The sequence below is a fragment of the Anopheles bellator genome, chromosome X (genome assembly GCF_943735745.2).
Source record: "Anopheles bellator chromosome X, idAnoBellAS_SP24_06.2, whole genome shotgun sequence".
Classification (NCBI taxonomy): domain Eukaryota; kingdom Metazoa; phylum Arthropoda; class Insecta; order Diptera; family Culicidae; genus Anopheles; species Anopheles bellator.
Window position 1 is genome coordinate 9,992,423 of NC_071287.1, and position 61,388 is coordinate 10,053,810.

Sequence of the window (61,388 nt, forward strand, 5' to 3'; positions counted from 1 at the left end):
CGCAGCCTTATCGCTGGACATATTTATGTTGCCCCGGATGCCAGGCGACCGGGACCGGGCATTTGGAGCAAAAGATCAAATCACTCGGGGGGGAGCCTTCGAAGAGTTCCTGGAGTTCGGACTTCTTCCTCCGCCTTCGTCGGTGCTAATGGTTTGGCCACTGGGTGGACTAGGGGCGAGCCTCGGGGTGTGTGTGTGTTTGACGATGAACAGCGGAAACAGATAAGTCGCCCGGCGACAACACTATTAAACTATAAATCTTATAATTCAGTCTCGGTTCAGAGCTCCGCAGCGACATGGCTCTGGGATCTCGCTAGATCCCCGTTGGCAGGGTTGGGCGCTAAGGAGCGAGCGAGGCATCGGGTGGCTTGGTTGGGAGGGGGGAGGAAGAAGGGAAATCAAAAACAAAACAAGCAGGAAAAAAGAAGAAACCGACCACCACCACAGCACGAACACACCCGGACGGCCACCGGAGTTGGCGGGCGACTTGGGACAAGGACCCTCCTCCGCCGGCGAATGGGCCGGGCGGGGGTGGACCCCTCCCTGGTGAGGGACTGGCGGTTCCGGTAAGGAGCAGCGTGATGGGCTGTGATAGTTGTTTTCATTAGCGCGTCGAAATCTTATCTTAGCGACCGGGGGAGCTATATAGTTCGGTAGTTCCAGGTTCCTCCGTCCAGGTCCGCCAGTTCATTCGCCTGTTGTCCGCCTGTTCGGAGACAAAGTGGGACCGCGTGGGAGGGGCGGGTCTGGGGTATATAGCTGGCACGTGAGTAGCCCTGCCCGGGAAGGGTGGCCGAAGGACGGATTATTGTGATATTGTTTCTGCCGGGCCCAGCTCTCCGCTCTACCTCTAATGATGGTTCCCATAATGGTGGCGTGGTGGCTTTTCGGCGGTGACCAGCCCGTACTATCGCCCGTCCTGACCACTTCGGCGCTGGAGGATACGCAAGCCGAGTGCCGGTTAGCCTTCTGGAACTGGAACTAATTCGATGACATTCAATAATCGACCCCGCATTCGAGCTGGCCATGCCTGTGCCCCTGCCACCGATTGTGACAGTAATTTAAGCGACTGGCCACGCCACGCCACGCCAGTTCCGAGGCCGCCGCCGTCGTCTTGATTTATCTGCCGAGTAGTTCTCCAACCCCGGGGGTTTTACGCCTTCTTTCTTTGTTTCTTCGGATTCACGAGTTGCGGACAACCTCCAACTTCGGTCGGCTTCGGTCCACACATCCTGCCGTGACGGTGCAGCTTCTAGCCATGGTCTAGCAATGGTAGCACCCAGCCAGCCGGCCAGACTTGGAATGGCAACTGGACATTGACAGACACATTGACTCCCACATCCCTCGGCTTGGTTCGAACTAATTTCGAACGTTCAGGACGATGATGACGACGACGACGACGCTTATCTCGGGCTCGATGACCATCCGATTTTACTCCCGGCCTATGCCCATGTCCCCATGTGGCATGTGGGCACCTTCGTTGGCCACTAAAACACTATTCTCCCGCCGAGCGCACCGTTCCGAATTATTTGCGCATTACGCACACCACACCACACCACATGTTGATTGTCGGGGGATGTGTTACAACTCACGGTCTCGTCGGGTCCGGGGTCGGATTCGGGGTCCGGGGAGCCACTCTAACCACACAGAGTATCCAGTATCCGAAGCTGATCCTTTTGAATATATTGGAAATTTGGCCATGGACCTGACCGGGGATTGAACTACCAGCACCTGGAAGGGGCCGGATAAACTCTACCGGAACTGTGGAACTGTGTGTCCCACCGTGGGTTGGGACTGTGGGCTAGCCGAGCTTTTGTTGTCAGTCGCAGATGATGAATCTGAAGGTGAGCCTCCCCACCGAAGGGGCCCATGCTCAACTGATGCAACATACTTTCCACGTCCAACGGTAGTTTATCGGTCCTGCAAACAATCGACCCCACATCGGCTGATCGACGTGTCAATCGTGAAGGGCCGATCTTGTGCGGAGGAAGACTAATGACATACTTCACCCTTCCTGCGGCCAGTGACCGATGCCGAGAAGTTGTAAAGTCTAATGTTTGATTAAGTTTCGAAACAAATATTTATCTGGATTACTCTGATCCAGGCTCGCTCGGCCGAGTCCCCAGCGCCGAGTGACCGAGATGACGTTCCGGTTTAGGAGTGTCGGTGTGGGATGCGGAGGACAGATGAACCACCACCTGCTGATAATGGACACGCTTGGCCGTAATTATTCCGCCCGCCCCGGGTGAGGTACTGCAGTGTCCGGGTACGGGGATTTGTCACAGGTTGCTCATGTCCAGCGTCAAGTGTCCCGAGATACCGAGGCTATCTTTACTGGCCCCGTCATTACTTTGCTGTCGCTTCGCGTTCTAGTAGCCGAGGCATCATTGTTCCCGATCCGACGCACGTGGCGCACGAAGACGATGACGAAGGAGAATCGACCAAAACGTCGATGACGTAGTCGTCGAAGTTAATCGACCGGCCAGTAATGGCCCAGACCGCCCCTGTAAGGCACCTGGCTCACTCCGGAGGTGGCCGATTGTTCAAATCTTGCGACACTGACGCCGAAGATTGACCACCACAGCCAACCGGCCAGCCAACATTGCGGAGTGCGGACTTGCGGCCCGCATTCAATTAGTGTACGGGCATTTAATCCTAGTTCCGTCAGGCCCAAGCCCAACTTTATTAATGAATGTTTGATAGGTCCGCACGGTCCGAGTATTGCGGACAATTAGAGTCCAGCGCAGAGGGCGCAGCGATACCTGATAGTGGGTAGTTGCAGCTAGACGTCGGCGGATGAAGCGGAGCGTACATCAATAAGTAAGCAGCCGTTCCGGTTGACCGAAATTCGTCAAAGTGCCACTCGCCGTGCCACCACATGTGCCATGTGTCCACCCCGGGGATGGCTGGCCCGGGTGAGGTGTACCACTGTGTTATAATAAAACTAAAAGCACTATAACCTCAGGCCAGCCCTGTCGCCGTAGTACAAATTGCCGAGAGCCGACAAGTGACGCCCGATTGATGTCGCCCCGTTCCCGGGGCGCAAGAGTTTTATTTACAGCTCACTAACCCTCCAGGAGCAACTTCCTGCTAGCTGCCGCTACCCATTGTGTGTGTGATGCCTTGCTAGGTGGATGGACTCATCCCTACCCGGGCCGGTCGGTCGCCAAATGGTCAGAGATTAATTAACGTTTACGTGGCGTTGGTGGGCCACCCCACGCAGAGTTTTATGGGCCGAAGCCCGGAGGTCCGTGTCCGGAAGTCCGTGGAAAATATGTGTGGTACAAAAAATGACGGCTCCCAAGGTCCGTAGTTCGGCCAGACACTAAACCTTTTTGTGCGACGCCCAGAATACCACACGGCACCCCGCCCCGGTTCGGTTTTATGTTGGTCCATTCTTGGTTCTTGGTTTCCCCTCGGGGGGGTTCAGGTCCAGGTCCAGGCGTGGGCCATCGATTTGAATGCCAGAACGCGCGGGGAGTGGTGGGGTACAGGTCTGTTACGAGGGTTCGAGTGGAAAAGTGCCGAAAGCCGTGCACTTGAAACACGTGTAATTATCATTACGCTGCCGCCGGGACAAGATGCCACCGCCATTCGGTCGGGGAGGAGGTCGTGGCCGTGCGGGCGGTGACCAATTGTTTCCTCGACTTCAGGACTCTTAAGATGTATGACGCGCAATAGCAAGAAATTGCGCCCAAATTGCTGGTGGCTCGCCCGGCCCCTAGCTCTCGGCGGATCCTCCGGTGGTACTTGAGTTGGAGATTGCGGTTTTTTTTACGTCCGTTATTCATCCTTTTTGCTGCCCTTCTTCTGCACAGGTCGATTCCCCGCGCGGCCCAAGAAACGTGACGCGGCCCCGTACACACACTCACGCCTCCCACAAGTCGGGGAAAGGAATCAACAACAAAAAAAAAACGAGGAATTCTAGCGCTGAGTGATCTCCGTTCCGATGAGATGAGTAAGAGTCTCTCCCCTGCGGTGGAGGGGCCCAGCGGGGAAGCAGCTATTGAGAGGGAAATTCGTGGCTAAGTATCAACAAATATTTGCCCCGGAAACGGTGTTTTACCCCGCTCCGCGGCGGCGGAACCTGGGAAGTCCTGGGGACCTCTGTGGGCGACGGACTTCTGGAAGAAATCCAATTCGGTGCGCTGTCCAGGGAGGGAAGGGGGGGGCGTTACCCTGTGCCACCCTGGGGTTTGGGTTCAATTCACCCTGGGCTGGTTCAGCGTCTTGACTGACTGACTGACGTGGTTGAACAAAGGACATCACACAACGGCCAGCCCGCCAGCCAGCCAGCCAGCAATCCGGGCGGCCGTGCGTTAATGGAGTCTTGCCTTTTTTTTTTCGTTTCGTCGTCGTCGGTTTTCGCCAAAATCGCATCGCGATAAGCACCACCGGCTGAAGTACTCACCTTGCCGTGTCGCGTGGCTGAATTATTGGGACAGCCAGACGGGCTGGACCGCAACAAAAAAATCCATGGCACGGACGCTGGACGAGAGATGAAACACGGGGGGCGGGGGGCCCAAACCCGAGAGAAACAAAGAAGAATTGAACGGCACACACACACACAGACAGAGAATGCAATCACAATTTATCTCCGACCACCACCGTTCAATGGCGTGTACTGAGTGGCGAGGAGATTTTCAAATACTCGGGAGTTGCGGAGATTTTCATGAGCAATTGGAGACGCGACGACGACGTGCGTAAGACATGAAATCCGACGCTGCCCACACCTCAGCGCACCCTCCAGCCAGGTGCACGATCAAAAGAAATCCGGCCCCGGGTACCCTGCTTCGCCGGCAACCGGGCGGGGGGGGAACCACCGTCAAACCGCATATCTCGATGGCATCACCAGGCACGCGCTGGTTCCGGCGCCCGGTTCGGTTGGGTGGGTAGGGGGGGATGGGCACCGGGTCGATAATCCGGTCCAATTTCGCGGCACCGACCCCGCACCGTCCTTTCCCCGCCCAGGTCCACCGAGGCCCCAAGGATCTCCGGCCAGGTCCACCGTGCGCGCTTATTAATCTGCGTGTAGCGACGAGCATTCAATTTTCCCCGGGTTTCCACCGGGCACAGGAGGCAGGCAGGAGACAGGCTCCGAGTTGGGTGGGTTTCCGGGGTGGTGGATGTTTGCATAAAATCTCTGGCAGCGTCTCGGTGCGCGCGCCAAACAAAGAAATTAATGTGCAGCGCGCGCCCGGAACCTCAACGGAGAGGGTTGCGGATTGCTTCACACATACACACACACACACACACTGTGCTCTGGGTCGGGGTCGTTGCCCTTTCTCCGGCGTACCCGGGCCCTTTGTTGCGCGTTGCACCGGAATGCGGCTGGGCAGGCTGGCCGGACGGGGATTCGAAAGTCGAAAAAGGGGTTGATGCGCTGCCATTAGGAGTTGCTACCTTGTGCCTTATTTACTGCCGAAGGCCGAGGGTCCGGTGTTATGTTCTTTCTGTTTCTCGCTCCGTCTTGGGCAACTCCTGCCGGCAAAATTGCAAACTGCATCTTGTGCAGGCCGCAGGCAGCCCGTCAAGGAGGCTCCTGCTCCTGGGTTACTGGGTATCTGGGTCACGTGTAGGGCAAACCAGCAGCAGCTGCAACGACGAAGGGAGGTGGGACGTGGTAACCTGTATCCTGGCAGGCCCCTGGTGGCCTCGGTGCGGTGATGCAACTCACAAAGGGCGCCGAACCCGAACCCCGTACGCGGCGTACACGGAAAGGGACCGCACCGCATGGCAACGAACACATAAAAAGAAGGTGCAAAGGAGGTGGGCCACCCCCTGAGGGGGGGATTGAACCCTCATTTCGTTGTCCAGGATGCGTTTCCGGTAGAGGGCCCCGAGATCCGAGGGGGCATCGATTTGCATCGCCAGAGTATCCTATCCCCGGCCTATATACAACACGCACGCACGCACGCACGCACGCACGCACATAATGACCGAGGGTGTTTGTGAACGAACGCACACACACACCCAGGTACTGGAGCAGAATGGGGCAGCTGGGGAAGAAGAATGGAGCAGCACACGTGAAGTGGAGCGAGAATCTTTGTGTGAGATGCGGCCAGCGGACGTCGCCTGCAGGAGCCTTATTGATTCACGGGCGGGTTGGGGGTGGGGTTTGCGGGATGATGCGACGACTCTGTGGTGGCCACCGACGCCATCTATCGCTCGGGGTTGTTGCTCCTTTGCACGGACCTGTTGGGGCTGTGATTTCGCATCGTATGACGCATCGTATAAACGCTAGTAGTATTAGTACTAGTAGTAGTAGTAGTGATGGTCGCAGTAGTACTACTAGTAGCAGATCTTCAAGATTCTATTTCGAAACGATGCTTTTTATTTTAAACTGTTTTAGAACCTATTTTCATATAACCCACCAAACCCACCGAAAAGGCACCACCGGCTGTCACGCTGACAGTCAGTTTAGTAGTAGTTCAGGGGACCTAGTAATTCGGCAATCTCTAGTAAATTTAGCTATCTATCTAGCAGCAGCTGTGGACCGGGTGAGGAACCTGACCTGACACGCAGCCCGCTCTACGACGAGGCGACTTCGAGAGTTGCGAAAAGCCCTGGAAAAAGGGCGGAAAAGATTTGCTGCCAGGTGGCCCGGGGCCCCGGGTTGCCCTAAAGCCTAACCACTCGCTAACGCTACGCTGCCGGCGAAATGTACACACACACGCACACATACACGCACTCCACACAGACTCTACTGTACAGGTCCAGGGGTGTACACTAGTAGTAGGTTTATCCTATTTTGCCACAGGTCCGTCCAATCTCAACTAATGTCCAAGCACGGGGCCCTCGTTGTTGCTGTGCTGACACCACAACTCTAGACGACTACAGCAGGCTAGGGATAGTGCCCCTAACTCGCAACCCACACAGCTGACTTAGCTCGTATATTTACACAGCACGCGCAACACCAGAACCGTTCCCGTGGCATCTAGCCGCTGGCGCGGTTCAGGGAGCGCCCGAACGCCATCAGCGGCTGGCTGTGGCTGAACCGGGCATACAGCCGCTCGGCGCTCCCGAGCGTGTTGGCCTTGGTGCCGAGGCACATCTTGTACTGGGCCTCCTCCAGGTCGGTATCACAATGTATTGGGTGGAAGACGTGCACGAGCGACGGGTCCGGCGCCCGGAACACGCTCAGCTGCTCGGCCGGTGGCGGCGGTGGCGTCGGCGGAGTCGGTGGCGTCGGTGCCGTCGGGAACGCCGCCGCCGCCGCTGGTGTCGTTGCCTCCAGCGCAGCGCTATTGCCCTGGCGATGCTGGGCGGGCGTGGAGCCGGTGCTGGACAGCGGATTCCAGCGCCCGTCAGCGATCGCCCGCAGCCGCAGGTTGCCGCGCTGGTTGAGGGCGATCACGTTCTCCAGGAACACGATGTCCTCCAGGCCCCAGCCTTGGATGGTGGTACTGAGACCCTTTAGATCCGGGCGCATCAGGTCCGCCTTGTAGATGCCCACCAGCCCGTACCCGAACTGGCGGAAGTATCCGTTTTCGTCCGTGATCGGGTACGGCGCCGAGAAGTTGCGGACCGTCCCCGGCGGCCTCAACTCACTGCCCTCGGTGGTCGGGCCCTGCGCTGGGCGAGTGTCCTCGGTCAACTCCAGGTCCGGCGCGTACTCGCTGAACACGATCGGCAGATAGATCTGGCGGCCCCGGATCACGTTCTGCCGGATGCGCACCAGCGACTGCGCGCTAAACACCATGTCCACGTCGATGAAGAACAGGATGTCGTCGTCGGTGCAGTGCGACGACTTGGTCGCCTGGTCCAGGGCTAGACCGCGCGAGAAGTTCCCGGACAGTGGGACGAAGTTGATGCGGGCCGCGGGATGCCGGGACTGCAGGCCGGTCAGTAGGGTCAGGAGCGCCGGAGACTCGGGCGCATCCACGTACAGCGCCACCAGCAGGTCCGTGCACGGGGGGTTCCAGTCCATCGGCCGGAGCGCCACCTCCTCGTAGTTGCGCAGGAACCGCCCAAAGGTCTCCGTCCGCCCGGATAGCGGCAGCACGAACACGATCCGGCTATGGTCGCACCCCCGGCTAGTGTCTAGTGCAGTGTTGCCGGCCCCACCCAGAGCGGTGAGCCGGCCGAGCCCACCGCTCAGCAGCGACTTCATGCGATGCGAGATGCGATCTAACCGGGATGACAAGGGGACTCAGGGCAAAGGTCAAACGGAAAAAGGGAGTTGTTGGAGTTGGGTACCTACCGAGCGTGATCGTGTGAAATGGCTGGTTCTGGCTGGTGGCTGGACCTGGCACACCACCGTGCGACGAAGGTTCCTGGTGCGGACTGGGCGTGGGGGTACCTGCGGTCACTTCGCGCACCTGGATCTCGGTGAACGAGCGCTGGATGTAGAGGTGGCGCCGCACCGGCACGGTCATCTTCTTGCCGCGGTACTTCTTGTACACCAGCAACAGGTCCAGTATCAGGTCCTGCCCGTACAGGCTGTTGACGCGCGTGTACCCGTACAGCAGCTCCCGGAACTCGATCATCCGGCCCCGTTGGCGCGAAAAGTTGTTGATGTGCTCCATGATCTGATACGGTGGGACGGGGAGCGTGCGTTAGATCACCTACCTCTAGGCCTTAGCTCCTATACATACCTCACGGATGACATCACTCAGGCCCTCCTTGGTCGACGACTCGATCCGACGCTTCGGATTCGGGTGCATGGCCGAGTACAGGCTCTTGGCGATAAAGTCCCACTCGAGGAGCTCGTCGAGCGTGCGGGGCCGGTGACGGTTCAGGTCTGGCGCCACACCTTGAAGTAAAATAGTCAATGTCGCTAGAAACCTCCCGACTCGCGAGTGGCCCTCCGTGGCCCTACCTACCGAGCACGTTGTGGTCCCCGAGGTAGTCGGCGCTGCTTTCGTCGCGCGGAAAGATCGGCACACCGGGCGCCAGGTTTTTGTTGATCTGCCGCGGTATCTGCAGCAGTGACGTCATCTTGGCGATGTCCCGGTGCAGCAGCAGCGACTCCTGGCGCAGCTCCTGTGCCTTCAGGCCGAGCATGTAGGCGTGCAGCCGGTACATGAACGCGGGTTGCTTCACTGGGTGTAGCGTGATTGCGCTGTGGACCTCCTTGTTTTTCAGGCTGCCCGAGAACGCTCGGTTGCCGCTCGAGTTGTGGTGCAGGATGGACTGCATCTGAGAGAGAGAGAGAGAGAGAGAGAGAGTGACCGTGAGTATGGTTTGGTAGGCGCCTCGCCGGTACCTCGTCCCAGGTCCCCGGTTCCCGTACCTCGTAGTTCCAGGTGCAGGGGATGCCGGCGAACTTCTGGACGCATCGGCCGACCTCGACGTCCTCGTGGGTGCTGTAGAGATTCTTCAGGCAGGTCGGGATGTGAGGCGCCACCCGGCGTAGCGTCTCCCGGCTCATGATTACGCCCGGGCCGCCCATGCAGAAGTTTTCGTCAAACTCGAGCGACAGCAGCCCGAAGTCTTCGCTGTTGCCCCGGCCGGCCTGGCCGATGAACTGCGGTTTCGAGCTGTCGATCGAGCGCAGGAACCGCTCCAGCCGGTCCGGGCGCACGTACACGTCGTCGTCCGCACGCACGAACCACTCGAACCGGTCGATGTAGTGCTCGTACATGTAGTGGAGCATCATGAAGCTCTTCTTCTGCGGCGGGTACCGATCGTCGACGCCCTTGAGCGCGACCAGCGGCAGGTCCGGGGCGACCGAGTCCTGCGAGCTGAAGAACGCTATCCGGCCCGGGATCTGCCGGCCCCAGGTCTCGTACACGGCGCGGGCCCGTCCCTGCAGGAAGTCCTTCGCCGTCATCACGCCGACGAAGACGAGCGTGCGCTGCGAGTTGGTCGGCAGCTCGGACGCCTGCAACCCGATGATGTCTAGTGCAGCTGCAGCGATTGCGAGACAGAGAGTGTGATCGAGAAAAGTTGGCAGTTAAAGCGGGCGGTACGCTGATACATCCGGTCCGGTTCAAGGTGACGTGCAGGGCGCGGTGGAAGAATCGTGCCGCGAGGTCTGAGAAATCTGAGCCAGCACCGAGCACCGGCGTCCAAAAGCCGACGGCGAGCCGGTGAGCAATTTTTTCATCAACATCAATTGACGACGGTGATGAGCTACTACTGTGAGCCCCCAGATAAAATGCGCCCACCAACTTCGGCCGCGTACGACGTACGAAGAAAGTGGCCTGTGGATCCGTTCCTTCACAGCAAACAGGGGCAGCAATTTTCTCATCAACCACAGACCCGATCTGACATCAATCGAGAGCCGAGCCGAGACGGCACTGGCCCCAGCGCGCCCGTGGACGATACCATCGAAAACTAGACCAGCGGGCCTGGCAAAGTGCGAAAAAACCGAATCAAAATAAATCTCACCACGCATGACGCGTAGCGGCATTAGAAGGCCCGGCTCGGCCGTTAGAGCACACAATATTTATCCTACAGCTTCCGATTGAGCCGGACCCTGGACCATGTTTAAATAATCGCCGGCCTCGGGTTCGATACCGGGCCGGGGATGGGCCTTTCGTCAGACCACCGCCGCCGACTTCACGTCGCACTGGAATACTGGATTTGCGTTTCCCAAACAGAGTTGGGTCCGGTGACAGGCGGTCGCTGAAGCTGGTTGCAGTTGCTGTGAAGAACCATCACGCTTGTTGTTGTAGACGCGATGTGGACCAGCGAACCTGTGGTCTGGTTTGGATGCGCGCGTATCTAAATGCTGGTAACCGGATAGATGCTTCCGAACAAGGCGGCCAGCAGTTTTACCCAACTCGAGCGAGCCCTGTGGCTCGCTCAAGTGGAAACCAGCCAACCAAGTGGGCTTAGTGCGGCAGCGCTGTGTGGTCGCACCGACGTCTTGGGATTGGGATCAAAACGATCGTGTCCCCGTCCCGGGCTATTCACTTTACCACGCGGGATGCGATTCCAGATGCCGCCGGGAAGCGCGGCACGCATTCGGCTGGTTCCAAGAACCGCCGGCGGTGGATAAAAATAACAGAACCCATGGAGAACCCATTACCAGTGCAGGTCCATAGTCAGGCAGTCATAGTTTAGTGATGCATTAAATGCATCTTTGATGGAGTGGCAGGCGCGTACGTTCGGTGCGCCTTGCCTCACATTCTCGGCTGCCAATTCAAACGGTGGTGAGCTTCGGCTAAGGAATGCTTCGAAGAACCGGGGGCGCTCGGGGGCCCGCGGCCAGAGTTCTTCACAGAGAGACGTTTCCGATCTGGACGAACTCGTCCTAGGCGCCCAAGAGCTTCGTCTGCCAAATGTGACAAGTATGATAAAAGGAATATTTTTGCGAGAGTAAGTGCAAACCTTTAGCCAACGCTGGAATGCCGGCAGAGCGTTCAAGCGTCAAGCATCGCTACATCTGTTGATTCTGAGAAAATGACTTCACTGCGGTGTGTGCCCCCTGGTTTCGATTGCTTCCTCTCTCACTCTCTCTCTCTTGTTTTCTCTATCGCTCTCACTTTCGGTTCGCCCTCGGTGCGGTCGCTGTGGTATACGAGCTAGGATCCCCTTTGTTTACGCTAATCAAGTTGATACGGGGAGTCTTTGGCACACCCAGTCCACGGGTCAGTTGCTGATCCATTCCGACTCAGCGACAGGGACTCTGACAGCTGTCCAGGCAGTGTCCATTGAATGCCATATGCGATAGAAATCGGGCTGTGCCCTGAACCTTGACGGAACGGTACCGCAAGGGCAAGCCAATCAAGGTCCACGCGTTCGCTAGTACATCTCGGAAGATTCCGTGAACGGATTGTCCGGATCGGGTGTATTGGCTAAAATTAGATCTAAAAATAGGCCAGCAGCACCGAGACGAGGCGAGATGATGCTGCGGGTGTTGTGTACCGCTGGATCCGGATCGGTTCTCGGAAAAAGGATCGGGTCTTTTGGGGGGGAGGGTTCGGGGTACATTGGTTCGACTTACATTTCTGCTTCATGCCGTTGATGGAGTTGCACATGCTGACGATCTCGAGCGTGCGGTAGTTGCGCAGCAGGGCGCCAACGAACAGACCGGTGATAACGCCGAAGAGACCGCAAAGGATCTTCCTCCGTTGGGACATGCTGCCGTCTGCGAGGTGGTGGCGACCCTGGCGCATCACTTCCGTCTTCCCCACACGCACACACACAGCCCGACTTCCGGACCAATTCCGAATTCTGTTCACCTTCGTCGTGGTTTTTTTGTTTTGTGGTTGGCTGCTCTAATCACTCGGCCGCACGGAGCGGAATGGAACGTTTCTTTTCGCGCTTCTTCGGCAACTCAAACAGGGGCTGCCGTGTGCAGCACACACGCCGAGCAAACTGCACTGTCCGTCCGGCCACAACGTACACGGTGCACACAGACACACACACACACACACGTACACACATGCATGGGAGGCAGCAATTGGCGATAAACACACAGCGCGATCGCAATGTTTGTTGTGGCGTTGACTTCACGACGAGCGCGACGGATGAGCTTGGAGGCGCACCGGGCCCTACCCTCGGCCGGTCAGGAGGAGCGTCTCCGGCGGCGACGGAGCCGACGGTGCCGACGGTCCCGGCGCTTCCGGCGAAGCCGGTGCCCGCCGGTGCTGGTCGGTGGTGGGCCCGTCCGCGAGCGGCAACGATCACCGCGAGCGGCAGCAGCGGCGGCGGCAGCGGCAGCGACACCGGCCGTCGGTGCTTCCATTTGCGCCCACCTGAACCGCGCACCCCACCCCTCCTACACGCCGGCGCGGAAGGGGAGCAAACGGGGCGCACTGCTGCTGCTGCTGCTTCTCGGTGACGGCGCCAGCCTCGTAGGTCGTAGGTCGCTTCGCAACGTGCCGATCAATCGGCATCAAAACAACGGCCGTCACCGCCGCCTTCGTCGTCTTCGTGGTCGAGAGATAGCAACTGCAACTCTCGCTGGTTCACACTACGCCCACTGGTGTCGCTGTCTGTCTGTGGAAGCAAATTAATTGTAAACAAATACACGTCATCAACGCTAAGGCGGCGACCTTCACCGAGAGATAGAGAAAGAGCGAGTGAGAGGCCGAAGGTTGCTGCGAACCGGCCCGGGGGGTTGGGGGGGGGAACCTCTGGTAACGCGCGGCCATTTCTTAATTAGCAAATTTGTCTCCGGGAGCGCGCTAAGGTTGATAAGAAAGGGCAAACAGAAGTGAAACCCCATTTGTAAACAAATAAAAACCACCGGTGCGTTCTTCTTTGTTTTGATTTGGGCACGCCGATGACAGATGCCACCCAGATGCCCGATTAAAGCAAAATGGGGATCGCAGCACCGATTAGTGCCAAAAGAGCTTCAGTTTTCTTATAAAACGTTCATCGCAATTCACAGCCATGCTTACGAACGAACAAACTCTGATCGCACGTTCATCCAACGCACAACGACTGGTGACGACATGCAAACAAGTCAACAAACTCATCGGCATGGGCCGCTGCGAACGAGCCGAAACCGAACGAAACCACGTCAAAGCCGATCGGAAGTGAAGGTAATGCTGATTGTTTCTTTTTTTTTAGATATTCGTGAAACTCAGACGCTTCATTTTGAGGGAGAAAATTCGACGACCTGTTTTGCACCGAGGGAACACACCAGGCTCCATCGATCGAACGAATTCTCGACCAAAAATGGCACGTATGTGATCGAACAGGCACGCGGTACGCTCCCCAAATATGGCTCCCCGAGTGACTGTTTTTCTGTTTCCAAATCCCAAATTAACGCTTCGTTGGGCCCGTTTCAAGAGCATTGCGAAGACATAAAATGCGTGAACTGAGGGCAACTCCCGAGTACTGCTATAAACAGTGACTCGATAACTGGTTTGTGCATTGTTTCAGAAGGGGCCTATTTCGAATGCGATAACATAAATGTAGCTGATAAATCAGGCATTTTCTTTAACAACACGGATTCCCGTTGCTTGTTTGACACCGTAACCGGGCAGCGGGTTAGTAAGCGGCGACACCTCAAGAAGCTGCCCCAGCCCGATTGATAGCTTCGGCTCACCCCAAAAAGTTTTCGCTAACCGCGAAACGTTTGCCCGATTGATGCCCGCGGTTCTCCCGGGTGTTCCGGCTAGTTGACGGTCCGACGGGCCGAAAGTTGGCCTTCACAGGAACACTGTACAATCGGGCCGGCCGGCCCGATAAGCCCGACCCCCTCGAGTGCGGACTCGGTATTTCTCCTCGTCGGCGGCAAACTCATATCTTCCACGGAGGTTTCTGCGGTGTGTGGAACTACAAACGTTCAACATTGATACGCGGTGCCGCTTATCGGGCGGACGTGTGCGCGCGCGCGCCTGAAGACTTATCGATTTGGTCACCAGCTCCCGATAGCAGATAGCCATGAGTGGTGTAAAACCCCGTTAGCGATTTTGAGCTGGCGATTAGGAAACCGAGCGACATTGACAAGCAGCATTACCGGACCAGAATTTCCAGGGAAAGCCGACCCAACCCAAGATATTGCCAACCGCCCAGATTACGGCAGCGCTACCGATACCGAAGGCCCCGGCGAAGGTTTACGCCGGCCGGCAACGAACGATCAACGTGCGGCACAGGATATCTGCTGTAGAGATTAATTTCCGTATCCGGGGCCTCTGTGCAGCTACAGCCAAGAACCGGACAGAACCGAACGCCTGCTGGTTGCTGTGTCACTATCCGGAGAGGGCTCCAGTCACCCTGCTCGGAAGCCAGCTGTGTTTTTGTGTCTAGACCTAGACCGCGAGGCCCGAGAGACGGCCGAGCGCAAAAAGGTGCCGTCTTTAATTACGGGCCGACTTAACCGGAGCCTCACACAGTCATTGCACACGCCTGCAATACCTGTATTGGCCCAGGTCCGTGTGCGTTCGCGCGCGCGCGCGCACGCGTGTTTGTATTACCGAAATAATTATCTGACCTTCAGCCGCCAAGAATAGTTACTCGGCCGACAGGCGCAATGTACTGGCGAGAGGTACGGTATACGCGGTGTACTGGAATGCCGATCATTACGCTTGAAAGTTCTGCCCAACCAATTATTCCTACCAAGTCGTAGGAGGGCCGCGGACGTGGCAATAATTCGTTCGATTAGCTCGAGCGCAAAACGGCACGGCCCGCTGCTCTTTAATTTCGCTACATGGCGCTGTTGGCGTGCGCATCAGGTTCAGGTCAGGTGGCATGAATCCATGGATCCTGGATGAAGCCAATGGTCGCGTGTGACACGCCAGTTATCTGGTCGTATCCCGCTTGGACTTGAACCTAAACCGACCCATGCCTAGCCCAGGACTATCTGACTACCTGCTGGATCTTAGGGGCCGTAGGACCACGTAAGTTTGGGCAACTCGTACCATGCTTATTGGCATGTGTGGTGCTTGTGTGTCCGTGTCCGTTGCGTCCGTTGCGTACCCCAAACCAAGTTGTGGAATGGCTCCTCAAATATCGCCCCCTCGCCACCAATACGAGCCCGGACAAACGGTTACAGCTAGGTAAGCACATCCGACGACTCGTATTGCACGGCTCCCGCCCAGACGTTGAACTCCGACGTTCCGGCTACCAACCTCGACCTACCTTCCCGATTCCGGAACCTGAGATACCTCCAGGCGGCCACTTTCTGACAAGTGGGCACTTTTGGGTGCCCCCCCCCTGCCTTCTCTGCTTCACCCTGGGGGTCTCCTGCTAGAGAATCCTCCCGTAGGATCCAGGCATTTTGGGCGAATTTTGCAGATCTTCGCTTGCTGCGTTGTCGCTGTCATTGTTGTTGTTGCTGTTACTGTCTATTTTTACTGCCGAAAGTACGCAATACCCCCCTAATCTCCTCCCCCCTCACCCACCACCACTTCGTGGGACCCCACCGTCAGTCGGCCAAAGGTGGCCGCAATTTGAGCGAAGAGCAGGAAGGCAATTGAAAAATATTAAGAACGCGGGAAGAAACGGGGACTAGAAGAACGGCACACCACGGCACCCTCCTCTGTGTGTGTGTCTGCACGTTGGTGTGTGCGACGATATTTTGTGCCGGTGCCGTGTGTTTGGCTTCCGTAAGGCTTCCCAAGACCTCTCTCGGCCGAAGAAAAAATCCTCTCGGTGGCGTGGAAAATGCAGCGCGAGTGCGCGAGTGCGTGGAAAGTGAGAAAAAGAGAGCGCGAGAGAGAGAGAGAGAAGGAGTGGAAGTAACGAAAGACCGGGTGACAGAAACGCACTTCACGTGGCCGTGGCCGTGGACGGAGCAGCGCGCACACCTTGCCGCGGGTGCACACACATAGAGCCACCGAAGGAGCGAAAGAGCAAGAATATGGAAGAGTACTTACGCGCGTGATTTTTGGGGCCCCGCTCCCTCCACCGACGGATTGATTGCGCGAGGTCGTCTTGCGTTTGGCCCGAGGTTGACGAGTTGGCGTTGAGTTTGACGAGGTTGAGTGAGTGAGTGAGCGAGACAGAGCGTCCGGAGCTTTCGGTGGCGGTGACGACGGAAGCTGTGACCGTGAAAACGCCGCGCACACACGCTAAGGGCCCAGCGCACTGCCGAGGTGAACCATGGGGAAGGGGTCGCGCACCGCGTCGTATTGAGCGCCACTAATCACTTACTAATAACCGCACCCACACACAGGCACACTCGTTTCGCGCTTGTCACCAGGCAGGCCGATCGCCGCGTAGCGCGAGTGGTCGCATCGCGCACTCTCGCGCGCGTATGACCGTCGGGTGGCGTGTTTCGCGTCGGAATGGCTCACGCGAGACACGGACACGGCCACGACGGCGGCGGCGGCCGTCGCTCCGATCGGCCTGCCGACCCACACCAGCGCAGCGCCGACCGACCAGACCAGACCGGGACCGGGACCGAGACGGAGACCAGCATGCTGGTGGTTACGTTACGGCATTTCGCATTCCCACACACACGAGCGCGAGCCCCAGCTGTATGTGTGCGCCGGCGACGGCGCGGCGCGGCGCATCGACTCAGCGTCAGACGCACGTTTTTCTTCTTGCGCTCACGCAGCACGCAACCCCCGAACCGGTTATGACAGCCGGCGCGCCGGTCGAGACGCGCCACGAGAGCGATGCGCGATGCTGCTGCTTTCCATACCAACACACTTGCACGTGCGGGCTTAACGGGGTCTCTCTCTCTCTCTCTCTCTCTCGCTCTCTCTCTCTCTCTCTCTCTCTGCGTGCGCTACCCCACGTGCAGCCCATACGTTGAGCACATGTGATTTTTCTTTCGGGTCCTCGTCGCTTTTTTCGGGGATGCATCCGTAGCGCGCGGTTTCGAAGGTTCTCGCATTCCTCCGCTTTCTTCTGGCAGCGTCTTAGCACTCGCTCTCTCTCTCGCGCTCTCTGAGACGCTTATCTCGCCTCTCTTTCGGAAGCGGACCTTGCGCCTGCTGCTGGACACCACCACCGCCACCTCTCTCTTTCTCCTTCTCTCTCTCTCTCTCTCTCTCTCCCCCTCTTTCTTAGGGAGGTAGGTGAATGGACCACCAGTTCGGTTGCCAAGCAAGTGGTCAAGTCGAGCTAACAAGTTGCTTCCGGTTGCTCCGCAGAGGTCGGCTTTGAGACAATTAGCAAGATGTGCGGTCGTGAATGTCTGCCGACGTCGGCCACTTAATTGTGCACGTCGGGCAGCCCGCGGCGTTGAGGAACTCGGTTCCGTTCTGGAATTGTACAGACTTTGAGCTGCAGTAGCCGAACGTCTTCGTTTTTCTTTTTTATTCTAAGTGCTAGGTTACCCCAATTTTTTATAATTTTAATTTTGAGGAACTGGAACTTTGGTACCCCAAAGCCCCAAATGTCCCCAACTGATAGGCTTGGCCCACGAGATCAGGATTTGGGTCAGGGAGGTCTCTCAATCATTCCTATTGTGCAAGAATTCGTAGCCACAGGGTTTACAACTTTTGCCCGGACTGGACTGACGTTGCTGGTGATAAAACGAAACAGATTTCCAGCAGCAGATCTTCGGCCGACCCCGCCCGCCGCCGCCCGCCGCCGTCCGCGGTGTCCGCGAGATGCGCGCCTGTTGCCTGAGGCCTGATTTAATGGCTGCTGTCCACGCAGCTGTCTGGTTGCCGGCCAAGAATCTCGCAGCGCAGCAGAAGATGCGAAGGCCCCCTGCGCGGTAAGTGCGTTGATAAATTAACAAGCCATTTGATCACAATACAAATCCATTAATCCTTCGCCTCCCGCCACGGGAGGATTGTTTTGGCACACACCACACCACGGTTCCGTCAAACCTGATTACTGCTGCCTCTGGACCCGGGGACCATGGCCTGTGACATTAAAGATAAATCAATAACAAAAAAATGACACCCCCTGCTGACCTGAGGCACAACAGCAGCAGCAGCAGCAGCAGGAGCAACAGCGACGACAACAAAAAAGCGGGGCATTTTTCGTCCAAACGACACCAACACACCCCCGGTGGTGCGACACACCCTGTAGCCAGCGAGCCCGGCGAACAAAAAAATTAGATACAGCAAACCCAAAAAAAAAAATGAAAATAAAAACGATATCTTAATTACATCATCAGGATCATCCTTGCGAATGCTGGTGAAGGATATAAAACGATGCTTTTTTTTTGGGTCGGTTGTGTGTTTGGGTTTTGTGGGACCACCAGCGTGGGGTCCATGTAAGCCAATCACTTGAATCGCATCGCACTCTCTCTCAAATGCACTCTAATCAAACGCAGCAGCAGCACCAACAAGCAGGCAGCCCAGGACTCCGGCTCACCGCAGGCTCACCCCGGTCGGCCCCGGGTACAACTCCGGCCAAATGTAGGAACCGTAGGCTGGGACAACTGTTGGGAGCATCAAAACAGGAACAAAAACCGAAAAAAAATAAAACCCACAAACAAAAAAAAACACCATAAAACCCACGGCAAAGGCTTACGGCGGACCAACAGGAAAAAAGCAAAAAGGAAAAAAGGGTCGTTAGGAAACCCGGAAGAGCCACCGGAGGAGAGTGAGCCGACACCCTGCACCGTGAAAGGTTAGCGCGTTGATAATGTGTCTAATGATCCTAATATTTGGCGCTCCTGTCGCGCACCCTATCATATTGCCTTCCCGCTGCGCTGGGCTCGAGGGGTTGTCCGGTGGCCGATACACAGAGCGAGAGCACGTGCACGTGTGAAGGGTGCAGGGCAGTGTAACCCGCGCGGCCAGGTGTTCCAAGTGCCTCACCGAACCGTTTGGCGGGTTTGTTTTTGGTGTTTGGGCTCTTGCAGGGCAACCTCAACCTCTTCATGGGCCGTAACCGAGTGACCATGAATACACTCCACACGCCAACAGTTCCCGGAAGTTTTTGTTGATTGATCATACGTGCCAAGTACGACGATGGTCCGCGACACTTCACGCACGCTACCAACGCTATAGGGTTCTGTATAAAGTGTTTGAATTTTAAACTACCCAATTCTTGACCTTTCAAACGTCAAACGTTCGTTCTGGAAAGTCTACGACACTTGGGACGAAATAGGACGCGCGTACACTGACGGATAGCAGCGAAGTATCAAACACTCTGGAATTACGGGAAATATAATCCATTATTTTCTCGGTAGATGACTTTAGTGATCGATATCTCGTGAAGTATCGATCGTGCAGTTTCAAGTTTGCACTCGTTGCCAAGGTGAGACTTCACGCTTCAAATATTATTTTTACTGTTTTTTTGTTTGTTGCGTTCGTTTGTGAGGGTGTTGAGGGTGTACAGGCTTTTAACAGTGGATGTTATAAGGTCAGAAAATCTTAGAGTTGTCGAAGCAATAGGAATTACAGTACCCATGCAATCATCGCCCATCATCATGCTTCAATCAAAAACATTACAGCATTTGCTGAAGAGGTGGGCACGCTTACAAGGCGGACAAATAACTACATCATATGTGTTGTTTTTTAATGCAAGAAACCGTTTTTGGAACTGCGCTAATTTGCAACGCAACAGGATATGAACTCTGTTTGATAATTTGCAATGAGGATCTTTTCAACACACCACACAAACTCATCCGGTTGTTACCAATAGCGCACCATCAATCTTAGATATTGTTGTATCGAACAACATGCACGAAATTAACGATAAAATCAGAGCTCACGTGAGACCACACACCAGTATTATTGGAAATCCGCAACTCAAAACCAACCTTTAACCCTAACCATTAAGTATGTTTACAACACCAAAGCGGCTAGTAAGCCGCTTCGGCGAGTTCCTTCAAAAACATGATTAATGAGGGCATAGACCATTCCACCACAAATTTGAACGTCATAAATAGCAATGAACAAATAGATGAAATGATCTCCTCGTTAACATAAAACATTACGACTGCTCATAACTTGGACGTGCCTAAAGAGATTCCAGGAAGGTTAAACATTCGGGTAGGTATCCCCGAAGGAACAAAACACCCCATTAGATTCAGAATGCGTACAGGAAAAAGTGGCAAAGAAATAGAACGAACTTTACTTACAAAAGTTTCAATCAATTCCTAAGTATAGCCATAAAAAAACAACTAGATATAATTAGAAATGAAGCATGGTCCAAAAATCTAGAACAAATCAATAGTGAATCGCAGAATAAAGAGAAGCTCGGCTGGAAATTAGTAAAAACAATGAAAGCTGGCACACGATTTTCACTCGCAGTAGAGCACCACAGGCGAGATTAAGCAAATTTTGAGGAATCTAAAAACCAAACAATCAACCGGGTTGGACGAAATTAACAACAACTCGCCTAAAGCATCTCCCAAACAAAGTCATAATTCGTTTGAACCAAATATGCAATGCTTGCCTTAAAATCGGCTACTTTCCGGATAACTGGAAAATTGCCAAAATAATGCCTATTAGGAAAACAGGTAAAGATCCTTCAGTAACCTAGCGACCCATCAGCCTTCTCAGTAACATGGGAAATATTTTTGAAAATATTATGTATAAGCAAAAACGGAAAAAGTAATCGACGTTTTTCACGATTGATGCCTTTAGTGATCGATGTCTCGTGAAGTATCGATCGTATAGTTTCAAGTTTTGGGCTTCTTTAATGATGATACTTTACAGCTAAAAATACTGTCACTATTTTTTATTTGTTTCATTCGTTTGTGAGTTACAGGGTGGTAACAATGGAATAAAGAGACAATTCGCTTTATTTTACAGTTTTTCTTTGAAAATTGCAAAAATTCAAGCTAGGCCACTGAAATTTTGCATGGTGTTTATGGTACCGATACTCTAACAGCTAGGCAAATTTTGGTGTCGTCGACTCGTTTCGGTTATTTTTAATGTTTAAGATGCACCTAGCCAGACCGGTCTATCGAAAATGATGATTGAGTGATTGAAAATAATTATCAAAAGAGTGAATTGATCTGAAACGGCCAGAATCGACCCAAAGAAAAGGTGTTTTGTTCCATCAGGACAACGAAATGTTACGCACGTCTCTAGTGACTGACCAAAAAGCTTTAGTGACTGACCAGCAACTTGGCTGAGAAGTTTTAATGCATCCACCGTATAGTACGGACCTTACACCAAGCGATTCACAGCTTTTTCGGGCATTACAAAATTTCCTTGATGATGAAAAATGGAGATCAAGAAAAGACTGTGAAAAAAGGAATTGCTCGAGTGTTTCGCCAGTAAAGATCAAGAATTCTACAAGGGAAGTATTATGAACCTACAACCTACAAATTTTCCAACAAAACGACGTATATTTAACGCAAATCGGACAATTGAAAGCATCTTAAATAAAGTTTTGAATTGCACGCAAAATTAATGGATTACTTTTTAGCCAGCTTTATATAAAAATTAGAGGAAACTCTGTTTCAGAACAGAGCGTTCGGATCGGAGTCGGAGTCAGGTCGGCATCCGCCACGACACAAAACAAGTACCAGGCACTCCAGTAGCTCTGGTTAAGGGCCTCCGTTCATCATGCTCTGGGCTGTGTAATCTAATTTTTATGAAGACCACACAGCTTTACTGATGGCTTGTAGTGTCCAGAACCAATGCCAGCTCGCGACACGTCTACCCCTGTCGGTAATCAAACCCTACCTAGTGATGCAATCCTAATAATTGATCCGCGTCCGATTGACCAGACAGCTTCAACCGAGATTCTTGAAGCAGGCGGCCGATAGTGCAAGGCGAGTTTAACGCGACCGAGACGCGTGCTGATGTCGATTTTGGTTGTTTTGTGTTTTCTACGAAAACAGCTTCCTCGTCTGCCTCGAGGCGACAGCTGGAGATAGAGTTGCTGCTGCAACACGCGGCACAGCTTCCCATGACCCAAGTCCTGACAGACTCCTGCGATGACAGCTCAGCGCCGATGGGTTGTTGACTTAAGTCCCAAACTGAGAGGAAGCAAAAAAAAGCCACCGACGACGGCGGCAGAAACATCGAAATCAAAATACCCCGGACGTGGCGGTGGTCGAGCAATCCCTTCCCCTCGGGCGGGTGTATGATCCAACGCAAAGATAGCCTTTGTTTATGCTCAGCCCGCTCTCGCTCGCTCCCATGCGCTCTTGCGCTTCGAAGTCGTATTTGGAAGGCAACACACACTCTGGGCCCAAGGAAGCGAAGACCTGGTTTGCGTGGAGCTCCCAAGAGTGGGACTCCACCAGGGTGCAGCAAGGGTGGTGCAGGCTGGCAGGGGCATCAATGCTATGCATCGCTGGGCACGCCACCGTGTCCGCCTGGACTCTCAAGTGAACGCTTGATTTACTGGCAAATTAGCTCCCGGGGTAGTCGCCGCCGCCGAAGATGAGCCAGATGTTCTCGCTGAGACGTAGAAGCGCAGCGTGGGGAATATGAATGATCTCCGTCCCGCGAAAGGCGCCCCGCTAATAAATCGGCCGGAAAACCTCGGTCTCGGTGCGCCACCGTCAAATCAAGTACGGGTTTCAATTGACGGCACTCAACCGCGACCAAGACCGCTCAACCGAGCGCGATTCCTTGAATAGTAATTGGTGCATATACATATAAACGCTCCCATCTCCCTTGGGTGGCCTGGCTGGCCCTCCTGCATATTTTCCCGTGCTTCTCCCAGGCTCCCAGCCTCCGTGCCTCTGCTGCCGCTCTGTCTCGATCCTGCCCCGCTATATAATCATATTACCATCGCTGCCACCGTTAGACGGCAGTGCGGGATTTGAATCTTGCGAGACACCTTTGGGGACATTCGCGCACACAGCACACGGCGTAACCGGTGGCTTCCTCATCCCGCACGCATACGGCACACCGGGCATGGCATCTCGCGCATCCCGAGGCGCATCGTAAAGTGCGAGCATAAAACATTTTTTAGTAGTTCCACCCATCATAAAAGGGTGCCAATGACTGCCGATGCAGCCGCCAACGCCGCAACGCCCGTCGACTCTGGCGCACCTCGGAGACTTCCACACTATCGCGTTGAGTTGTTCAATAAGTTTTGCGCCTCAGAGGGCTACTAAAACAAATTCATTTCATTATGGGGGTAGCACTCTTCGTACGGGAAGTTGCATTTCGATGCAGGGATTGAAGTTTTATTTTTGGAATGTTTTAAAGAACAGGAAATTTATGAACAGACGCAGGAAGTTCAGTACAGTACGGGTGTTGGGGACTGTTCGCCTTCAATTAGTGCAGTAGAAAGGTGGGTAGCTGAATTCAAAACGTGGTCGCACAAGCCTTGAAGACGATCGTTTCTTCAAGGACGTCTAAAATCACAACAACAACACCTAACATCGTAGCAAAAAATGAAGGATGCCGTATTGGAAAATCGTATTAAAAAACCGACTCATCGCCGACTGGGTGACACTTGGATCTATCACCATAATCCTGAATCATAACAACAAGACAAGCGAGAGGTGTGAACCTGGTTCAACGGCTTCGAATCGAGTTCGTGTCCAGAAATTCCAGGCCAAGAAGGTGTCTCTGCATTAGATTGTTTGGTAGCGAAAGCAATTTTGATTGTTTGGATTACTTGGAAACTGGTAAAACAATCAATTCTGAATATTCTGATAAGGTGAAGGAGAAAATTCGTGCAAAAAGGCGAAGAGTTCGAATTGTTGCAGCATCCATCGTATCCATCCAGCTTTAGCTCCTAGTGACTTCCATCTGTTTCCAGACCTAAAAGACAATCATGCGTGGAAATCGTTTTTCATCAATTGATGAGGTTATGAAATCTTTGGAATCGTATTAGTGTCAGCCCTTCCAGATTCTTGCTTACAGGGATGGAATTTATAAATAAGAATCTTGTCGGAGCAAGTGCAACTGAGATCTGCCGGAAGTTTTCCGAATCCTCTGAACGATTAAAGTGTATTCCAAACCATAAAATTGTGAGTTTTCTTATCGAACCGCAAAACATATTGAACAACCTGGCAGGTGACGGAGGCCCCGCTTTTTATGTTGCAGCGCTTCTCCCGGCAGCGCTTATTAGAGTTGAATAAATTCGAAGATCATCACTAGAGGCGCGCCGGAGGCCGAGGTCTTTGTCCATTTTGGGCGCGGTTTTCGCGCCGACGGGAGACCGACAGCCGATGCACGGTCGCCAGGTCGCCGGACACCTCACTCACAGCTTCGAACCTTTGAAACTAATTTCTCGACCGAGATTGCCACGCGGTGCACAGGTCCCGGTCCAGGTCCATATGTGGCGCCGCAATTTCATTGCCTCACGCGCGCGTTTATGTGGTTCGGTCCGAATTTTATGGAAACGTCACATTTGCACGCAAACGACCCCTTGCACAGTTATTATGACCACCGCAGCTGATTTTTGTCGCGCGCCACATTTATTATCATCAACTCTGGCTGGGACAGTGGGATCCCGGACACCCGGAAGCACCGGGAGCACCGGTCGTAAAGTAACCGGGCCGCGCTGTTGCGCTCCAGACGGGCCACACCAGACCAGACCGAAGCGAGAGGTGCCGTGTACGCATTATCAACAGTGATCGAATTGGAATTTCCGGCCCATTTTCAATACACGCTTCCACACACACGAGCGGAAGCCGTTTTACGACCTCGACATTCCGTGCCCCGAAAAGTAATCATACGCCAACGCCGGTATTAACGGTCGGGCGGGCAGGGCAAGCGGGCGAGGTATAAAACATGGCACAAGAGGGCCCACAGCCCGTGCCGTTCCGGCGCCATCGAAAAAGACAAAATTCTGAAATTGATAGATTGAACTCGGGGCGCGCGCGAAATAATGTCTTATTTAGAGAGCATACACACAACGGGGGCGGGCGGGCGGTCGGGCTGGGTGAAAATGTAGACGAATGTGGCCATAAAACCTTCCTCGATGCCCCCCCCTCCCCACACGGTCCCCGTAACGCCACCGCAGAGCCATGGACAGAGTAATTTGTGTGCGCTGTCGAACGGAGAGCGATGGAGAGCCGCTCATCACCTTCGACATCGACAATTGTGTGGGCAAGCAAGTTGGTGATTTAAAGCGCATGCCACACCACCAATCGTGCGTAGTGGGTAGCTCCAACCGGGGCCCACCCCCGCCACCCTCCCCGCAAAATAACCAAGACAAGGAGTGGAGCTTGACACGCAAACCGAGCGCTCTGTCAACACGTCTCGGGGGCCCCGGTGTCCTGGCTCTGGCGGGTCCCTTTTTGGACGGCAGATCGGGCAAGCTGTTCGTGGCCGTGACCGGAAGCAGTGTCGGGCCCAAAAATGTAATCAAAATAATGTGTGAAGAAAAATAAATACTTTACCAATGGCTACCACGCCTTGGCCACGCCACCCCACCACCACGTTAAATGTTATTGCACACTCACACACGGTGGTGTTATCGGTGGCGGTGAGGAACGGGATGCCGCCGCCGCCGCCGGCGGCTATTGATGTATCGCCCGCCCGTCCGCCCGCCGCCCGTCCGCCACCGTTCGGATTTTGATTACGGTAACGGTCATAAACGGTCGTAAAAGATGCATTTATTTAATCCATAATGATTTGGCGCCCGGGCTTCCACATTAAGACGTCCACACCCCGCACCTCCCCTCCCCCCCTTCGTCACCCACACCTCACGGCCGGGCCCGTGGCAGCTCAGACGCCTGTTTCCGGCTCTAATCCGTGAATTACGAGCTTTGCAGCGTACGCGGGGCCCCGGAAACAATCGCTCGGGAGCGTTCTCTATCGTGATGGTCGTCAAACTGTGCGCCCGAACATGATCGGGACAGGACGTCCAATTGTTGCGCCCAGCGCCTGCCTGGCCAGTAGTGCCCTTGATGGCACACCTGCGCCCCGGTTCGAATCCACAGGTTTCTCTCTCTGCTGCTGCTGCTCCGGCCCTGGGTGGGTTGGGTGTGGTGATGCGGGGGCCTTGAGTTGAGTGACAGAGTGTGTGTGTGTGTGGTGAGGTTTCTCAACATTAAAGAAAATCGACAGTGGTCCATGTCCGAGATCATACGCCGCGCGCGCGCTCTGATTGTGTTGTCTCTGCGCTGCAACTGGAGCTGCCGCGCGGCACGTGTCAATTTCCGCGGGGAAGCTGCTGGCTGACGTACACCCTCAACGCCCCCCTCAACGCCCCCCCCTCTCGCCCCATTGCGGGGGGTGGTGTGCATTGTACGATTGTTCCTCCGCGAGTTCCCTGAGCCTCGCCCAGGTGAGTGTTGAGTCCTCAGGCTATTCGACGGGGCGCCCAAAAGGAGTCAGGCGGGCTGTGGTGGGTGGGTGGACACGTGTATCCGTTTCATGCCTCGCCACTACTCCGGGCCCGGGTCCCTCCGCCCCATCAAATAGCTCCGCCGACTGGCGGGACTCTGAAGGATGCAAAGAAACACAATGCCTTGGCGCAGAAGAGAGGGCTGCTGCGCTGCGGAACGCTCTACCAACAAACATCGACGACCGACCTCCCCTGCCTCCTGCCTGTCTGTATCTCCACCACCACCTAGCGTGACCGTGCGGTCCCCAGCAGTCGCGGCAAGCTTGCTTTAACCATCACCACCAATCAATGAGTAAACTGTTTAGATGAAAGTTCCAACGACTTCTGAAGCACTGCCAACGCCAACGTCCCCGGGGGTGGGTGGCCCGGGGGGTGTGTTCCATTGTCACCTACCATACCCCCCTCCCCCCCATCTACCATAGGCCTGATTTTTTCGGGATTTTCCAACGGCAGGATGATTTTCCAACGGAAGGAACAAAGGCCTCGCGCAAAAAAAGAAATCGTCACGACGTCAGACCGCAACCACGCGGGTGCGGGAGTCGTGCGTTTTCTTTTTAATTACATCCCGATCCTCTACCCCCCAGCCACCAACCTCTAGCCAAGGCAAGTGTGCCGCCCTGCGGGTCCGTAATTCGATGCAAATGAACGCACACAACCAACCCGGGGGGGGCGAAAGGGAATAGGGAATCAGAGCGAGCCGAGCGAAAAGGAAGCGTGTTGGGAGGATGGATGGCGGATCCTTACAATGGCGGATCCCTGGCGGCCCGACGCATTTCCGTTCCGCGTACTGTCGCCGTGGCCAAGAAGCCACTGGTTCACTTTGAAGTTTTCTGGTTGGCGCGGTTTGGTTTGGCTGGGAACGCGTTCCACGACCGCGTTTAATGTCCAAAGGACCCAGCCATCGGCACTTTCGCTCCGATACGATTCATTAACCATTAACCATTCATTAACCGATTCACAGGACACGTGGGCCATGTGTGATGTGTCCGAAGCGCTTCCGGTAATTGGGACCTTCTCGATACCATCAATCAATTTTGGAACAAATTCTACTCTAGAGTTGAGCGATTCGAGAGTTTCCTTTCGGTACGATATCTCCGCAAGCTCAACAAGAACATCTCCAGCGCTCCAACTCATTTGCTCAACTATGCAACACAAAACATCAACACGCTTCCCTGACCTCGAACGTCTTGACGGGACGATCCAGGGAATACTCCATTGACAGATCGGCGATTAAGGGGAGAGTTGACGAACGTCGTCGGAGATACGGATATATTCACGAACAATTACTATCAAACGCGGAACGCGGAACGCAAAAGGAAAAACATAAATCCCCGAATCGCAAAATACCACCCCGCTCCCGCCACCATCCTACGCGCGAAAGGATCTCCCAATCCATTAGCGCACGAAAATCATTAAACTGGAGTAAGGCTGAGTGCAAACAGTGCGCAAGCCGCAGCATAATCCGCGGCCCGAAGGATTCGCTCGCAAATCTGTGTTATTGGTACTTTGATCCTTGACTGGGACCGCGGGGAGGGGTACTCCTGGAGGAAGGAAGGCAGAAATGGAGAACGAAACCCGGGCAGAAAATAGTAGAACGACTCCGGCTTGCCCTGCCCTGTCTGTCACTCTCTGGCGGCGGCGGTGGCGGCGGCGGCGGCGGCGAAATGGGAAGTTCATTGTTTATGCTCCACGCTTTGATGCTTTTACGAGAATGATGCAGACCACCCCCCTCCTATACACCCCTACTACCACCCCACCATCCAGTTCCGGAGTAAATATTTTCCATTTTGCCCCCGTTTCCGGATTCCGGGGATTCCACTGTTTTTTTTTTTCGCGCTGCCGTTTGCTTCTTCGGTCGGTTCGGTTTCGGATGGATCAAAAAGATGAAGGCCATAGAAGAGGCAGAAAAAATGCACAATTTGCTACCCAATCGACGGGTAGCAAGACGATGAGCAATTTTCCAAAAGCGGCCCCGGCCTCCCGGGGCACAGCGGTTCCGTTGCGATTCCAGGTCCGACGGTCTCTTGGCAGGAGTTATTGTTGCCAGCCCGACCGAGCCGGAAGGAAGGACTCCCTCGGGATGCGGGGCTTGCACACATTTGCGCCCGACTCAAGCACACACCCCTCAATCAATTATCGCACACACGCCAGCTAGGGCCACGGAGAGACAGAGCCCAGGCGAACCACTTCAACACGACGACGGGGCCGGGCGTAAATTACAAACCAAACATCGATTATCGGCCACACGTCCCTGGGACCGGACCCCGGGCCGGGCGGAAGCTGACCATTAAGGCCCAAATTTGTCACGTTTTCGCGCCCTGTGAGGGTCTGCTTCGCCTTGCTGCGTCCGCTACCTGTCCCGACGAGAGGGCAATCTCCGTGAGAACGGCAAACTGACCGTTTGCGGCTCCTGCGGAGTGCCCTGTGTGGGAAGCGCGGTCCTGGACGTGAGTCGAAGAAAGGGCCTTTCACGCAGGACCGGACCGGAGACCGAATGTCCAGCCCGAGCGCTCGCGGCTCCAGAGTCCTCTGTTTTCGGTAGTCGGGGTTCCGCATTTACCTGGTTACCTTACCTCCTGATTACCTGATCAACAAGTCAACTGGACCTCACCAATAAAGGTCTTTATAAACTTGGTGCGAATGTATTGACGCGAAAACGAAGCATACTAGTGTGTCCAATAAGTTCGTATGGTCGGTAATAAAGTGGGCTGCTACGAGCCTAATTTTAGTAATATTGGATCACTCTTCATATGAAAGTATGTGAAGTTTCATTTCAATCGGTCACTCAATTATTGTTTTACAAGCCATTTGATATCTACGTGTCAAGACAATCAATCAATCGAGATAATCAAGTATCGATTGAATTGAATTTTTATTTTTGAAACGTTTAAAAACAAAGGGAAATTATGGACGAATGTTGAAAGCGTATAATTACTCTTCGCCTTCAATTAGGGGGTTAGAAAGGGGGTTTCTGAGTTTAAACGTGCTCGTACTAGCCTTCAAGACGACCCCTGTTAGAAACGTAAAAAAACATGCACAACACCTGATATCGTAGAAAAAATACCGGATATCGTATTGGAAAATCATTAATTCATTAAAAGAGATTTAGTACAAGGCCTAGCCATCTCATTGCACAGTATAACCAATATTTTGACTAAAGTTTAGGTTCCTGAAAGCTATTTGTAAAATGAATGCCGCATTTGCTAAAAATGGAACAATGCACCCTGTCACTAGAGCATGTTGAAAATGGCAAAAATCCATTCGAATCGTTGGAGTATCCATCGTATTCACCAGATTTGGCCCCTAGCGACTCCCATCTGTTTTCCGAGCTAAATAAATCATGCGTGAAAAGCGTTTTTCATCAAATGATGACGTCATATAACAGTAGCTGAAACGTATTTTGAAGCCCTTCCAGTTTCTCACTTCACGGATGGAATTTAAAAATTGGAGTCTCCTTGGACTGTATTGATGTGTATTGAAATTTGCATAACCAATGAGGATGTTTCGTTCCATTTTATCATGAATATATTGTTGACGGGCTCAACGCTTTAGATAGATCGCGTCGATCGAGATGAAAAAGATACACAGTTTGTTCGATAAATATCGAATTTTGTTTTTAATCAATATAAATGTAGCCATAACCAAAAGTTAGCAACAGTGGTATGAAAGGCATGTTCTTCCTCTTTCAATTACACCCAATTTCAAGCAAATCAGATATGGGGTTGAAAAGTTATGCTCGTTTAGGTGTCAGGAGGTTTACTAGGCGCGTTCCAAAAAAGTAAACATGGAACCAGCAGTCAACATTCAATTTTGTACTAAACTTAATAAAACCTCGTACTTGGAGACCTTTAATTTGTCCTAACAAGTTTACGGTGATGAGTGTATGGGTGACGTGAATCGTGCAGACATCGGAAGACGATAACGAGGACTGGGCATCCACAAGACCGAGCCGATGCTCAGAACTTGGACTCCTGTGTAATATGATTCGAAAAACACGGTCAAAACCGCCGAAAAGGAACCGCCAACTCTACGCATTCGCCTGATCTATCACCGTGTGACTATTTCCCCTTACGCCCAAACTGTTGGCCATGAAAGGATTATTTGTTTTTGAACAAAAAGGTCGTCAAGGGCTAGCAAGCTTCTGAAGACATTCTGTGGATCCTTCTACCGAAAGTGATTTCCAGAAGTGAGCCGGTTGCATGGTCGCTTAATCGGTGTTGTATGCAGATAAAGCAGAAGCAGAAGTAGCGCCCGAGTAGGAAATGGCTAATTTAAGATTTTAGAACGGATTATCCGTCATTTTCATTCGGAACATCGTCAGAACCTTCGCAGAATAACAATTACGCGGCCGCGTCCGTGCGCCCTTTTTTCTACGCCAGGCGTTGCTGACAAAGCAAGCGGACCCAACCCGCATCGCAACGCAACGCAAATCCTTTGCGATGGAATAAAAAAAAACTGGGAAGCCAAATATGCTCCATAATTGATGTCGTGGCGTGGTCCGCTGAGTAATTATTCGCCCTCCGCGCGACCGACCGACCCTTGCGCCTGGTCTTTTTTTTCCAGCTTTTTTCTTCACTCTCTAAGAAGAAGAAATAATTAATCATATTATTGTGTACTTTAGGACACGTCCGCTGGGTGCGCTGGCCAAGTGGCCAAAGGGCCAAAGTGCCAATGGAAGCCGCAACACGGATGTGTTGAGCCCCCGAAAATTAGCAGAACGTGGGAGCAAAAAAAAAAGGGCCAGACACGAGACACGAGTCGACGGCTTACGGAGCGGGGGCCCACTTGGCAGACTCAATTTTCTTGTCTTGCTGCCCGTCGGGCTCCTTTGTCCGCGTGGGGCGGCGGGGCCTTGCGTTAATCACACTGATAAATCATTGAAAGGATGGCGCGCGCGCATGTGAAAGGTTTCCAATTTCACACCCCTTTTAAATGTTGGATTAAAAAGGGGACCGGGACAAGAACAAGAAACTGTAGAAAAAAACGAAACGCCTGGACCGCCTGCTCTGTTCTTATTTTTTGTGGTCCTCGGCCCTCGCTTGGGACAGTTTGCCTTTTTTCGTCCTTACGAGCTTGCCCCATGGGAGGTTCTTTGGCGCACGTTTGATGTAGCCGCCAGCCAATCGTTTGCAATCGGCCATCCCGGTTGATCCCGGTTGATTATATTTGTCACCCTCAAGTAGCGGTAAGACTAGTAAGACTTGACCAGCCTACACTTGACTAGAGGTGCGTCCCAATCGGGATTGACGCTATTCGCTAAATGAACAGAATTATGCTAGTGAACAATGGAATATCCGCTGACGAGATTCCACCACAATTCTCGAAATGTTAAACGCTGCGAACCAACAGCCAACAACTTGTTCACGACCTTGTGAAGTGTGTAACTTAAGCCACGGTATGGTATCGCTGCCATTCAACCGCTTCAAAGTTTTCGATAAAACCTGTAGTTCAGCTTCAGGCTTTGTGAAGGTCGAAAAAGCTGGTTCTTGAGGGAGCGAGTCGTAGAATTCGTCATAGCTCTCTGAGACAGTACATCCTATAAAAGGTAGTTAAAGGTTTAGTAAAAAAGCTTTTACATTTACTAAAAGGAACGCTACTAGTGTGTTCAATAAGTTCGTAGCCTCATTATTAGAGGGTGCTGCTACGAGTCGATTTTTATTGTTACGTTGGTACACTCTTCAAATGAACGTATGTGAAGTTTCATTTCAATCAGTCGCTTACTTCTTTTTACAAGTCATTTAGTATCGACATATCACAGTATTTTTTACAGTGTAAAAAATCAAGTATCATGCATCGATTGAATTTTTAGTTCAAAGTTCTGAGTTTAAATGTGGTCGTAGTAGCCTTCAAGACGATCCATGTCAAACACGTCAAAACACAGACACAACACCTGAAATCGTAAAAAAAATCAGGATATCGTATTGGAAAATCGTCGAATCACTTACAGAGATTTAGTAGAAGGCTTAGCCATCTCGTTGAGCAGTTTAATTAATATTTTGACTGAAGTTTTAGGTTCCTAAGACCTGTTTGCAAAATGGGAGCCGCATTCGCTAAAAATGCACGCATCGTTTTTGACAATATTTAAAACGTTTTCGATAGGATACAGTGGATTTTGTACATTGAATCATCACTATGGATGAGGCTTGGGTCGATCACTATGATCCTGAATCAAAACAAGATGCTAAGGAGTGGTGTCAAGCCTTTTCTTCAATTCCAAAACGAGTTCGTCCAGAAATTGGCTAAAAAGATGTTAGCATCAGTTTTGTGGGATACGAAAAAAAAATTTGTTAGCGGCAAACTTGCAAACTGGTAAAACAATAAATGCGGAGGCTTATTTTGAAGCCTTTCCAGTTTCTCACTTCAGGGATGGTATTTATAAATTTGAGCCTCCTAGGAACATGTGTATTGATGTTCTGGAGGGCCATACTGAATAATTAAGTGTATTTCAACCCATAAAAATGTGTTTTTCTTATCGGAGCTCCGAATTTATTGAACAGCTTAGCCAAATGCTAACGCAGAAAATTCGGAAATATTTTAAAACTGTTGTCCAAAGTGACGAAGAATTGCCTATTTGGTAGTTCGGAAAACGCGGCGACGCGTTTGATGCGGATTTTGCTGTCTGGCAACATCATCGGTCCAAATCGGTGGCTGATTGGTTGGCTTCAGCGAAATTGCGAAGCTGAAACCTTGGAAGACATTTGGACGGTGCGCTACGTACCATACAGCCGACGGCCAGCCAATCGATATTCTGCGCCCTGCCCCATCCCGTCGGGATCCGGAGTACTAGCTGTGAGCGAGTCTTGCATTACTTCGCTTTCTTTCTTAATTTTCGGCCCTTGGTTTGCTCTGTGTTTGTGTTTGGGCTTAGGTGGCGTTCGGTGCCATCCCAAACGATTAACCTAACGTCCGGAGCTCCGAGCGTGTCCTACTCTTGTGTCACTTTCTTATTCATTTAGCTTTTTTTTATTATTATTTCTGTGTAGCTATTAGCGTTCCCGCGAGACACAGGACTCTCGCCCAGCAGGGGCGCGTATCCTCGCGCGCTCGGCGGGAGACTCTTCGGGAGATATCCAATTGCTGACGTGGCCGCCGCCGCCGCCGTTATTAGTCATGCAAATCTGTATTGTTATTTTCCGCCGGGGTGTTGTTCGGCAACATAATTTAAAATTACGCTCGAGCATTAGGTGCTAAGTTGCTTTTCGGATCAGCCGTCCTGACGGCCTTCGCCTACCGGTAAATCCCGTAAGCCGCCCGCGCCGGAAATTTTGTTGTAAGATTCGAAAGCCACCCAAACGTCATCGGGGGAAAAAAATCGGAACGGAACAAAACAAAACGAAACACTGTAATCCGCCCGGAAGTCGTCACTCGTTCTCGCTTGTCTCGCTGACGTTTTTCGGAGGAATTAGAGTTGATAAGATTAGAGAGCATCGGGTTTGACAGAGAAGAGAGAGAGAGAGAGAGAGCGCCTGGTGGTAGCAGCTTATCGGCCGTCCTCAAACCATCTCCGGAACAAACGGTTCCTGGTACCGAGCGATCCGCCGGCGTCAGGACTCTTGGCGGCTTGCCGTTGCTTGTGAAGTGATTGAAAATCAAGATTTGAGTTTCAACTTTGATTACGAAACGTAAATCGCTCACAGTGATTCAAATGAGCAAAGCCAACACGGCGGCAAACCGGAGCGCTGAAGGACGAGCACCGAGGACAAGAAGAACCGGAAGCCGCATCGTTGGGCTAGCCGCAAGCCCACGCGGTTGGTTGGAATCTAATTTTACGCTTATTAGCCAACCTTCCGGACGGAGCTTCCTTCCGAGCCGTTCGATTCGTTCAGCCCGATGATTGATCCGCCTGAGAAAGCCTGGGCCGGTTGCCTGGGCTAGTGTCGATGCCGCTCGCAGGACGAAACAAACGTAAAAGGATTAAATTGGAGCTGCCCGCCCTAGCTGTGCCCTTGAGCGTCGCTGAGGTCGAACGAACAATTGTCACTGCAACGCCAACACCGGAGAGAGAGAGAGAAAGAGAGAGAGAGAGACGCGACACGCGATTTGTCGCTTTTCCGACGCGCTTTCCCCGAACAAACACCGGTTTTCCCAACGACGACGACGACGAGGACGAAGTCCAACGAACGCGCTTTTGTGTCTCGATTTTTTGACGGTCCTTAACCCCGCCGACCCTCACCACCACCCACTCCGCCCGCATCAACACCCACGGCCCCACGAAGCCACTGGTTTCTTTGTCCCATATGGCCCCGGGATGGCAAGTACTGGGCCGGGTGCCGCCCGCGTCCCGAACAGTGGTATCCTTCCGCGACCCCGAGTGGACCACCCAAACACACACACCACACACACAGACACCCTCGTACGGACACAGTAACATTTTTATTTCTAATGACTTTTCCATAAATTAATTGCCTCCTCGACCGGTGTTGCTTCCATCCATCTTCATCTTCACGGTACGTGGAGCGTTACCATAGGGCGGCGGCAGCGGCGACTGGAGGGCTAGAGAAGGAAGGCAAAATCGTGGACCCATCCGCCCCCCTCCCCCCCCAGTTGCCGTGGGCCGGACGACATTTATTAATGATGTGTGGAATTTATTTGGTGGATTAAGAGATAGAAAGAAGTTGCAGCGAGGAGCTGACCAGGACGCAAGAGCGGGCGCATTATGAGCGACGCGACGACAAAAAGGATTCCTCCGGGCAGGCCACGTTTCGCGCCACACGAAACAATGAACCCGCAATGCTATAGATAGAGAGAGAGAGAGCGTTGTGTAGCCCATTTAGGGATGGCAAAAAATGGCAACCCTGCGATATAGCGAGCGGATCCTTGCGTGGGGTGGTGGTGTAGGCTGGCTGGCAGATGAGTAGGCAGTGATTAATTAAATGCTCCCCACGACCACCCGACCCGACCACCCGAACTCCCGGACGTGATTTGTTCCCCGAGTTCGTCCGAGAGCTGGAGCTACGCGGATGGCCATTCGCGCGCGCGACAACTTCTTGGCGACGTATCGCTTTAATGTGATTGAACCGAAACACGTACGTACGTGTGTGTTTGGGTGAGTAAAAAAAAACAATAAAAGTCAATTGTGTGCCATTGTGTCCGGCACCGGCCCCGGAATCGCCCGGTCGAGCCGGACCCTTTCGCTGGTCGCTGCCATCGATAGGTCCTCTGCCGCCCGGCGGTCCTGTTAGGCTTTGTCCTGTCCTGGCACACACACATTCCTCTAACGCACATACGCGAAGGGGGGGTGCTTTATGACGACGCGCGCCGTGTCGATTGCCGAGACCAAGTTGTAAATCAAAAACCTGTCATGTCGGAGGCATTAATTACGGCCCGAGCCGAGCGCCACTCGAGGGGGTGTTGGGCGGGTGATGGATGGGGGGGAGGTCGGTGCTAAATTAAAACGGGCAGCATACGCGCGTGTGTATGAGTGTGTAATGGACGATGCTGTTAGCGCGCTCCGAGTTCCGACTTGAAGGAACGAAGGCCAGGCCCCGGCTGGGCGATTATGTGTGAAAAGATGCATTTCTATGCCCCACGCCACCCAGCTACCACCCCTCCCCCCCACCCACCCCTGGCTGGCAGGCATCCCCATCACCACCCACGTCCATTAGTTCTGGATGGGCCGGACTGGCCTCCACTTTGTTTGCTACGCAATTACCACACTCCACCGCCTGGAACCGCCGCCAGATGGCGCTCGATTGGCGCGGCCAGACGTATTGCCACGGTGGCGTGGTGGCGTGGAGTGGCGGGGGGTGGCGTGGTTCCGAACCGTGCGTCCGAGCTAACCGACGAACAGGACAAGCGGACCTAGCACTTGGCTCTGAGTCTGACGGCGCTTGGACCTGGGATTGATGAATTCCCAATCCAGATGCCGCTCCCCGGGTGTCCAGAAGACGCCCTGGGCGTCCCCCAGGCCCCACTCAACCACGAGCCCGGCATCTTGTGGCCGTGGACTAACGCCAAGTGGTGGGCTTCTCCGCCAGTGCCGGGACAGTGGCGGGAACTCATCAGCCATGCTAATTGGCGATAATGGAATTGTTAATTAGGCCGCCTTTGTCGGCCACACCACGGCTAACCCTATCTTCGCCCGGCACGAGGTGGCTAGTGGCGGTGAAACGGTGTAAATCTGTCAGGAATCCCACTGGCTGGCTGGCTGGCTGGCTGGGCACACCTGTAGAAGCCGCCCTCCAAGAGTTGCGGCACCTCGGGCCCACGGTTTCCAAGAGCATTTTTGGAAACTATCTCGCACAGGTCCCGGCCAGGCGCCAGGTTTTCGGAGCGAAGCTTTTGGGCCCACATGCAGAGTCTCGAGTGTCCCGAGTGTCGAGTGGGCGTCCGATCTGCGCCGGAATGCCGAAGACAGGTACTTAAGTGTTTTTAATTGAAGATGTGTTTTAAAACCCCGGACCAATGGGCCGCAGACGCGTACGGCTACCGGTAGTTATAATAGCTCCCAAGTGGAGAACCCGGAGCCGGAGTCGCAGCCGGAGCCGGAGCAGTTTTAGGGGGGAACAAATTAAAGCATGATTAAATTTGAATTTTCCAGCAATAAAACTGATGCTAAAATATGTAGTTTATGTAAATGTGTGAGTGTGGGGGGCTCTCGGCGGCCAAGGATAACGATCGGTCGCTGTCTCGCTCCCTCCAGGGCTAAAGGTAGACAGTTTTATGGGGGCCCGGTTTTGTCTTTGGTTTTGTTCAGCGTGTGTAGACAGTTTTATGGGCGCCGACTCCACGAAGTCGAGTGAGTGGAGACGTTCCTCAGGTCCGCCTCAGGTCCTTCCGTGTCCCTCGGTGGGGTTAAACATGTCTGAGTTCCGAGTTGGTTTTTGCTTCGTCTAATTTTAATGTTCTCCTTCAACATCTCACGCAACGGAAATCGAGCTGTGCCTGTGTGCTTCGTTCCAATAGAATGCAGTCCTGAGTAGATCTGAGCATTAGGATCCTAGGTCCTAGTTTGTTATTAGGTCTGCAAATTCATTCGTGCGGTTTTTAATCGACATTTGTGACTTAACTACAACAACAAAACGTATGAGTACTTTAATGAAAGCACTGTCCGTCGTTAGCTACTACTTTCTGGTATCTTTTAGGTAGTTCCTTGATTCCGTGTCGATAGAACTTCTTATCTTTAGGAGCGATTCCCTTAGAGAGCAATTTTTCAATACTTTCACACAAAGTGAACCGATGTGCTGCCAAATCGTTAATCATGCAACGGAACAGAATACTAGTCCAAAAGAGTTAGCTTTTGACATTTGCGAGATAGGTTTTGACTGGTTTTGGAATTTGTTGTCGAGCGTTGTAATGTTGAAAAATCAGCTTCTCATGTCTTTTATCCCATTCTGGTCCTTTCATTGGCCAAAGCATGCTTCAAACGTTTCTTCAAAAGTACCGTATTTTTCCGTGTATAACGCGCACCTTTTTCCCAATTTTTGTAGCTCCAAAATCTGGGTGCGCGTTATACAAGGGGAGTAAAAATTTTGTCTCCTCTAAACATATAAATGCGCCCTTTTCGGTACATATTTGATGGTATTATTGAATAAATTATGAAATGAAACATTTGTTAGGAATATAATTATCCATACAATATCGTCATTAAGTCATGGCAGGGAGTTAAAACAGAAGTTGTTGTGAAATCATTTAAAAAATGTGGCATCAGCAATGCTATGGATGGATCTGAAGATATCGCAATTTATGAGAACTCTTCAGAGAGTGACAATGAGGAGTACATTGAAGAGCAATTAGAGAATATCAATTTGTCAGACAACAGTGAATCTGAGTTTGAAGATTATTACGAAATATAAACTACTAGTATGTCTTCTGTAATGTGTACGCATTTTATCTTTAGTCTACTTTAGAATATTTAAAGAACATTTAGAATAATACATTATTATCATTATTATCAAAAATGTGTAATAAAAAACTTTTTTTTCCAATTTTTTTCTCTTAAATATGGGTGCGCGTTATACACGGAAAAATACGGTAATTGTTGTCCAAAGGAATTGCCCATCAATAATTTCATTAGGTTTTAAAAGCACATAGTACACCACTCCTTGAACTGAATAAGAACTCCCAACAAAAAACACTTTATCAGTAACAAAACTCGACATTTTCAGATGCTTAGCAAAGGTTTTGTTTACACTTTGACCAAACAATCTGTACGGCGTTCGATGCGTTATGACAGTGGCTATCAAACACATATTTAATAAAAAAAATTGTGATATTTAGTGAGCAATGTCATCTATTGTAAAACCGCACGAATTAATTTGCACACCGAATAGTTTGAACCAGAGAGAAAGAAAGAGAGAGAGCCTGGTCCTGGAGTGTGTGCACTTTTCGACGTCGACGTCAGAGGATCCCCACCGGACCGGGGGGCCAGGATTTCCACGTAGCTCCATAGAGCAGTCTTTAGCGGTCCCTTCGGCCCAACTCCTGTGCCCCCAACCCCCCCCAACTTTCACTCGCCAAACCAGCGCGCCTCAGGGACATGGAAGGAAGCATAAACGAGCGCCATAAACGAGGATAATTGTGAATACTTTATTGAAACTACATCACATCGACCACCGCCGCCGCCGCCACGTGGTGGGCGTGGAGTGTAGTAAGTGATTCCACCCCGCCTCAGCCCTCACCTCGCAGGATACGCTTCGGTGGTGCTTCCCGGTGGTGGAAGCTTCCGCGGGAGTTTCCACGCGCGCCACACATTACGACACCATCAACCCCACCGAGACACCGAGGACTCCTCCAGGACTGGGCTGGGCTCACTAAAGGATGTGTGATAAATCGCTACCTCCCTCTCACTCTCTGTGTTTCGAGCGCGGGCGTTAAAATGTTGTGATTTTTCTTCGACCCGCCGGCTTCTTCTCCTTCGGGCCACACACATCATTAGAAAGGACCTGGTACGGGCACACACACACTCATGTGGTATGTTTGGGTGCAAACTAAATTAAAATCCCCTCGCGGGCAAAAGACGAGCGCGAGTTTTGAGTCCTGACACAACCCAGACCTCCGTACCGTTCATTGTCCCGAACTCCCCATTCTCCCGGGGGTGGACATTACTCAACAGGTCTCGTCGGCGGCGGTGGTGGGCGGCTATGGTGCGGAGATGGCCGACTCAAGTGGGGTGCCACGCAAACGAGAGACACTACCGGTACTTGGAGGCGCCACCGAGCGGATGCTCTTCACCTTGAAGTGTGTGGTACCGGTGCGACCCGAATGAATAATATTACACACACACACACACACACACACACACACACAGGCACTCGTCCTGTGGCGACCCACACAGCCACGAGTGTGCAGCCAAGTGTCATCATCAGTCAGCGTTAAAAGCGTGACATTTTTCATAAGCCAAAGTGTCGTCGTTGTTCTGGCGGCTGCGGCAGGCAGGCGGTAGAGGGGGGGGCGGTTGTGGTACGCCAAAGACGATTATCAAAAATCGGACATCCTGCTCTATCGGATGGTTGTATGGTTTTATATGACGACGACCCCACCACCGCACGTACATAAAACAGTTTCGACTCTCGGACACCGTGTTTCCGGCGGAAGTCGGGAGAGTCTCCCCGTGGCCTCGAGCCCTCTTCCAGGTCCTTCGACTTGGCGGGCGGGCGGTGGGTCGTCTGAAGCCCGCTCCAACGCCGCTTAACCTGACCTGACGGAGCAAAGACCAAACGGGAGACCAACAAAAGAAGAAGAAAAAAAAAAGGAAAAAGGACGAGCAACCAGAGAACCTGTCTCCAGAAGTGGCTGGACGAGTGGGGGGGAGGTGGTGGTAGATTTGAAATTTTACTGCCGATTCGTCCCCGGGCTCCGGGGGCCCCCGGGATAGCCGATTTTACGATTGGCGTTACGTGGCCGTCCACGACGGACTTTTAATGGCAACCCCGTTATCTGACCAAACCCTGTGACCCCCCGGGGGTCGCGGCGGATCGGGATCGCTTTTGTCTCCACGTGGTATTTGGGATTGGGTTACAAACACTGGACGGTGTCCGGGGTTCGCTGGGTCCGATGTGTCGGATCACTCCACGAGGTTAGGTTTGAGAGGAATACTCGAGTTTGATGCGATTTCGTTACTCGGTCGTTAACCCGTACCGCCCCACTGGGTTCTGGGCCCAGAAGACCTAGAACACCAAACCCGGGCGCGTATCAGATCCCGTGTGAAGGTGGCGAGCCTGGTAGCGAGTTGGGAATGGATCCTACGGGCCCAGGTTGGGATTCGAAGCAGTTCACTTTAATGGGCCAATTCACTGGATTCTCCGGGGGTTCCCGGGCATTCAACAGTGATCCCCGACTGGTGACGACTAGTTTTGTCCAGTAGACTAGGAATCCCACTAATCACCACGCGTCAAACGGCCAACTCGAGAATCTCAAGCCCAGCATTTCAACTCCAAACTTCCGGACTCCAGCTTGCTCCAGGACTGTAACCCGGGGCCACAGTATGAGAAACTTGGAAAAAATGTATGGCAGGCCAAGAAACTATGAATCTTTTGCTAGAGTTCCGTGAGTTACTTTGAGTTGCTTTTGAGCGCCTTATGTTTACGGGATATTTTCTCGTTTCGGGGGTGTATTTTTTTCAATTTGACAGTTTACGGCAAATTTCGGCAAATTTTTATTGCTTTCCAAAAATATGGCTAGTTTTTCGACAGCGGATCAAATTTTGACAAAAATTGCCATAGAAGGAGAAAGAAAGGAAACTGAAAAATCAAAGCATAAACAAACGAGCTGTCATTTCACTCACTGGAGCTCACGGAATTTTTCGCGCAAACGCTTCTAGTGTGGACGCTAGCATATCAAAAAACCTGTAGAGAAAACTCATACTGTGGTCGAGGACTGTAACAAAGCAACAGTTTGACCGGAGGGCCCCGTGGGCCACCATGTTCAATTTGGGGCAACATCTTTGTTCGATGCCTGCTTCGGGGCTTCCGGTCCACACAGGTTTCCCTCATTTACACAGGTCCACCGGGGGGTGCTTCTGGTGCTGGTGATGATGTGGAGGTTAATAATGAACCGGTAATGAACCAGAAGTCGGGTGGGAGTGGCAGAAGTTTGAAGCATCTTGTACACGCGCCCCGCGTCAGAGAACGGAAGTACACGAAGCGAGCGAGAGTGGGCGAATGTAAAAACTGGGTCAAGCAGCACCCCGTCGGGATGCAGGGGTCGTTCACTGGCCCTCGCTGTGTGCAACTCGGGCACTCGCGGGCAAAAACATCGTCGGTAATTGGCGTGGGTTTGGGCGCAATAAAGCCATTAAAAAACTATAAAATTATCCACCGACGCTCCGACGGCACACCGCGGGGTGGCGGTCCTCGGATGGGGTATCTCCGCGCGCCCACTCATTCACAGCGTCTCTTGAGCCTTGAGCTGATGCGAAATCCGGGCTGGACCAGTTAGATTAGCGTTATTAGCGGGGCTGCGGGTCCACCTGCTAATCCGCCGTCGTTGGCCGTCCGGTTCCGGTTCAACTCCCCATGTGGACCCCATGGACGTGGACCCCCCTGCGGTAGGACCCCCCATTGGCGCGCGGGTCCCCCAGGTCCAATTCTTCGGTCCAAGTTTCTGGATCCAATTCTTCCCGAACCAAAAAAAAGGAAAGGGCGACAACAGGATTCGGCGGCCCGAGACCGTGCTCTAGGAAGTCCTGGAACTGGAACCGGGCGGGGTGGAGGTGGTGGTCCTGAAGGCAAATTTTTTTCTAGGTCGGGAAGTTCGTGGAAGCCTCTCGTTAGGACAATCCGCAACTCTCATTTCATCATTTCAGCAACTCGGAACACAGAGGGAGGACAAAGAAGAAGGCCCTCTGAAAGGACGAACCCGGGGGGAAGGGGTTGGTGGGCGAAGGAGGGGTGCGGTAAAGTTAATGGAAAACGATGTCGCCGGTGAGAGTTGGAGGCGAGCCAGGCAATAATCTTCGGAATGGCGCATTTGGAAATTGAGAGGAAGCGAATAATGTATTATACACATTTTAAATAATCATATCTTTTACGAGTTTCACATTTTTACGACCGGTCTGCCGCTGCCGGCGGCCGGGGCTCTCTGCGTTCTCAATCACGGTGCGTCGTAAAAATGTTTGTCCGTCCGTATCCGGCCCGTCCACGAATCCCCCGTGAATCCGGAATCGAAGAAAGAAGAACGGAAAGCGCAGCGCCTAACGCGACGCTGGGTTGGGACGGCGTAAAACCCCGCCTAGACCCTAATCGAAGCGGCTGGGGGGTAGGGGTGGGTGGTGGAGTATTGCGAAAGGATTCGCGTTGGTCCGCAAGGCCCCGGAACCGGAAGCGCGACTTTAAGCGTTTGAGAGAGACATTTGCGTCCAGAGGCGAACGAGCGAGTGATGCTGCTCCTTAAAGCAGGCGAGTGAGCAGCGACCGGCACCGGCTGCGACAAGGACCCGCACCGCCCACCGTCACCACCCCTACAACATCCCCAAGGGCTTCCGGGTCGACCGGAAGAGGCCAACGGATGAACCAGCGGACCGGAAACGGCCGGTAAAGATAGCCTTCCTTCGGGCCGTTGTCCCTGGGCCCTGGGTCGGCGACCAGAAAAGAAATGTCCTGCGGTGAGGGGGGGGGCGGTGACTGTGGGTGGTAGGTGGGGATTGTAGTGAGACGATCATTAAAATATTCGTTCGCTCGTTCGTTCGTTCCTCAATCCATCGGACGTTTCGTCGGATTCCGCGGCATTTTTCTTCCGCGTACCTCGTCGCAAACAAAACACACATCGAGGTGTTGCTCGCTGGGGAGGTGTGGGACAGGGTGGAGGGCAGGGTGCGAGGAGAAGAAGAAGAAGAAGCAAAAAACCATTACGCTGTTAAATAGATTCGCGCGCGCGCGACTCTCGCGTCGCGCGATTGTCCTTCGCTCCAAGGATGCTGGATCACTGGATGGGGTGGGGGCTTGGAGCGTGGTTGGGAGGTTTAATCGCTACCCTGAGCATACCCCTACGCCCCCCCCCCCCCCCCCCCTGCCACTCCCCCCCTCGGGGGGGCCAGTTCGCGAATATTTTAAATTCATTTTTCGTCCAGCCCCCCGGAATGTTTTACGTCCGCCGATGCTGCCAGGACACAGCATGCGGTGCGGTGGGTGGGTCGTAAACCCCCAACCCTGCCCCTGCGTTCCTGCCAGCCCCTCTTCGCGCGTTGCATCTATGGCAATTAAACATCGCTTTGGGGCGTCTCGGTGGGCCAGCGCGTTGCGTAAACCAGACCAGCGCCAGGCGTTGACACGCGTAAATCCTTGTCAAGCGAAGCCCGCCCTGCCTTGGCCCGCGCGATGATTGGCCCGACCCGATCCCGTCACAGGAGCGATACGCGTCACATCGGATCGGGTCGCGTGCTGCGTTTTTGGTCCATTTCCGGCCGACGCCGACGCCGACTCCCGGCGGATGTTGCGGATGGCCGATAACGCGGGGCGCGCCCCGTGTGGTCGGAAGTAGCGACTTTCGCCCCGATCCGCTCCCGGGTCCCAGGTCCTGGGTCCAGGACCTGTTATTAATGAGTGCCGCGCGGTGCATTAAATGTTAATGAATTCGTGGCGGGTGAGTGTGGCGGGCGCAACGCCGACGCCGAAGGGCGCATCGCTCCCGGCCCGGCTTTCAGCCTTCAGGAGCCTTCGATCGACTCATTAATTATGTCCGAGAGCCCCCGCGAGTTCACGCGGTGACAAGCATCCATCACAGCCCACCCCGGAGATGGCCGGATATCCGGCTGTCCCCCATCCCACCCAACGGCCCCCGACTCGGCTGGGGTCGTGATGAGTAATTTGCATATCTCCGTGCGCGCCCGTGCGAACTTTGCGACTTTTTGTAGCCTGACCGCGTTCTGGCGTGACGTAATCAGGATTTGTCACTCTGACCGGGTGACACTGGGCTGGGCCGTCGTGGCCACACTATCTGGCACACACCAAGCAGTCGGAACGGACCAGATCTCCAGTACCAGACCGTGTAACCCCAACTAATCCCGCAATCAGCGCCGCAGTGTGTCGCAAAACGGAAAGGCAATCTCGCAAGGTGCTGGGTCGGCTCAGGCGCCAGGCTCTCCAGTCGTGAGCGCCGGGGATGCCTTGGGAAGGGTTGCGGCAGGACACACGCCCATTACATGCCCTGCTTCGCGAGGGTCCGCCAGCATCCGTACCGCGGCGCCCGTTTATGCTGGTTATTAAAATACACTTCAGCAGGCAGCGTTTATGAGAGCGCACGGCCCGGGAACTCCCGTGTGTAACGCGAGCACGTGCACCGGAGCGGTCACCCTCGACACCCTGCCACCCCCCGCCCGTGGGTGTACCGTCGGTTTACGGTGTTCTGCATCACGCTGTTGACGCGCCGTTTTGTTTCTCGCTCTTGTTCCCGGGAACCAGCGGACCAGGGAAGGTCGATCCAGCGCCATGTTTTGGGAATCCATTTCAAATTAAAGAGTCATTAATCGACCCCCGGTGAAACAATGTACTCGGTGTCTTCGGTGTTTCCCGGGAGCGTCGTGACGCAGTAATTGCCCTGACCGAACGGCGTAAGAATGCGGGCGAGCTGCTGGAGGTCCCCGGCCCCTTCAACCGGTCCTGCGTTGCTGATAAGGATGTGAGTATCAGCGCCTTCGTCTACCAACTGGATAGCTTTAGTCTGAAAATGGTAGACATTCAGTATACACTTTGACATTTACGAAATGGGATTTACACTTGAAGAAATATGGAAAATTTTGAAAACTTTATTTTTCCAAACTAGTAGCTCTTTAACTCAAACGGGATGATATTTGAAAGCTCATTTTATTTAAGCTCATTTCCTCCTCAGTGGTTGTGATAAGAAGCAGAGTTCCCAAAACCCAAACGTCGTGCAAGAGAAGCCAATGCATCCAAAACTGTTGGCGGGCCGTTGGTTGGTGCGGATTTTGGGTTTGGTGACATCATCGGCCCGTTTTTCTTCGAAAATGAAGAAGGAGCCGCCGTAACCGTTGACAGCGTACGCTACCGAGGCTGGTTCCGAGCTTAGACGACATCTGAGTTGAAGATGGGGCCATCTGCCATGCCAGCGACAGCCACGAACGATTGTTCGGACAGCAAAAAATTAGCAGAAATGGTGGACATTTGACGGAACATTTTTTTTTTCACAAATAAATGAAATGAATGAACCTATCGAATGAATGCTGAAGCATCGAAAAATATCAAGTCGTTTTTTTATAACCAAAAGAAAACAATATCTTGGGTGGGCCACACTGTATTTGTGTTGTTTCCAGTTGGGTTTTCTGTGACTTTCGAAGCCGCAACAAACCCAGCGGTGATATTGCCGACCCGACCAGCATCTTTTTTTCGCTGAGGTACGTTTGGCGAGAAGCGAAATTTTTATGACGTGTGCCGACAGCAGAACGCAGAGGTTAAAAGGGCTTTCGTCGAACAACTTCAAGCCCGTGCCACGGATGATGCCGTCAGGTGGTTCGGTCGAAGAGCAATGGAATGTCATCAAGGACGCCTTGAGGTAATGCATCTCGGCAGCAGCTAAGACCGTACCGCCCATCAAAAATGTTTCGAGCTGGAGACAGGTGTTAAGCAAGCTTGTAGGCCCATGAAAGATCCCTATGAAAGGGGACCTTACAGAATGCGGCAATGGGCCCGGGATCACGTTGCTCTGGATCCTGGGATCCAGGAGAAAATCGACGATACCCTCCAGCGGCAGCAAGCTTGATTCCGTGCCGGCCGATCATGGGTGGACCACATCACAACGCTCCCAATTGCCCCACAACGCTCACCAATTGCTCCAAGGCAGGCAGGTTTTAACAGTGAATTTTGCGAAAACTAGGTCAATGATAGTGAACGCTGACAATCCCTCCAGCTTTACAGTAGCGGGCCAACAAGTTGAGCAGAGCTGGAACGCTCTTAGTATCTCGGTAGCCAGACAACGCCTGATGAAGGGAGCCAAGAGAGAGAGAGAGAGAGAGAAAGAGAGCCACACGAATCAGGCTAGGCTAGAATTTGCCTTTGCTGGTCTACGGAATATTTGGCGCTCAAACCTGATCACTTTACACACTTACACCCGGATATTTAATTCAAACGTAAAATTTTTATTGTTATACGCTTGGAAGACACGGTGCGTATCGACAGAAACAACGCAAAAACTGCAGGTCTTCGTTAATCGCTTCCTGCGTTATATCATTCGTGCATGGTAGCCTAACAGCTGGATTCGATCGAAGAACTCCATCGTCGATGCCAACAGCGACCGATTGAAACAGAAATCTGGGAAGTTGGATAGAGTGGATCGGGCTCACCAAAGGGTTGTTGTTGCTGCTGTTTTCGCTAATGTTGCTGCTGCTGTTGCTGCTGCTGTGGCTGCTGCTGTGGCTGCTGCTGCTGAGGCTGCTGCTGAGGCTGCTGCTGAGGCTGCTGCTGTGGCTCCTGCTGTGGCTCCTGCTGTGGCTGCTGCTGTGGCTCCTGCTGTGGCTCCTGCTGTGGCTGCTGCTGTGGCTGCTGCTGTGGCTGCTGCTGAGGCTGCTGCTGAGGCTGCTGCTGTGGCTGCTGCTGAGGCTGCTGCTGTGGCTGCTGCTGAGGCTGCTGCTGAGGCTGCTGCTGTTGCGTTTGACACTGCTCTCGTTTCTGCTTTTTCTGCGGTTGCTGCCAGCTTCCCTCGAAAGACACGTGGAACGCTGAGCCATATGTAAAGTCATCCCACGGGCGTTTACGGCCCGCCGACGAGGAACTGTTAGCCTTCGTTTTGGACCGAAAGGGCAACCGTTTCTCCGGCTCCAGTAGCGTGTTGAACGCATTAGCGAGCATCGCAAACGCGTGCGATGCCCCCGGAGCCTTGTTTTTATCCGGATGCAGCTTTAGAGCAAGCTTCTTATAGCTGTTCCTAATCTCTGAATCCGTTGCATGACGTGAAACGCCCAGGATTTCGTACGAGTTTGTGCAGTCTCGCACACGCTTCACGGCGTCCATGTGGTCCTGGCTACAGTCAACGTTCGGTGTAGGTACCGATGCTATGTCCGCTGCTTCCCGGTTCACCGTGCGCCGATGAGCCGATGAGCCACCGTTGGCAGCACCGGGCGTTGTTGCGTTGGCGGATTGCGATTCAAGCTCATTAAGACGTTTCAGGTACAGTTCTGCCACCGGTAACGGGTAGAGGGTTTTTGCCTTTTTCACGAGCTTATCTGCCTTTGCTACATCCCCCGCGAACAGCGCGTCCGCAGCCAGCTGAATACAACGTTCCGCTTCGCCCTTGTTGGCTTCCATTGCGTCTATAGTGGATTTTCAGCACGCGACGATTGTAAATTTGGCGTCGTCTAAAAAATTAGCGTCTGTAGCCAGCCGTGGTCATTTGACAAAGAGAACGATCTCTTAGGAACGGTTTGACAGCTGCAGTGTTGCCTGCAATATCGAATTCAAAGTCCACCATAACAATCGTATGAAGCTAACCGTTGGACACACCAATGTCTACTGTTCTAACAACGATTTCCAACCTAGAGTCACAAGCAACCCAAGGAGCACCTATGTCCGTTTTACCGTCCGTCCAACGGCCTAAAACAGCGGAAACGGACGGGAAAACAGACGACCTTCAAAAACGCTCAGTTTATGGCATTGGTATTTGATTGCTATAAAGCGTCGGTAAAAATTATAGCACCTTAACAATATTCAAATCTATTATAGCAACAATTCCAGTAATTGTTTTTAATCATTTATATATTTAATCCTTTATTTTTAAAATACACAATTATTTCGTTACCCACCGACGAACGCACAATCACCGGGATTACAATATTATTGCGACATTACAGTAAATGTAACATTATTATTACTAATACCAGTTCTGTTTCCGTATCGCATTGGCTCATCTGTTGTTACGCGTGTAGATGTTATCCGTGACTTTGGTGTAACATTCAATAAATGCAAACAAGGCAAAAATAGCTTAATAAATACACTGCCAACAAATAGGAGACTAGTACATAATTAGATAGGAATGAATAGGTTAGTATTAAGCATAGATTAAGTACTATTATGGGGGTTTTTCCCCTTTTTCCCACACGATAGAACACAAACAAACAAAACTATCAAACGGCAACGCCACGAATAATTTAAGTATAACGCGGAAAACAAACATTGTGAACCCGTTACTAATGATGTAAACACATGAGGCTATCCAACAAATTAACTACTACTACTACTACTTTGGTGTAACACTGGACGCGAAGCTGAAGCTTAACTTGCACTTCGAGGATATAATCAAGCGCGCGTATAGAATGTTAGGGTTTGTTATTCGTATATGATGCTGCACGAGCAGAACGGGCGCGACCAAACAAAAAACATTACCCACCAAGCAACGTGCGGCCTCCCGCGAAAGAACGAAATTTTGCGAAACATTCAACGTGCGACCAATCGGGGAAGAAAGAAAAACATTGTGAACCGATCGACACCGGGCAGTTGATGGCGTAAATAAAAATTTGCTTGGATGAACCCATCGTCTATGTGTTGAAAGGTAGGGCTCGCATCAAACACATTTCCGAACCCGATCGTAGGAATGCACCAAAGACCGAGCGCAGAAAACTGTAAACAGTAACTGGCGCATTAAAACGAGCTCAACGAGCTCATTCAAAATATTCAAAGCTATTACAGCAACAATTCCAGTAGTTTTTTTTAATCATTTATATATTCATTCCTTTATTTTTTAAATACACAATTATTTCGTTACCCACCGACGAACGCACAATCACCGGGATTACAATATTATTGCGATATTACAGTAAATGTAACATTATTATTACCAATACCAGTTCTGTTTCCGTATTGCATTGGCTCATCTGTTGTTACGCGTGTAGATGGTATCCGTGACTTTGGTGTACTTCAACCCTGTATATAAACCACTTGATTAATTACAATAAACTAGAATCAATTTGCGACTAGAACCGAACAGACTTGGTGTTTCACTTTTTCCGCTTCCAGGCTAGAAACAGTTGGTCCTCAGCCTGGGTTCTCTGTCCACCGAAAGAAAGGTCATAAGATCCATTCTCCCCTTCTTGGAATAGGCTTCCGGAAGCGAGAAGCAAACTAACCAGAGAGGTAATAGAGGGTCGGTGGTTGAGACCATTGCGTCGGGCAGAGACCCTCCTTTATGTGTTGCTGGCACCACTTGCACGCTAGGAGGTCCTTCCTTCGCGAGGGGCCTGTTTGCGAGAGGTGTCCGAAGCAACAGTATGAGTTCAGAGTTCCGTGACGTTATTTGTTTTAAAGCTATGTATTGTTCTCTTGTTCGCCCGATCCTCGAGTACGCTTGTGTTGTATGGCATCCGCACTATCATTGCTGAGGTATCAATCCGCACTATCGAATTGAGGTTATACAACGCTAGTTCATCAGGATAGCCGTTCTTAGGTTTGTTTAGTACGCAACTGATCGACTTCCTAATTATAAAACGCGCTGCCTTCTACTTGGGCTACAAACACTCGAACATCGTAGACGGTCAGCAAAGGCTGTGTTCGCATTTCAGATGTTGACTTCACGTATGGACTCGCCAACACTCCTGCCTGTCCGATGTTTTAGACGACGACCCAACCTTGAACGCAAAATTGATGCGCGGTCATTCCTCACCGGGCATAATGACCCATTGCTTTCTTTATGTCGTACTTATAACAAATACTCGTCGCTTCTTAGTGTCGCGATGTTTTTGCCTTCACGTCTTTATGTTTCGTCCTCGTTACTGTCGTCTGGATCCGGTTTTGAATAAGACGAAATGGCTGAGTTTGATGGTGGTGTCAGAAGCGGTTTGCGCTCCGTCAGTGCATTCAGCTCGTTGAATTCGCGTTCTTCGGCCAGATTCCAGCTGCTCAGTTTCGTACCGCCAGCGTTGACGCATTCGATGAGGTTCGAAAATACCGATTCACGATGTTTTCCTTCAACTTCGATTTTTCGTGCACTGGCGGACGTTGGTTTCGATTTTCCTCCATTCAAAGAATCCGTTCCGCGTGTAATTGCCGGTCTGGTGTCTAGAAAAGGGTAAGTGTTGGAATGATCACCATTTCTATTCATTCTATTTCGATTCAGCATTCTATGATCACCAATCGTTCCCTGGCAGCCAATTGTCCTCATTCAATTCCAAGTCATCCAGCACTTTGACAATGCCTACCAGGTCGAATGTTCGGCACAAATGTTCGATACACCTTTACGATACTACCATCTTTCTATCTTATGTGGTGCATAGTTAGATAAGCACATAACCGCGTTTTGGTGTCTGCGTCGTCAGCGCGCCGACGATCCGAAAGCTCGTGGCCCCTTGGGAATAAAGATAAGCCAGTTGTATTATACGAATTTTAAAACGATCGGTCCGCGTCATAGAACAAGTTCGACCGAGGCTCCCTAAGAATCTTTAACCAACGAACCACAGCGTGGGTCCAGCATGCATCTTAAAAATATCTTGGAACCGCTTGCATCTCAAAATACATGAAGGCCAGAGCAATGTAAACATTACGACAGATAAGCGTAGGAAGTATATGGTCACAGCATAGGACCTAGACCAATAGAACGAAAATAGACCCAAAATGGTAGACCACCATCGAGAATTAATGCATGCATAGAAAGAGATAAAAATAGGCGTGGAATAAGGCGTGGAAATTGTGAGAATAAATCAGATATCATTAGGCTACGGAACGCTCTGGTCTTAAGTCTTTTACTTTTTACTCTCGACACATATCGAGCCAAAGAGGTTAAACTGGACGATTTATCTGAAAAGACAAACTTTAATACATTTGTCGAAATTTGGAGGCAATCCGAAAGAATAACCAAACTTTTAAACGCCCGGGGTTGTTAGCCCCGCGGAATATCAGCAACACCAATGCGCCAACGTTAACTTTTACGAGCAAAGGCAAGAAAAGAAAGGTCAGTAGCCTACATCCTCATATTGCAATATTGCATTTATTGCATAAAGGGTTTCCTGGAAACAACAACATGAATTGTTGCAGAACGACCATAGGCCAGACAAAAATGTCTCCTCCAGTGAAGGGGAGCAGCCAGATAACAACCATCAATCCAAGGAAGCGATCTTGACAACATATATATTAACAAAATTTACCACCTTCATAAATAAGGATAGATCGATTGAATCATATGCGTTTTTGAATCCTGGGTGCTCACTAACATTACTAGAAGAGAACGTGGCCCAGAAGTTAAATCTATAAGGAGAAAATACACCGCTCCAGTTATCTTGGACGCAGGAGATAACCACGAACCACAAAGAAAGCAAACAGGTGCAATTGACAATTAGAGGAGCTACAAAAAAGAGCTACTCATTGTAAAAAGGTGAGAACGGTTAAACATCTTAAGTTACCGGCTAAATCTGTAGGGTATGAGAAATTAACACGAAGGTTTCCCCATCTTAAGGGGCTACCAATAAAAGATCTTGAAATAATTAGACCACCAATATTGATAGGTTTAAAACATCATCACTTGTTGATGGGACTGGAGCACCGATATGGCAACATACGAGAGCCAATCGCGATGAAAACCAAGTTAGGCCGTTTGATATTTGGTAATGACGCCAACAATGAAAGAAATCATCATTCGTTGATAAACCAAGATAAGGATACTTTAAGGGCAATGATGGCCTTCGGAGCAACCTGCTCAACATCGTGTGCGCAAGCTGCAAAAAAAGAAAATGCGTCCCGCCTGAAAGATGAACATGGGAACCGACTCTTTACACGTTTTCGGTGAGATCGTGTGCTGCTTGATCCGGAACGGGACGCGGTTGGCACCATGCGCTTCAGCAATGCTTTCGCCTCTTCCAGCGGATCCATCTGTTGCGATTTTTCCAGCAACTTTACTCGCTTCACTAGATTCCCTGAACTGAAAGCACCTGTTGCTAGCGCAAGGTAGCGTTTTGCTTCGTCTTTGTTGGCTTCAGTTTATGCTTAACGGTCCGGCTACTGTAACGAAGACAACAGTCTACCGGTGATCAGATTTTCATGGCATGCAGCAGATCCTTGGAAAGATGGATGAGTACAGTCGAGTACGTCGACCATCTCTTCATCAACTTCGACTTCATCGAGGCCGCCTAGCAATTGAGTAGAACACTGTATGACACCATCAGTACTAGTTGCGGAATGATGGGAATATAACTTACCAGACATGTCCAAGAATAACCGTGATCACCAAGGGATTGCGCCAGGGGTCTAGCCTGTCACAGCTGACGAGACGGGACGGGGCCTGACACCTGCCATAAAAAATCAGATCAAAAGTAAAAAAACGAAATCCTTTAAGAAAAATACATCAAATCAAACTGGAAACAGGGTAAAAGGTTAATGAAGTAAAGAGCGAAGTAAAGTCGAAGTCGGAGCCTCTAGCTCCGTCGGCTGACACGTTCGTTCGCACCGGGACCGGTTCGCTTCAGCAACATCAAACGACGGCAGGCCCCTCGGGGCCCGTTTTGACGCCCCCTGGCACCCCCCCTGGGGGGGTTATGCATTCCGTACGCTCCGGCGGCGCCATTGACGTCACCAGTCTTTCCGTCAGTTCCATGTCCGGGGTGCAACCAACATGTCTCGTCGTTCGCTCCCGGACATAGCAACGCGGAGGGTGTGTCGCGGGTTGCGTGGTGTTGCATCGCCCCGCCGGATGAAGGGGGGTGGTGTTGGGTGGGACCGACCATAATGCATAATGCTGCTGGCCGGAAATTCTTTGGACCGTTTGATGCGTCATCAGAGAGATGCGCCGGGGCGAATTGGACCAATTAAAATTTGAAACCATAACCCTGGTGCGGTCGGTGGGCATGGGCGTGGGGTGGACAGTGGAGGGGAAGCCCGAGAAATGTGACAATTTCGTGGACCGGGTCGGGGTGGTGCTGGTGGGGCTTTCGTGGGCATTCGCATTAATTTGAAGCGCTGACCTTCGACGTCTAACGCGTGAATGGATCCTCGGGGAAGCGGCGCAGGGTGGCTGGGTCGGTATTGAAATCGTGGCCGACTGCGTTTGAAAGGACTGTCGCCGCACACACACCCACACACACACGCGCACACGGCCAGTTCTTTCATCCCCGTTCATTAGACAGATCTTGTGGGGGGGCGACGATGCGACGACGTTGATGAGACATACGTACGCACACACACCAAAGGCAAAGATCAAATGAAGGCGGAAGACACCGACCTCCCCAGGCATCTCCAAGAAGCCCGGTCCCCTCTGCCGCTCGTTTGACAGCCTGGGGACCTCCTGGGGATGGACACCCGGAAACGCTTCACGTGCTCCCGGGCCAATTACCATTATCCTGACGATTGTTTCGCTCGACCACACTGGACCTTCCGGTCCTGCCTGCCTGTCTGCCTGCCTCCCCCGCCGAACTGGTCCTGGCCCATGAGCTGGCCCAGCCCACCATTGATCCTCACTCATTGAACTCCGGAATGTATCCGTCGAAAAGGACGTCGGAACTCGGGGTCCTGTAACGTTGGACCGTAAATGCCAGGCCGCGGCGCGGCGACGTTCGGGGGTGGTGGCTGGCACCGGGAGCGCTGCCTCGGAAAGAGTTATTGGAAGGGCAACCCCCCCCCCACACCCACGCGTCCTGCGTGGGGTTGAGTGAAGTGTCCACATTTGACACGCACATTAATGTGCGGACGGGTGGTGCTGGCAGATGGAGGGAACGAGGGGGGGAAGCTTTGTAGCTCACTATCCTGGGCACCCTGCGTCACCCAGACCCACCAACCCACCCAGACCCACCAACCCACCCAGCTCCAGCCTGAATCGTTGAAGTCCTTGGAATCCTTGGACCTACAGCGAGAGTGAGCGAGAGTTTATTGATAGTCGCTTCCGCCCGCCAGTCAATAACCGGCCCCCACATTTGCTCCCAATAATACCACCCCACACACCCGCGGGTGGTTGGGGCGGGTGGTGGGTGAATTTTTGTTGCCAAAGTTTGGCGCCTCCATTGTCGGCGCGTTAGGAGGTCACCGCCGTCGCCGCCGCCGCCACCGCCGCCGGAGCCCATTGTCGGTCACGCACACACACGGGCGGGCCACCCCTCGCTCTCTACCCACTCCCTCTTTCCCTCCCCCCCGAGACCACTAGAGTGCCTTTCGCGAAGAGTGCATCGCTTTTATCGCTACATCGCCGTTGGAACTCGGTTGGACCTGAGTTAGTGCTCGGGAGTTTCGGGAAAGAGCCGTGGGTTCGAGTGTGGGCAGGACGAGCTTCCCGCATAATGCGAGAATCGCTAAATCTTCGCGCTCGCGCCGGACACCGAGGAGGTAACGGCGCCAATGAATGGCGCTATTTTTCAAACAAAATTACCCAATAACTGTCACCATCCCTTCCTGGCTGGCTGGCTGGCTGGCTGGGCTGGCTATAGGTGGCAGGACACGGGGCAGGGTGGGTGTGTGGTCTTGTCGAGTGTGCACTCCATTCCACTCCACTGCCTGTGGCGGCGGCTTGAGTCTCACTTTTCCTAGGTTTTTCTTCCTTCTTCGTCCTGTGTGGGTTTCCTCCTGTGGAAATTTACGATATGTTATGCGTCGCCACGGGGGGAGAGTGGGAGGGGGTGTAGTGGGCCGGCCCGGGTGTTGATTCCCACTACCACCAACAACCTGGGTGGCTGGCCTGGCCAGAGACCACACTACGCGGTTGATGGCGCGGTTGATGTACCGTAAAAACCGGAAACCATGCCCATCCAGGAGCACGCACACACCCTCAATTACCGGCAACCCCCGAATAATGCCCCGCTCGTAGCATCCTTTGCATCCTTGCAAAGAATAGCGGCCTAACGGGTCCGACTCTCGTTGACTATATTTTTTTTTTTTTTTCTTCTCCCGTTTCTTATCTCTACGTCGTCGTCGTCGTCGTGGCGTTTTTGCGGATTCGGAATATTAGGAGGCACCCCGATTAGCTGCTGCCCGTAAGGACTGCCAAATTGAAGCCGAAGCTAAAAAGGAAACCTTCAAATCGATATCTGTTGAAAATTAGTCGCGTGAATCCGTGTGCCTTGGGCTGGAAGTCCGGTAAAAGACAAGTCTCCAAGTAAAAGTCAAGTATGGTTCTGCGAGATGCCATCTTGACGTGCCGGAGACCAGTCACGACATGTACAGTGACTTAAATCCGGAACCATACAGGAGGGACAAAGAACCGAACTGAAAGGCCGCATGGCGATCAGATGAAGATGATCAGTGGACCGGGCGTAATGATATCGATGACTGGGCCTAATTTCAGAGATCTCGCTCAGGAAAGCCGATCAACGCTCCGTGTTGATTTTTTCCATCGAGTCTAGTTACGGTCCTTTAATCCGGTGATCGGATGGCGTCATCGTCCACTAATCGCTCCGCTGAAAAGCTTTATCTGTTCGTTGATGACAGCAATTACGTTGTTTGCTGAAAGATACAGTGGAAAGTAATAAGAAGTTTAGCTACTGAACTTTTGAATAATATGGAAAAATATGAGTACATCTTCTTACGAAATCGCTCCTTTGAGGCTATGAAGTTGGAAATATAGAGTACTTAATTGTGAACACCAATGTGTTTCGTTTTGCTCCGTAATAACACAACTAGATTTTGAACTAGAGGCTGATTTTTTATATGTTTTCATGTTGTACACGCTGAGGAAGGTTCAGAAGACATTGTACTGACTGCTGCTCAGCTTATAAGACGATAGAAACCACGAAATACGGATCTAGAACGTCGAATGATCACTAGTATCAGTTATGGTGGCGAAACAAACAATGATATTCGGAAAATATTCAACCAAAGAGAGACAGCCATCGGTTAAATAATCAATGAGTATTGAAAAGAAGGAATACGATAAACAGCATTAAAGTCTGGTGGGCACAAGAAAATAACACCAAAACGAGTTGATAAAGGTATAGTGAATAGCTCCTTCAAACACCCTTTTCAATCCGCCAAAAATATTCGACAAAAAACTAAAACCAGAAGGAATGCAAATCCTTTCCATGCCTATAGAATGCAGACGAATCTCGCCAGCTAAGATCAATTCAAAAAAGGATTAATGCTTCACTACAACAGGATAGTGAAGTAATCCATAAACCAGTAGTAGTAGTTCCTCATGGATGATGATATCAAGGTTACAGGTTGTTGACATCGTTGTCCAGCCATTGAGAACATGTGGCAATTCATGAAAGTTTGAATAATTAATAAGGACCCTGAGGCACGTAATGATCTCAACTTAACAATATAAGCTAAATCAATAAATATAAGCTTAACAATATTTTCTGGGCGGCAAACAGTAAACATATCATTTCCACATCTTATATTAGGCTGGGGAAAAAGTAATCCATTATTCCCTCGGTAGATGGCTTCAGTGATCGATGTCTCTTGAAGTATCGAACGTACAGTTTCATGTTTTGGACTCGTTTTAAAGCTGATACTTTATAGTAAAAAAAATGCTTTCATTGATTTTTGTTTGTTCCATTCGTTTGTAACATACAGGGTGTTAACAATGAAGGTTAAGTAAGAGAAAATTCGGAACATTTTACAGTTTTTCTTTGAAAATGGCGAAATTATGCATGTTGCAGTATGCAGTCGGCAACTATGATTCGTTAGCAAGGACTCACAAAGGAAAAGACTCTTTAGAAGCAACAGTAACTGTTCGTTCTTTACTTTTCCCCAAGCACTTCAGCCGCCAGATATTCCATCAGCGAAGCAAAATAGACCGCAGTTCCGGCGCCGACGCGCTAAGCGTAAATTCCTTTCACTGGCCTGTGTGTTCGCACTGTTTCAGAATGTTCTGTGCACATACTTCTACATTTCCCCTGATTTCCTTGTCCTTTATGATGAGTCCTGGCCTTTCAGTTTATGATCCGAGTCCTAGTGACGGTTTATGACGGTTGAACCGTGAAAACCAGAGACTCGATCACCGCACCCAGGTAGACCGGGGCTCCGGGCACCGTCTCGCTCGGCGTGTTTATCCTTTGCTCGAAACGAAAAATCGCTCCCTCAACTTCGCCATTCAAAACCGCAAGTTTATTGGCCATTTGGCCCTAGGAATCCTAAAACAATACATGATCTGCTTAAACGTTCGAGCGGTCCCAGAAACAACAAATGATCATGCTCAGGCAAGGGTTAGCCCCGCCATCCTAAAACAACTTTCGGTCAGCCGCAGCGCATTTACACCGGATGTTCGTTATAACATAACAAATCGTCGCCGCCAAATTGTCGCCAGACCATCCGGATGACCGTCGTAACGGTATCGATCATGGTCGATCCGGGGCTCCGGTGCAGATGCACTCTGCTTGATTTCCCTTTGCTCGGGAAGAATTGTTCCCTTAACTACGCTGTTCAAAAATTCACTCGACAACACTTAACAGCTTCTATTTTCTGCGTCCGGATCCTGCACCAAGCAATTGACACCTTTTTCGCGCTTTGCAAAATTTCCTTAATGATTTTGTTAATGAAAATTGAGATCAGGAAAATATTGTAAAAATGGATCGCTCGAGCTCGCAACAAAACCATCGCAAATGGCCACCGCAAATCGTACCATCGGAGATATCTAAAATCAAGTTTAAAAATTCACGCAAAAAACGTCGATTTCTTTTTCCACAACCTTTTTCGATTGAGTTTTAATTGACTAAATTGTGTTTCGTCAAATCTTTTTCCTACGCTTAGCTTGTTTTTACAATCAGCCAGTGGCCAATGGCGAACCGAGGATCAGTCGGCCACGCCCTCGCACGATCGTCGGGTCTGGATCAACGACGGTCCGGCCGCTTGGCCATTTTATCGGGCCACCTACGCCGGCTTTTATTGGCGCAACGCAACGCACCGGGGGGAGCCTATTGGCACACACAAATATCAGCGATCGCACCAACACAGTGACGTGACGATCGAGCCAAAGATAAGTGACTAAGTCCGGATATCGAAGCTCAGTCACTGCGTTTGATGTTGGGGCCATTAGCCAGCTGACAGAGTGGAATTTCATGGAGAATTTATTCACCCGCCATTCATTTACCAATGTTCAGCTCTACGTTACTCTACACAGTTCAGCCTAAGAAGGCGCAGGCGACGTTTTTTGCATAACTGACCCCAAAAGAACTGGTAGTACAAAGTCGTGACAGTAATCCAGTTAGCGAATGTGCTACATGCTGCCGATCTACTTGGTTTCTCATTCGCTCAATCGTTATCCAAAAACTATGGCCATCAAATGAGTATCTATCACGGTTGTGGTTCGCCCGGTGATCATCCGAAACTTCAAGCTGATGCTTGCTAATACGGCTTTGCTCGTTCTAATAATAATAAATAAATAAATCTATCACTGGTGAGTGATTCGCAGATCCGAGGCATCCCATGCCGAAGTGCACCAACTTTATATGCGGAGGCCATTTGTGTGCCCACGATAGAGTGATGTGCTGGGTATGTTAAGCTCGGTTAAACTGTAACACGCGATAGTTTTTCGAGCTTGAAAGCGAACGTTTGGGCGCGATGTGACTTTGACTTATCGAACCCAGCCTAATATATATCCGCGGCCGGAAAGATCGTATTACGACAAACATCTGGTTACCCCGTTTGCAGCCTTTTCCTCTTTTTTTCTTGAACGTGACATGTTTTGTTCCCTTAGAAAGGATGCAGTTAGAAGTCAGTAAGCTGTTGGAGTGCTGTAACAATGACAGTGATCCCAGATCCGTTTCCAGAAGTAGCGCACGATGCTGGGAGTTAACATGCATTCGAACATACATTCTTGTATGCCCGTATGCTGCCGGTCCGCGTAGCAGCATAAAAGCAGCAAAACTATACATTTCGTGGGCAAGAGGTCGCGATTTGGGGACGTCGCTTAAACGTGATTTGTGAGGTCATCCGCCCCGCACCATTCTTCGCCGGAGACGCCGGAGCACTCCGCGATCCTCCCACCCAACCCCCCTATGCTGTGTGCTTCCGGTGCGCCTCGCGCAAGGTACGACGCCCCGTACATAATTTGCATTCGCGTCCTGCAATTGCTTTTAACGCTAGATAAATCCCAACTCTGGCCACATTTGTTACCGCGCACCCGACCAACCCCGACCCAGGGGTGGCTGGGTGCGCGATGGTACGGTGGTTGTTGTGCCATTTTTTCCGGCACCCCTACGGCCCCCTCCTCGTGGTCGCTTTCTCGCTTCTCTGCAGAAGAGGAGAGTCCTTGCGAGAGGGTGGCTTCTACTGACGCTTTCATTTGTCGAATTAAAAGCTTTTAAAACCGTTAACCTTCGTTCCCCCCCCCGGTCAACCATCAAGCGACCCGAATCATCTTCGCGGGCGTTGCGTTGAGACACGATTATTTGTCGCTTTGCCCACGCGTTCACAACTTGTTATCCTTCGCAACCACAAAAAAAAGGAATCCTCTTCGTTCTCTGCCCACCCACGCAGCACGCAGACAGACAGGCAGACCGCGACACAGACCGTCGCATCCTCAGTATGGCTTTCAGTTCGGGCGCGCGGTTTTCAATCAGCGCTGAATGTCTATAAATTTTGCGATTTTTTAATGGAAACCGGTCGGCGAAATGGCAGCGATTAAGTGGGAAGCAAAAAGGCAAACCCACACACACACACACACACACACACACACACGCGCGTACGCATTGGGGTGGAAAAATGGCACACACAAAAAATATTGATGAAATTGAAACCGGAAGCGCACTTCGCGGAACGCTTCAATAATAAAAGCGCGGCTCGCGCCGATTCAACAGGACGTCGCGCCGAACAACATCAACAACAGCAGCAGCAGCAAACACAGCTGTAGACAAAGACCCACCACTCCCTGCCCGTGGCGCCCTTCCGGCTACACGGAAATGGGAAGGAACAGAAAAAAAAAACCGGAAAACCGAAGGCCCAGCGTCGAATCGAATCGGCTGCGTCGCGTTGTCAGCGGCCCTCTAATGCCACCCACTCGCCCCTGTGTGTGTGTGTGTGTGTGTCGATGTGGTGTGCATATGAGTGAAATAAATCTATCCCCTCTGCCCGGCGCCAACCGCTCCCCCGGGGGCTGGTCGGGGCTACAATCTATCTTCTTGGGCGCGCAACGCAACTTCCGGAAGCGCAGATAATGGACCGACCGAAGATGAGCATATGCAAACAAAGCACCCGTCCAGCCGCCCCTTCGCCCGGTCGTCCGACCACACAAGCGGCAGGGCCCTCCGTTCCTGCGACCCCGAAATACCATCGCATCCATTTCCGGGCTGCCGGGTTCCTGTGGTTGAGCCGAACGCAGCGGAGCTGTCGGGCTACATTGTTGTGCGGTTTACGGAGCATAGCTTTTATTTGCGATACACACACACACACACACCCACACAAGCACACATGCCACAAGCACACACACGCACCAAACCCTGGGGCCCGGGGTACGGTCCATCCATCGTCGTCGTCGAAACCCGTTTTATGATTCGCGATTCGTCCTCGGGCCCGGACGCGGACGCGTTTATGCTACTTATGCTACCGGCGGGTACTTGCGTTATGATCTCCAAGTTTCGGTTCACCGGTGTGCTGCTCTTGCGTCTCTGCCAGCCAGAAGGCCGCGTGTGGGAGTTGTAACTGCGAGGCAGCGACCGTTTAGCGTAGGAGCGTCTGGTGGTTCAGTCCGGCTCGTGTCGCATCATAACCATCACCAACTGCTAACCCAGATTGCACTTGCACCGGCAATCGGTTCCACCGGCAACAGCGTTCGCTGTGCCAACTGCTTCAGCTCCGCAACGGCTCTGTCCGTACTAATAATAAAAGAAAAACATTGAAAAGGAGGACCAAAATACTATGACACAAGTACCGATTTGTACCACTCTATTCGTCCTTCCATTCGCACTTGAGCGTGCTTAGCTAGGATCTCTACGCGAACTGTCTAATTGAGAGAACCCACCGAGCTGTGATGCGCAGAATGGGCAATTGGTAACGCAGCCGAATGAGCGATCTCGAAGGATGTACTCGGATGCAGGGACACTATCGGCCAATCCGTTCCGTCCTCAGGTCCCGGCCGGCCGGCTGGTTGCGCGAGACAGAGAGCGAGACACCAGATGCGGG

The 61,388-nt window shown here is 52.0% G+C and overlaps 2 protein-coding genes across 2 annotated transcripts; both read right to left on the bottom strand.

Annotated features, from left to right (window-relative positions):
- Window positions 1-6,349: 6,349 nt before the first annotated feature.
- LOC131213920 (chondroitin sulfate synthase 1) lies at window positions 6,350-12,123 on the bottom strand. Its single transcript, XM_058208149.1, has 6 exons — window positions 11,897-12,123; window positions 9,236-9,852; window positions 8,826-9,141; window positions 8,598-8,755; window positions 8,303-8,531; window positions 6,350-8,130 (listed from the first exon to the last, which is right to left on the bottom strand). Exons 1-6 carry the CDS (start codon window positions 12,066-12,068, stop codon window positions 6,938-6,940), a joined length of 2,685 nt encoding a protein of 894 aa, XP_058064132.1. The 5' UTR covers window positions 12,069-12,123; the 3' UTR covers window positions 6,350-6,937.
- A 34,470-nt stretch (window positions 12,124-46,593) lies between these two features.
- Window positions 46,594-47,675, bottom strand: LOC131213723 (dnaJ homolog subfamily B member 14). The gene is made up of 2 exons (XM_058207837.1): window positions 47,126-47,675; window positions 46,594-46,682 (listed from the first exon to the last, which is right to left on the bottom strand). Exons 1-2 carry the CDS (start codon window positions 47,673-47,675, stop codon window positions 46,594-46,596), a joined length of 639 nt encoding a protein of 212 aa, XP_058063820.1.
- Window positions 47,676-61,388: the final 13,713 nt, after the last annotated feature.

Coding starts and splice junctions, on each gene's coding strand:
- LOC131213920 (XM_058208149.1), bottom strand. CDS start 12,068: ATGCGCCAGGGTCGCCACCACCTCGCAGACGGCAGCATGTCCCAACGG. Junction 9,853..11,896: donor CAACGGCATGAAGCAGAAAT/GTAAGTCGAACC, acceptor CAATCGCTGCAG/CTGCACTAGACATCATCGGG. Junction 8,131..8,302: donor GGTGCGCGAAGTGACCGCAG/GTACCCCCACGC, acceptor CATCCCGGTTAG/ATCGCATCTCGCATCGCATG.
- LOC131213723 (XM_058207837.1), bottom strand. CDS start 47,675: ATGGAAGCCAACAAGGGCGAAGCGGAACGTTGTATTCAGCTGGCTGCG. Junction 46,683..47,125: donor CAGTTCCTCGTCGGCGGGCC/GTAAACGCCCGT, acceptor CCAACTTCCCAG/ATTTCTGTTTCAATCGGTCG.